General features: G+C 43.0%; 2 protein-coding genes and 1 pseudogene across 3 annotated transcripts; 1 reads left to right on the plus strand and 2 right to left on the minus strand.

Annotated features, from left to right (window-relative positions):
• Positions 1 to 10,366: 10,366 nt before the first annotated feature.
• Positions 10,367 to 47,536, minus strand: LOC147965893 (uncharacterized). Its single transcript, XM_087530649.1, has 2 exons — positions 46,399 to 47,536; positions 10,367 to 10,563 (listed from the first exon to the last, which is right to left on the minus strand). Exons 1-2 carry the CDS (start codon positions 47,534 to 47,536, stop codon positions 10,367 to 10,369), a joined length of 1,335 nt encoding a protein of 444 aa, XP_087386775.1.
• Positions 47,537 to 49,011: 1,475 nt separating this feature from the next.
• On the minus strand, positions 49,012 to 50,971 carry LOC147965894 (uncharacterized; annotated as a pseudogene).
• Positions 50,972 to 66,625: 15,654 nt separating this feature from the next.
• Positions 66,626 to 71,277, plus strand: LOC125514407 (aspartyl protease family protein At5g10770). Of its 2 annotated transcripts, none has more exons than XM_048679722.2 (2): positions 66,626 to 66,865; positions 69,389 to 71,277. In XM_048679722.2, the coding sequence occupies exons 1-2, from the start codon at positions 66,760 to 66,762 to the stop codon at positions 70,699 to 70,701; spliced, it is 1,419 nt and encodes a 472-aa protein (XP_048535679.1). In that variant the 5' UTR covers positions 66,626 to 66,759; the 3' UTR covers positions 70,702 to 71,277. The 2 variants fall into 2 exon arrangements, with proteins under 2 accessions (XP_048535679.1, XP_048535680.1); XM_048679723.2 differs by having other exon boundaries at positions 66,642 to 66,865; positions 69,395 to 71,277.
• Positions 71,278 to 72,089: the final 812 nt, after the last annotated feature.

The raw sequence follows: 72,089 nt of genomic DNA on the forward strand, positions 1-72,089 counted from the left end.
GAGGTTTGTAGGACAGTAGCAAATTTCCCTCAAGTGGATGACCTAAGGTTTATCAATCCGTAGGAGGCGTAGGATGAAGATGGTCTCTCTCAAGCAACCCTGCAACCAAATAACAAAGAGTCTCTTGTGTCCCCAACACACTCAATACAATGGTAAATTGTATAGGTGCACTAATTCGGCGAAGAGATGGTGATACAAGTGGTATATGGATAGTAGATAAAGGTTTTTGTAATCAGAAAATATAAAAACAGCAATGAAACTAATGATAAAAGTGAGCACAAACGGTATTGCAATGCTCGGAAACAAGGCCTAGGATTCATACTTTCACTAGTGCAAGTCCTCTCAACAATAATAACATAATTGGATCACATAACTATCCCTCAACATGCAACAAAGAGTCACTCCAAAGTCACTAATAGCGGAGAATGAACGAAGAGATTATGGTAGGGTAAGAAACCACCTCAAAGTTATACTTTCCAATCAATCCATTGGGCTATTCCTATAGGTGTCACAAATAGCCCTAGAGTTCGTACTAGAATAACACCTTAAGACACAAATCAACCAAAACCCTAATGTCACCTAGATACACCAATGTCACCTCAATTATCTGTGGGTATGATTATACGATATGCATCACACAATCTCAGATTCATCTATTCAACCAACACATAGAACCTCAAAGAGTGCCCCAAAGTTTCTACCGGAGAATCACGACGAAAATGTGTGCCAACCCCTATGCATAGGTTCATGGGCGGAACCCGCAAGTTGATCACCAAAACATACATCAAGTGAATCATGTGATATCCCATTGTCACCATAGATACGCACGGAAATACATACATCAAGTGTTCTCAAATATTTAAAGACTCAATCCGATAAGATAACCTCAAAGGGGAAACTCAATCCATTACAAGAGAGTAGGGGGGAAGAAACATCATAGGATCCAAATATAATAGCAAAGCTCGCGATACATCAAGATCGTATCACCTCAAGAACACGAGAGAGAGAGAGAGAGATCAAACACATAGCTACTGGTACATACCCTCAGCCCCGAGGGAGAACTACTCCTCCTCGTCATGGAGAGCACTGGGATGATGAAGATGGTCACCGGAGAGGGATTCCCCCTCCGGCAGGGTGCCGGAATGGGGTCTAGATTGGCTTTCGGTGGCTACGGAGGCTTCTGGCAGCGGAACTCCCGATCTATTGTGCTCCCGGATGTTTTTAGGGTATATGGAGATATATAGGCGGAAGAAGTACGTCAGGGGGGGCCACGAGGGTGGAGGGCGTGCCCAGAGGGGGTGGGCGTGCCCCCTGCCTCGTGGCCTCCTCGTAGTCGCCTGAAGTGCACTCCAAGTCTTGTGGGCTTCTTCTGATCCAAAAATAAGTTCCATGAAGTTTCAGGTCAATTGGACTCCGTTTGGTTTTCCTTTTCTGCGATATTCTAAAACAAGGTAGAAACAGAAACTGGCACTGGGCTCTAGGTTAATAGTTAGTCCAAAAAAATGATATAAAAGTTTATAATAAAGCCCATAAACATCCAAAACAGTAGATAATGTAGCACGGAGCAATCAAAAAATTTAAATACGTTGGAGACGTATCAAGGGGCGGGTGATGAGCTTATGCTGGGGGCTCTGTCGGGGGCTGCTGTCCGGGCTGCTCAACACCACCAGCGGTGTACCGGAAGTGCCTGCCGGGGGATGCCCGCCCGCCGAAGACCTAGCCCTCTTCACCCTCTGGGCCAGTCTCTCCGCATCCCTGCCAAGATGAAGACAAGTCAAGAAAAGAAGCACGGTCCGAAGGGACAGAGATGACAAAAGTTGAGGCACTTACTCATCCTCCGCTTCTTCTTCCGCTGCCTCCCTCTTCCTCCTCGGGCTAAGGGACCCGAGGTCGAAGAAGACCTTCGTGTCGTCATCTGCGGGATGAGGGGAAGCAGGTGGATTTGGGGAATGCTTGGACGGAGAAGGGGCAGTTGCTTTATTCTTCGCCACCGCGGCCTTCACTGCTTTCCCCACCGCCGCGGCCCTCGTCTGACGCATGGGCACCTCCGGGGTTTGTTGCGGCCGTGCGGCCCTGCCGGACCGGACCGGCTCTCCAGAGATGGCCCGCTGTAGGACACGCCCTTTCCCCATGGCTGGGGGCTCGACAGCTTCAGCCTCCTCCTCGGACGGCTCGTCATCATCATCATCAATGAGAGGGGCTCCGGTGCCGGCGCTGCTGGCCTTCCCAGCGGATTCCGCCCACTGGGCGAGCTCCTTCTCCTTCACGGCCGTCGCGGCCTCGTCCTCCATGCCGCCAGTGCTGCCGACCTCCCTGGCGAGCTCCGCCTCCACCGCCCTGGCGGTGATGTAGTCCAACTCCGTCTGGGTGGTGTCCTGGACGAGCAACGGCTCAGCGCGGACATACCCCTCCACCAAGGTGTCAAAGAACTCCTGCACCTTTTCCTCCTCCGGCTCGGCCCAATTCAGATTGAGGCCGTGCGCGTTGAAGTCTGGCATCATGGCGATGATGTCGGACTGGCGAGAATTGTTGCTCAGCGGGACTACCCCCGCCGACAACCCAAACAAGGGCCCCTTGGCGACCTTGTTGGCCTTCGCGGCCTTGCCGGACGTCTCGGATCTGCCGCCGCGGCTCACGTTGAGCTGAAAAAGCTGCTGGCAGAAGTGAGCATGCGCCAACACCGTAAAGTTGTGGTTCGGACCAGGGCGGAGCCGCATGATGTCGGTCACATTGCTGAAAAGCCAAGCTGGCCTCCCCTTGTTGTGCAGAGGGGCGATGCGGCGGCGGATGAAATCCGCCCCGATCATCTCCAGGGTGAGCCCGACAGCGACAAGGCGGTGGATCCTGGTGGTGGCGACCATGAGCTTCTTATCCTGGGCATCGACGTCACTCCAGCCATCTCTGCAAGCCGGCGGCGCCTGGCGAACCTGGTAGAACTCCTGTGGGTCCTCCTCCTCAATCCAACACAACCGGCTCCGCCACTCCTCCCACCTCTCCTTCTGGGCGCCCTCTGGATACGTCCCCTTCTCTAGGGCCCTTGGGATCCAAGTGACGCAACCAGAGATGGCGCCTCCCCTCTGGATCTGAGGGTAAAAGTAGTGGCGGAAGAGCGCGGTGCTGGGGAGCACTCCGGCAAAGCCCTCACAAAGATGGACGAAAAGAGCCATGCACGCCATGACATTTGGAGTAAAATCCAGAAGGTGAAAGCCATAGGTGTGCATGATGTCGTTGAAGAAATCAGAGAAAGGGGGGCAGAGGCCGCAAGAAAAGTAGTCGATAAAGAATGGGTATCGATTCGGGGCAGCCTTGGCACAATCCGCAGGGATGACACGGGTGGCCGGGTGGCTGATACGTCTCCAACGTATCTATAATTTTTGATTGCTCCATGCTATATTATCTACGGTTTTGGGCAATATCGGGCTTTATTATCCACTTTTATATTATTTTTGGGACTAACCTATTAACCGGAGGCCCAGCCCAGATTTGCTATTTTATGCCTATTTCAGTGTTTCGAAGAAAAGGAATATCAGACGGAGTCTAAACGGAACGAAATCAACTGGAGAAGTTATTTTTGGAAGGAAACACACCTGATGGACTTGGACCCCATGTCAGGGGAGACACGAGGTGCTCATGAGGGTGGGGGGTGCCCCCCCTAGGGCGCGCCCCCTGTCTTGTGGGACCCCCGTGGCTCCTCCGACGTCCTCCCTACACCCATATATACCCACATGACCTAAAACTTCCAGAACAAAAGATAGATCGGGAGTTCCGTCGCCAGAAGCCTCCGTATCCACCAAAAGTCAATCGGGACCCTGTTCCGGCACCCTGCCGGAGGGGGGGAACCCTCACCGGTGGCCATCTTCATCATCCCGGTGCTCTCCATGACGAGGAGGGAGTAGTTCTCCCTCGGGGCTGAGGATATGTACCAGTAGCTATGTATTTGATCTCTCTCTCTCTCGTGTTCTTGATTTGGCACGATCTTGATGTATCGCGAGCTTTGCTATTATAGTTGGATCTTATGTTTCTCCTTCCCCCTCTTCTCTCTTGTAATGAATTGAGTTTCCCCTTTGGAGTTATCTTATCGGATTGAGTCTTTAAAGACTTGAGAACACTTGATGTATGTCTTGTCGTGGATATCTGTGGTGACAATGGGATACCACGTGCCGCTTGATGTATGTTTTGGTGACCAACTTGCGGGTTCATGAACCTATGCACAGGGGTTGGCACACATTTTCGTCGTGATTCTCCGGTAGAACTTTGGGGGCACTCTTTGAGGTCCTTTGTGTTGGTTGAATAGATGAATCTGAGATTGTGTGACGCATATCGTATAATCATACCCACGGATACTTGAGGTGACATTGGAGTATCTAGGTGACATTAGGGTTTTGATTGATTTGTGTCTTAAGGTGTTATTCTAGTACGAACTCTAGGGCTGTTTGTGACACTTATAGGAATAGCCCAACAGATTGATTGGAAAGAATAACTTTGAGGTGGTTTCGTACCCTACCATAATCTCTTCGTTTGTTCTCCGTTATTAGTGACTTTGGAGTGACTCTTTTTTGCATGTTGAGGGATAGTTATGTGATCCAATTATGTTATTATTGTTGAGAGGACTTACACTAGAGAAAGTATGAACTCTAGGCCCTGTTTACCATCTTTGCAATACCGTTTACGCTCACTTTTATCACTTGCTACCTTGCTGTTTTTATTATTTCAGATTACAAAAACTATTATCTACTATCCATATACCACTTGTATCACCATCTCTTCGCCGAACTAGTGCACCTATACAATTTACCATTGTATTGGGTGTGTTGGGGACACAAGAGACTCTTTGTTATTTGGTTGCAGGGTTGCTTGAGAGAGACCATCTTCATCCTACGCCACCTACGGATTGATAAACCTCAGGTCATCCACTTGAGGGAAATTTGCTACTGTCCTACAAACCTCTGCACTTGGAGGCCCAACAACGTCTACAAGAAGAAGGTTGTGTAGTAGACATCAAGCTCTTTTCTGGCGCCGTTGCCGGGGAGGTGAGTGCTTGAAGGTATATCTTTAGATCTTGCAACCGAGTCTTTTAGTTTCTTGTTTTATCACTAGTTTAGTTTATAAAAGAAAACTATAAAAAATGGAATTGAGTTTGTCTCATACGCTTCACCTTTTTAATATCTTTCGTGAGTATGATGGAAAGGATATTTGTGCTCAAGTGCTAGAAGAAGAAATCTATAAAATGTTTGGCACTAAATATTTGAATGATGAGCATGATTGCAATGTTGTTAGTATGAATTCCTTGAATATCCATGATGCTAATGATATGCAAAGCCACAAGCTTGGGGAAGCTATGTTTGATGAAGATGATATTTTTTGTTCCCCAAGTTTTGATGAGCATATTTATTATGATGAAAGCATGCCTGCAATCTATGATGATTATTGTGATGATACATATGCTATAAAAAGTAGTGATTATACTTATAAAACTTACCATGATTATGATTACCCCTTCTCTAAACATTACTCTTTTAATTTGGAAACAATTTATAGTATTCAAGTCTCTTATGATACTCCCACTATTATTCATGAGAAGAATTTTGCTTGTATGGAGAGTAGTAAAATTTATGTGCTTGTAGATCATGAAAAGAATGCTTTAGGTGCTAGTTATATTGTTGCATTCATTCTTTATGCTACTAAAAATTATTATGAGGGAGTAATATATGCTTGTAGGAATTGCAATAATATAAAGTTTCCTCTCTATGTGCTTAAAGTTTTGAAGTTATGCTTGTTTTACCTTCCTATGCAAGTTGATTATTGTTCCCACAAGTTGTTTGCTCACAAAATCCCTATGCATAGGAAGTGGGTTAGACTTAAATGTTCTATTAATATTCTTCATGATGCTCTCTTTATGTTACAATTCTTATCTTTTATGTGAGCATCATTGGAATCATCATGCCTAGCTAGGGGCGTTAAACGATAGCGCTTGTTGGGAGGCAACCCAATTTTATTTTTGTCCCTTGCTTTTTTCTCCTGTTTAGTAATAAATAACTCATCTAGACTATGTTTAGATGTGGTTTTATATGTTTAATTAGTGTTTGTTCCAAGTAGAACCTTTGGGAAGACTTGGGGGAAGTCTTGTTGATCATGCTGTCAAATACAGAAACTTTAGCGCTCACGAGAACTGCTGCCATTTTTATTTGGAGAGTGCTATTTAGTTAATTATTTTTGCATATGATTAATAGATAAATTACTCAGGTCCAGAAATTTATTTGAGAATTTTATGACTTCCATAAGTATACGTTTGATCCAGATTACTACATACTTTTCTGTTGTTGACAGATTCTGTTTTTCATGTGTTGTTTACTTATTTTGATGAACCTATGGCTAGTAAAATAGTTTATATACCATAGAGAAGTTGGAATACAGTAGGTTTAACACAAATATAAATAAATAATGAGTTCATTACAGTACTTTCAAGTGGTGTTTTGTTTTCTTTCGCTAACGGAGCTTACGAGTTTTCTGTTAAGTTTTGTGTTGTGAAGTTTTCAAGTTTTGGGTAAGGATTCGATGGACTATGGAATAAGGAGTGGCAAGAGCCTAAGATTGGGGATGAACAAGGCACCCCAAGGTAATATTCAAGGACAACCAAGAGCCTAAGCTTGGGGATGCCCCGGAAGGCATCCCCTCTTTCGTCTTCGTTCATCGGTAACTTTACTTGGAGCTATATTTTTATTCGCCACATGATATGTGTTTTGCTTGGAGCGTCAATTTATTTTGTTAGGATTTGCTTGCTGTTTGAATAAAATACCAAGATATGAAATTATTAAATGTTAGAGAGTCTTCACATAGTTGCATAATTATTCGACTACTCATTGATCTTCACTTATATCTTTCGGAGTAGTTTGTCATTTGCTCTAGTGCTTCACTTATATCTTTTAGAGCATGGTTGTAGTTTTATTTTGAAGAAATAGATGAACTCCCATGCTTCACTTAGATTATTTTGAGAGTATTAAATAGCATGGTAATTTGCTTAAAATCCTAATATGCTAGGTATTCAAGAATAATAAAATTCTCTTATGAGTGTGTTGAATACTAAGAGAAGTTTGATACTTGATGATTGTTTTGAGATATGAGGATGGTAATATTAGAGTCATGCTAGTTGAGTAGTTGTGAATTTGAGAAATACTTGTGTTGAAGTTTGTGACTCCCGTAGAATGCACGTATGGTGAACCGTTATGTGATGAAGTCGGAGCATGATTTATTTATTGATTGCCTTCCTTATGAGTGGCGGTCGGGGACGAGCAATGGTCTTTTCCTACCAATCTATCCCCCTAGGAGCATGCGCGTAGTACTTTGTTTCGATAACTAATAGATTTTTGCAATAAGTATGTGAGTTCTTTATGACTAATGTTGAGTCCATGGATTATACGCACTCTCACCCTTCCACCTTTGCTAGCCTCTCTAGTACCACGCAACTTTCGCCGGTACCATAAACCCACCATATACCTTCCTCAAAACAGCCACCATACCTACCTATTATAGAATTTCCATAGCCATTCCGAGATATATTGCCATGCAACTTTCCACCGTTCCGTTTATTATGACACGCTTCATCATTGTCATATTGCTTAGCATGATCATGTAGTTGACATCGTATTTGTGGCAAAGCCACCGTTCATAATTCTTTCATACATGTCACTCATGCATCATTGACCATCCGGGTACACCGCCGGAGGCATTCATATAGAGTCATACTTTGTTCTAGTATCGAGTTGTAATCACTGAGTTGTAAATAAATAAAAGTGTGATGATCATCATTTAATAGAGCATTGTCCCAAAAAAAAGAGAAAGGCCAAATAAAAAAAGAAAGGCAAAAAAGGCCAAATAAATAAAAGAGAAAGCCCCCAAAAAATAAAAAAGGGGCAATGCTACTATCCTTTTTCCACACTTGTGCTTCAAAGTAGCAGCATGATATAGCGAGTCTCATATATTGTGTTTAAAGTAGCACCATGTTCTTCATATAGAGAGTGTCATATGTTGTCACTTTCATATACTAGTGGGAATTTTACGTTATAAAACTTGGCTTGTATATTCCAATGATGGGCTTCCTCAAATTGCCCTAGGTCTTCGTGAGCAAGCAAGTTGGATGCACACCCACTAGTTCCTTTTGTTGAGCTTTCATACATTTATAGCTCTAGTGCATCCGTTGCATGGCAATCCCTACTCACTCACATTGATATCTATTGATGGGCATCTCCATAGCCCGTTGATACGCCTAGTCGATGTGAGACTATCTTCTCCCTTTTTGTCTTCTCCACAACCACCATTCTATTCCACCTATAGTGCTATGTCCATGGCTCACGCTCATGTATTGCGTGAAGATTGAAAAAGTTTGAGAACATCAAAAGTATGAAACAATTGCTTGGCTTGTCATCGGGGTTGTGCATGATTTAAATATTTTGTGTGGGGAAGATGGAGCATAGCCAGACTATATGATTTTGTAGGGATAACTTTCCTTGGCCATGTTATTTTGAGAAGACATGATTGCTTTGTTAGTATGCTTGAAGTATTATTATTTTTATGTCAATATTAAACTTTTGTCTTGAATCTTTCGGATCTGAATATTCATATCACAAGTAAGAAGAATTACATTGAAATTATGCCAACTAGCATTCCACATCAAAAATTATTTTTTTATCATTTACCTACTCGAGGACGAGCAGGAATTAAGCTTGGGGATGCTTGATACGTCTCCAACGTATCTATGATTTTTTATTGCTCCATGCTATATTATCTACTGTTTTGGTTAATATTGGGCTTTATTATCCACTTTTATATTATTTTTGGGACTAACATATTAACCGGAGGCCCAGCCCAGATTTGCTGTTTTATGCCTATTTTAGTGTTTCGAAGAAAAGGAATATCAGACGGAGTCGAAACGGAACGAAATCAACTATAGAAGTTATTTTTGGAAGGAACCACACCTGATGGACTTGGACCCCACGTCAGGGGAGACACGAGGTGCTCACGAGGGTGGGGGCGCGCCCCCTGTCTCGTGGGACCCCCGTGGCTCCTCCGACGTCCTCCCTGCACCCATATATACCCACGTGACCTAAAACTTCCAGAACGAAAGATAGATCGGGAGTTCCGCCGCCAGAAGCCTCCGTAGCCACCAAAAGTCAATCGGGACCCTGTTCCGGCACCCTGCCAGAGGGGGGAACCCTCACCGGTGGCCATCTTCATCATCCCGGTGCTCTCCATGACGAGGAGGGAGTAGTTCTCCCTCGGGGCTGAGGGTATGTACCAGTAGCTATGTGTTTGATCTCTCTCTCTCTCGTGTTCTTGATTTGGCACGATCTTGATGTATCGCGAGCTTTGCTATTATAGTTGGATCTTATGTTTCTCCTTCCCCCTCTTCTCTCTTGTAATGAATTGAGTTTCCCCTTTGGAGTTATCTTATCGGATTGAGTCTTTAAAGACTTGAGAACACTTCATGTATGTCTTGCCGTGGATATCTGTGGTGACAATGGGATACCGCGTGCCACTTGATGTATGTTTTGGTGACCAACTTGCGGGTTCATGAACCTATGCATAGGGGTTGGCACACGTTTTCGTCGTGATTCTCCGGTAGAACTTTGGGGCACTCTTTGAGGTCCTTTGTGTTGGTTGAATAGATGAATCTGAGATTGTGTGACGCATATCGTATAATCATACCCACGGATACTTGAGGTGACATTGGAGTATCTAGGTGACATTATGGTTTTGATTGATTTGTGTCTTAAGGTGTTATTCTAGTACGAACTCTAGGGCTGTTTGTGACACTTATAGGAATAGCCCAACGGATTGATTGGAAAGAATAACTTTGAGGTGGTTTCGTACCCTACCATAATCTCTTCGTTTGTTCTCTGCTATTAGTGACTTTGGAGTGACTCTTTCTTGCATGTTGAGGGATAGTTATGTGATCCAATTATGTTAGTATTGTTGAGGGAACTTACACTAGCGAAAGTATGAACCCTAGGCCTTGTTTACCATCATTGCAATACCGTTTACGCTCACTTTTATCACTTGCTACCTTGCTGTTTTTATTATTTCAGATTACAAAAACTATTATCTACTATCCATATACCACTTGTATCACCATCTCTTCGCTGAACTAGTGCACCTGTACAATTTACCATTATATTGGGTGTGTTGGGGACACAAGAGACTCTTTGTTATTTGGTTGCAAGGTTGCTTGAGAGAGACCATCTTCATCGTACGCCTCCTACAGATTGATAAACCTTAGGTCATCCACTTGAGGGAAATTTGCTACTGTCCTACAAACCTCTGCACTTGGAGGCCCAACAACGTCTACAAGAAGATGGTTGTGTAGTAGACATCAGTGCCCCGTCTTCTCTCCCCCCATCTTGACCCCCCACAACGGCTTGAAGTTATCCCAGAGGTGGACCACATCGACCGTCAAGGGAAAGTAGGCGAGCTGCGTTCGCCGTGCCGCCGACTCATTCTCCGGCGGCTCTGTCCCTCCGACGTCCTTGGCCACTCCCTTGCCCTTGCCAGTCTTGGGTGCCATGGCGGCTGCTAAAGGTGGATGGGGAAGGGCAGCGAAAACGCATCAGCGACGATCAAGAGCGGGGGCTTGAGAAGGAAGAAGGGACGGCGGTTCCGAGATTGGAGAAGACACGGGGGGTAAATGAGCAGCGCGCCCGCGGTCGTTCCTTTTTACGGGGAAGGCGCGGGCCGCCTCTTGACCACCATGTGACACATGCGTGCGGAAACCACCCCCACGTCACGCACGACCCTCCATGTTGCACGTTCAACGCGGGTCGTGAGGGGGCGCAGCGAACGAGAAGTTACTACGGTAAAATCCGCCCCACCTGCCCGCGCACCGTTCTGGGCCTAGCCCAACAACACGATGCGCTTACGTGTGGCCCAGGCCTGGGGGCTCCTGTCGGTGTTCAAAAGTAGGGGCTCTCCTTTTGACCCCTTTATTTGTGCACGGGCAGTTAGAGCCGCGCTCGCAGCCACACTTAACAAGGCAGAGGAGGGAAGCCGGAGGGAAACCGAAGCATAAGACAAACAAAGCAACGCCAAGGCCAGAAACACTGAAGAACAAAGGAGCAAGGTGGACTCCCCCGGCAAGACCCTTGCCGGGGCGACCTCCGTGGCCCCAGCAAGAGCCTTGCCGGGGCAACTTGCCCAACACCAGCAGAGCGAGCCACCCTTGAGCCCACGAGTTCCAAGAACCGCCAACGACTATGTTGGAACCAAGGCTCGGGAGGCACCTCCGTGGTGAGATGCAGATCTTTGTCAAGATCATCAACACGCAAGATCGGATGAGGACCAGAAGACGACGACCCCCGACGAGATCCTTCCTGGGGACGACCGCGACGCCACAGCAAGACCCTTGCCGAGGGCCCGACAAGACCCTTGCCAAGCACACCAGCAGGGCCGCAGCCAGGCCCGCGTCTGCCAAAGCTCCATCGCCGTCCCCAAGCAGCTGCTAGCCCAACCAGCTGGGCGGGCACCTGTGTGGCGACGAGCGGCCTCTACACCGACCCAGCAAGCACCTGCGTGGTGGCATGCAAGTCTTCCTGAAGGCTCCACTCCCGCGCCAGCCCAGCAGCCAGCCAACGTGGCGCCATGACACCTCGTCAGCTCAGACGCGTGTCGAAGCCAGGCGTGGCGGCGACAGCTGGGACGTGCTTCCTCGCTGTCCCCGATAGAATGAGAGGGGCACGTCGGCAGCACATTAAATGTGTTTGTCCAACGGTGCCAGAGGATAGACTCATCCACTGTACATCTTTCCACCTCCTGTGTGCCACTGTGGCAACCCCTTTTTTCTTATAAAAGGAGGCCAAAGGCGACCAAGAGGAGGATTCGGATCTTTTGGGCAAAGTTGCACCCCGTAGCTAGCTCAAGAACACAAGAACACTCTCAATACATCCACCAAACCAAGACTAGGGTTTTACGCATCCTCGCGGCCCGAACCTGGGTAAATGATCAGTGTGCTTCCTGTCAGACCCGCTCTTTCCACAATCCCGTGCCCGCCAACCGTAGAAGGGATCCCAGTGATCCCATAGGTGTCGATTTCCCCCGATAGACTCCCGTCCACCTAGAACTTGCAAAAGCCCCAGAACCCTGTTGATAACCCACAAGTATAGGGGATCGCAACAGTTTTTGAGGGTAGAGTATTCAACCCAAATTTATTGATTCGACACAAGGGGAGCCAAAGAATATTCTCAAGTATTAGCAACTGAGTTGTCAATTCAACCACACCTGGAAACTTAATATCTCAGCAAAGTATTTAGTAGCAAAGTAATATGATAGTAGTGGTAACGGTGGCAAAAGTAACGGTAGCAGTTTGGTTTTATAGTGATTGTAACAGTAGCAACGGAAAAGTAAATAAGCGAAGATCAATATGTGAAAAGCTCGTAGGCAATGAATCAGTGATGGATAATTATGTCGGATGCGATTCCTCATGCAACAGTTATAACATAGGGTGACACAGAACTAGCTCCAGTTCATCAATGTAATGTAGGCATGTATTCCGAATATAGTCATACGTGCTTATGGAAAAGAACTTGCATGACATCTTTTGTCCTACCCTCCCATGGCAGCGGGGTCATATTGGAAACTAAGGGATATTAAGGCCTCCTTTTAATAGAGTACTAGACCAAAGCATTAACACTAAGTGAATACATGAACTCCTCAAACTACGGTCATCACCGGTAAGTATCCCGATTATCGTCACTCCGGGGTTAACGGATCATAACACATAATAGGTGACTATAGACTTGCAAGGTAGGATCAAGAACTCACATATATTCATGAAAACATAATAGGTTCAGATCTGAAATCATGGCACTCGGGCCCGAGTGACAAGCATTAAGCATAGCAAACTCATAGCAACATCAATCTCAGAACATAATGGATATTAGGGATCAAACCCTAACAAAACTAACTCGATTACATGATAAATCTCATCCAACCCATCACCGTCCAGCAAGCCTACGATGGAATTACTCACGCACGGTGGTGAGCCTCATGAAATTGGTGATGGAGGAAGGTTGATGATGACGATGGCGATGGATTCCCCTCTCTGGAGCCCCGAACGGACTCCAGATCAGCCCTCCCGAGAGATATTAGGGCTTGGCGGCAGCTCCATATCGTAAAATGCGATGAATCCTTCTCTCTTATTTTTTTTCTCCCCAAACGTGAATATATGGAGTTGGAGTTGAGGTCGGTGGAGCACCAGGGGGCCCACGAGGCAGGGGGCGCGCCCCCCACCCTCGTGGACAGGGTGTGGGCCCCTGGCCTTGATTCTTTCGCCAGTATTTTTTATATATTCCAAAATATTCTCCGTTGATTTTTAGGTCATTCCAAGAAATTTTAATTCTGCACAAAAATAACACCATGGCAATTCTGCTGAAAACAACGTCAGTCCGGGTTAGTTCCATTCAAATCATGCAAGTTAGAGTCCAAAGAAAGGGCAAAAGTGTTTGGAAAAGTAGATACGTTGGAGACATATCAACTCCCCGAAGCTTAAACCTTTGCTTGTCCTCAAGCAATTTAGTTGACAAACTGAAAGTGATAAAGAAAAACTTTTACAAACTCTGTTTGCTCTTGTTGTTGTAAATATGTAAAGCCAGCATTCAAGTTTTCAGCAAAGACTATGAACTAACCATATTCACAATAACATTTAGGTCTCATGTTTACTCATATCAATGGCATAATCAACTAGCGAGCAATAATAGTAAATCTCAGATGACAACACTTTCTCAAAACAATTATAATATGACATAATAAGATGGTATCTCGCTAGCCCTTTTTGAGACCGCAAAACATAAATGCAGAGCACCCCTGAAGATCAACGGTTGACTGGAAATTGTAATTCGTGGTAAAGGAGATCCAGTCAAGTCATACTCAATGTAAACTAACAATAATACATGCAAATGACAACAGTGCTCTCCAACTGGTGCTTGATACGTCCATTTTGCATCATGCTTTTATATCGATATTTATTGCATTATGGGCTGTTATTTCACATTATGTCACAATACTTATGGATATTCTCTCTTATTTTACAAGGTTTACATAAGGAGGGAGAATGCCGGCAGCTAGAATTCTGGGCTGGAAAAGGAGCAAATATTAGAGACCTATTCTGCACAACTCCAAAAGTCATGAAACTCTACGGAATACCTTATAACAAATAATGAAAAATCCTCGCCAAAGATGAAGACCAGGGGGCCCACACCCTGTCCACGAGGATGGGGGCGCGCCCCCTACCTCATGGCCCCCCTGGTGGCTCTCCAATGACCATCTTCTGCTATATGAAGTCTTTCATCGAGAAAAAAATCAGAAGCAACCTTTCGGGACAAAACTCCGCCGCCACGAGGCGGAACCTTGGCGGAACCAATCTAGGGCTCCACAGAGCTGTTCTGCCGGGGAAACTTCCCTCCCGGAGGGGGAAATCATCGCCATCGTCATCACCAACGCTCCTCTCATTGGAAGAGGGCAATCTCCATCAACATCTTCATCAACACCATCTCATCTCAAAACCCTAGTTCATCTCTTGTATCCAATTCTTGTCTCCAAGTCCGGGATTGGTGCTAGTAGTGTTAATTACTCCTTGTAGTTGATGCTAGTTGGTTTAATTGGTGGAAGATCATATGTTCAGATCCTTTATGCATATTATTACCCCTCTAATTATGAACATGAATATGTTTTGTGAGTAGTTACATTTGTTCCTGAGGACAAGGGAGAAGTCTTGCTATTAGTAGTCATGTGAATTTGGTATTCGTTCGATATTTTGATGAGATGTATGTTGTCTAGCCTCTAGTGGTGTTATGTGAACGTCGACTACATAACACTTCACCATTAATTGGGCCTAGAGGAAGGCATTGGGAAGTAATAAGTAGATGATGGGTTGCTAGAGTGACAGAAGCTTAAACCCTAGTTTATGCGTTGCTTCGTAAGGGGCTGATTTGGATCCATATGTTTCATGCTATGGTTAGGTTTACCTTAATACTTTTGTTGTAGTTGCGGATGCTTGCAATAGAGGTTAATCATTAGTGGGATGCTTGTTCAAGTAAGAACAGCACCCAAGCACCGGTCCACCCACATGTCAAATTATCAAAGTACCGAACGCGAATCATATGAACGTGATGAAAACTAGCTTGACGATATTCCCATGTGTCCTCGGGAGAGCTTTTCCTTATATAAGAGTTTGTCCAGGATTGTACTTTGCTACAAAAAGGATTGGGCCACCTTGCCGCACTTTATTTACTTTTGTTACTTGTTGCTCGTTACAAATTATCTCATCACAAAACTATCTGTTACCACTTATTTCAGTACTTGCGGAGAATACCTTGCTGAAAACCGCTTATCATTTCCTTTTGCTCCTCGTTGGGTTCGACACTCTTACTTATCGAAAGGACTACGATAGATCCCCTATACTTGTGGGTCAATAGTGCTTTTTAATAAGAGGATGATAACACAACATAAAAGTAAATAGATAGGCCCTTCGCAGAGGGAAGCACGGATTTCTAGAGGTGTCAGAGCTCGGTTTTGAAATAGAGATGAATAATATTTTGAGAGGTATACTTTCATTATCAACATAACAACCGAGAGATATCAATATCTTCCATGATACACACATTATAGGTGGTTCCCAAGCAGAATGGTAAAGTTTATACCCCCCCCCACCACCACCACCAACAAGCATCAATCCATGGCTCGCCCGAAACAAAGGGTGCCTCCTAAAGGAAATATGCCCTAGAGGCAATAATAAAGTTATTATTTATTTCCTTATTTCATGATAAATGTTTATTATTCATGCTAGAATTGTATTAACCGGAAACATAATACATGTGTGAATACATAGACAAACATAGTGTCACTAGTATGCATCTACTTGACTAGCTCGTTAATCAAAGATGGTTAAGTTTCCTAACCATAGACATGAGTTGTCATTTGATTCACGGGATCACATCATTAGGATAATGATGTGATTGACTTGACCCATTCCGTTAGCTTAGCACTTGATCGTTTAGTATGTTGCTATTGCTTTCTTCATGACTTATACATGTTCCTATGACTATGAGATTATGCAACTCCCGTTTACCGGAGGAACACTTTGTGTGCTACCAAATGTCACAACGTAACTGGGTGATTATAAAGGTGCTCTATAGGTGTCTCCGAAGGTACTTGTTGAGTTGGCGTATTTCGAGATTAGGATTTGTCACTCCGATCGTCAGAGAGGTATCTCTGGGCCCACTCGGTAATACACATCACTATAAACCTTGCAAGCATTGTAACTAATGAGTTAGTTGCAGGATGATGTATTATGGAACGAGTAAAGAGACTTGCCAGTAATGAGATTGAACTAGGTATTGAGATACCGACGATCGAATCTCGGGCAAGTAACATGCCGATGACAAAGGGAACAACGTATGTTGTTATGCGATTTGACCGATAAAGATCTTCGTAGAATATGTGGGAGCCAATATGAGCATCTAGGTTCCGCTATTGGTTATTGACCGGAGACGTGTCTCGGTCATGTCTACATAGTTCTCGAACCCGTAGGGTCCGCACGCTTAACGTTAGGTGACGATCGGTATTATGAGTTTATGTGTTTTGATGTACTGAAGGTAGTTCGGAGTCCTGGATGAGATCGGGGACATGACAAGGAGTCTCGAAATGGTTGAGGCGTAAAGATCGATATATTGGACGACTATATTCGGACATTGGAAAGGTTCCGAGTGATTCGGGTATTTTTTGGAGTACCGGAGACTTACGGGAATTCGCCGGAGGGGTCAATGGGCCTTCATGGGCCTTAGTGGAAAGAGAGGGCAGCAAGGAAGTGTGGGGTGCGCCCCCTAGGCCCAAACTGAATTGGTTTAGGGCTTTGGGGGCCATCCCCCTCTTTCCTTCTCCCCTACTCCTCTTTCCTTCCCCTCCTAGTTGGACTAGGAAAGGGGGAACCTACTCCTAGTAGGAGTAGGATTCCCCCCTTGGGGCGCATCCTATGAGGCCGCCGGCCCCCTCCCCTTGCTCCTTTATATACAGGGGCAGGGGCACCCTAGAACACACAAGTTGATCTATTGATCTATTACAGCCATGCGCGGTGACCCCCTCCACCATAATCCACCTCGATTATATCGTAGCGGTGCTTAGGTGGAGCCCTGCATCGGTAGCATCATCATCACTGTCATCACACTGTCGTGCTGACGAAACTCTCCTGTGAAGCTCCGCTGGATCGGAGTTCATGGGACGTCATCGAGCTAAACGTGTGCTGAACTCGGAGGTGCCGTGCGTTCGGTACTTGGATCGGTCGGATCGTGAAGACGTACGACTACATCAACCGCGTTGTGCTAACGCCTCCGCATTCGGTCTACGAGGGTACGTAGACACACTCTCCCCTCTCGTTGCTATGCATCACCATGATCATGTGTGTGTGCGTAGGATTATTTTTGAAATTTCTACGTTCCCCAACAGTGGCATCCGAGCCAGGTTTTATGTGTAGATGTTATATGCACGAGTAGAACACAAGTGAGTTGTGGACGATATGAGTCATACTGCTTACCAGCATGTCATACTTTGGTTCGGCGGTATTGTTGGATGAAGCAGCCCAGACCGACATTACGCGTACGCTTACGCGAGACTGGTTCTACCGACGTGCTTTGCACATAGGTGGCTGGCGGGTGTCAGTTTCTCAACTTTACTTGAACCGAGTGTGGCTACGCCCGGGCCTTGAGAAGGTTAAAATAGTACTAACTTGACAAACTATCACTATGGTTTTGATGCGTAGGTAAGAACGGTTCTTTCTCAGCCCGTAGCAGCCACGTAAAACTTGCAACAACAAATTAGAGGACGTCTAACTTGTTTTTGCAGGGCATGTTGTGATGTGATATGGTCAAGACATGATGCTATATTTATTGTATGAGATGATCATGTTTTGTAATGGAGTTATCAGCAACTGGTAGGAGCCATATGGTTGTCGCTTTATTGTATGCAATGCAATCGCCCTGTAATTGCTTTACTTTATCACTAAGCGGTAGCGATAGTCGTAGAAGCAATAGTTGGCGAGACGACAATGATGCTACGATGGAGATCAAGGTGTCGCGCCGGTGACGATGGTGATCATGACGGTGCTTCGGAGATAGAGATCACAGGCACAATATGATGATGGACATATCATATCACTTATATTGATTGCATGTGATGTTTATCTTTTATGCATCTTATTTTGCTTTGATTGACAGTAGCATTATAAGATGATCTCGCACTAAATTTCAGGATAAAAGTGTTCTCCCTGAGTATGCACCGTTGCCAAAGTTCGTCGTGCCGAGACACCACGTGATGATCGGGTGTGATAAGCTCTATGTCCATCTACAACGGGTGCAAGCCAGTTTTGCACACGTAGAATACTCGGGTTAAACTTGACGAGCCTAGCATATGCAGATATGGCCTCGGAACACTGAGACCGAAAGGTCGAGCGTGAATCATATAGTAGATATGATCAACATAGTGATGTTCACCATTGAAAACTACTCCATCTCACGTGATGATCGGACATGGTTTACTTGATATGGATCATGTGATCACTTAGATGATTAGAGGGATGTCTATCTAAGTGGGAGTTCTTAAGTAATATGATTAATTGAACTTTAAATTTATCATGAACTTAGTCCTGATAGTATTTGCATATCTATGTTGTAGATCAATTGCTCGCGTATAGCTTCCCCGTTTTATTTTTTATATGTTCCTAGAGAAAAACTAAGTTGAAAGATGTTAGTAGCAATGATGAGGATTGGATCCGTGATCTGAGGATTATCCTCATTGCTGCACAGAAGAATTATGTCCTTGATGCACTGCTAGGTGACAGACCAATTGTAGGAGCAGATGCAGACGTTATGAACGTTTGGCAAGCTCGATATGATGACTACTTGATAGTTTAGTGCACCATGCTTTACGGATTAGAATCGAGGCTTCAAAAACGTTTTGAACGCCACGGAACATATAAGATGTTCTAAGAGTTGAAATTGGTATTTCATACTCATGCCCGTGTCAAGAGGTATGAGACCTCTGGCAAGCACTTTTCCTACAAGATGGAGGAGAATAGCTCAGCTAGTGAGCATGTGCTCAGAATGTCTGAGTACTACAATCACTTGAATCAAGTGGGAGTTAATCTTCCAGATAAGATAGTGATTGACAGAGTTCTCTAGTCACTATCACCAAGTTACTGGAACTTCGTGATGAACTATAATATGCAAGGGATAACGGAAATGATTCCCAAGCTCTTCGACAAGACCACTAGTTTCAAGAAAAGGGCAAAGGGAAGAAGGGGAACTTCAAGAAGAACAGCAAGCAAGTTGCTGCTCAAGTGAAGAAGCCCAAGTCTAGACCTAAGCCTGAGACTAAGTGCTTCTACTGCAAAGGGACTGGTCACTGGAAGCAGAACTACCCCAAGTATTTGGCGGATAAGAAGGATGGCAAAATGAACAAAGGTATATTTGATATACATGTTATTGATGTGTACTTTACTAGTGTTTATAGCAACCCCTCGGTATTTGATATTGATACGTCTCCAACGTATCTATAATTTTTGATTGTTCCATGCTATATTATCTACTGTTTTGGGCAATATTGGGCTTTATTATCCACTTTTATATTATTTTTGGGACTAACTAATTAACCAGAGGCCCAGCCCAGATTTGCTATTTTATGCCTATTTCAGTGTTTCGAAGAAAAGGAATATCAAACGGAGTCGAAACGGAACGAAATCAACTAGAGAAGTTATTTTTGGAATGAAAGCCACCGGATAGACTTGGACTCCACGTCAGGAGATATAGGAGGTGCTCACGAGGGTGGGCCACCCCCCTAGGGCGCTCCCCCTGCCTCGTGGGGCCCCGTGGCTCCTCCGACGTACTTCCTGCACCCATATATATATATATATATCGCCGTACTCTAAAACTTCCAGAATGGACAATAGATCGGGAGTTCCGCCGCCAGAAGCATCCGTAGCCACCAAAAGCCAATCTAGACCCGTTCCGGCACCCTGCCGGAGGGGGCAATCCCTCTCCTGTGGCCATCTTCATCATCCCGGCGCTCTCCATGACGAGGAGGGAGTAGTTCTCCCTCGGGGCTGAGGGTATGTACAAGTAGCTATGTGTTTGATCTCTCTCTCTCTCTCTCTCGTGTTCTTGAGGTGATACGATCTTGATGTATTGCGAGCTTTGCTATTATATTTGGATCCTATGATGTTTCTTCCCCCCTCTACTCTCTTGTAATGAATTGAGTTTCCCCTTTGAAGTTATCTTATCGGATTGACTCTTTAAAGATTTGAGAACACTTGATGTATGTCTTGCCGTGGATATCTGTGGTGACAATGGGATATCACGTGATTCACTTGATGTGTGTTTTGGTGACCAACTTGCGGGTTCCGCCCATGAACCTATGCATAGGGGTTGGCACACATTTTCGTCGTGATTCTCCGGTAGAACTTTGGGGCACTCTTTGAGGTCCTTTGTGTTGGTTGAATAGATGAATCTGAGATTGTGTGACGCATATCGTATAATCATACCCACGGATACTTGAGGTGACATTGGAGTATCTAGGTGACATTAGGGTTTTGGTTGATTTGTGTCTTAAGGTGTTATTCTAGTACGAACTCTAGGGCTGTTTGTGACACTTATAGGAATAGCCCAACGGATTGATTGGAAAGAATAACTTTGAGGTGGTTTCGTACCCTACCATAATCTCTTCGTTTGTTCTCCGCTATTAGTGACTTTGGAGTGACTCTTTGTTGCATGTTGAGGGATAGTTTTGTGATCCAATTATGTTAGTATTGTTGAGAGGACTTACACTAGTGAAAGTATGAACCCTAGGCCTTGTTTCCTAGCATTGCAATACCGTTTACGCTCACTTTTATCATTCGTTACCTTGCTGTTTTTATAATTTCAGATTACAAATACCTTTATCTACCATCCATATACCACTTGTTTCACCATCTCTTCGCCGAACTAGTGCACCTATATAATTTACCATTGTATTGGGTGTGTTGGGGACACAAGAGACTCTTTGTTATTTGGTTGCAGGGTTCTTGAGAGAGACCATCTTCATCCTACGCCTCCTACGGATTGATAAACCTTAGGTCATCCACTTGAGGGAAATTTGGTACTGTCCTACAAACATCTGCACTTGGAGGCCCAACAACGTCTATAAGAAGAAGGTTGTGTAGTAGACATCAAGCTCTTTTCTGGCGCCGTTGCCGGGGAGGTGAGTGCTTGAAGGTATATCTTTAGATCTTGCAATCGAGTCTTTTAGTTTCTTGTTTTATCACTAGTTTAGTTTATAAAAGAAAACTATAAAAAAATGGAATTAAGTTTGTCTCATATGCTTCACCTTTTTAATATTTTTCGTAAGTATGATGGAAAGGAAAATTGTGCTCAAATGCTAGAAGAAGAATTACATAGAATGATTGGCATAAAATATGTGAATGATGAGCATGATTGCAATGTTGTTAGTACGAATTCTTTGAATATCCATGACACTAATGATGATTGCACTAGTTATGATGAAAATGTCTCCTATAAACATGTCAATTTTTGTGGAGTGCATTGGGTTTGTAAGTACACACCGAATAGGGAATATAGATATTGCATGAGGCATAAGTACTTAGAAACTAAATTGTTGCAAGAAAGGCTAGATGATTGTGCTGAAAATTTAAATTTTCTTGGCCGTACTTGTGGACTTTGCAATGAAAGTGGTCATTTAGTTATCCGATGCAAATTGTTTCATGATCTAATCGTGTCCAAAAATTGTGATGACTTGATTTCCCTTGCACACTATAATGAACTTAGTTTGCTTATGGGCTATGAAGAAATGAAACGTATAACCAACTATCTTCCGGAATTTGCCTATTATAAACTTCTTGGTTTTGATCTAGAGGAAATTTATATGTATTGTGCGGTGAATTGTATTGAAAATCCTTATATTGCCAACTACATAAAGAAAAGAAAACAAATAGAAGATGAAGAGAATACTAATGAAAGGGAATAGACTTCCCTATACCCTCCTATTATTTCTTATGATGAATCAGGTAACGAGGAGGAGCCTCCTATCCAACCAATCTCATTAATAAGGAGCCCCAAAAAGAGGATTGAACCCACACATGATGTGGTGAAGAAGAAGAAAAGAAAAAGGAAGAGAGGTAAAAAGATATCTCCCCAAAATAGTGCTGCTCCTATTAATATTGTGACTTATGAAAATATAATTGTTGAAGATAATGATACTTCTTATGATCTTGAAAATCTTTTTGGCACTTATTTGGATGAATATGATAATTGCTATACTATTGTGCTATTCATACAATTAATGATGAGAGTGATTATGCTTACGATATGAAAAGGCCCAAGCTTGGGGATGCTATGTTTGATGAAGAGGATGTTTTTGAGAATATATTTTCTGCAATTAATGTTTGTCCCAAGCTTGGGGATCTATGTTTATTAATGATGATATTTTTAGTCTTCCAAGTTTTGATATGCAAAGTTGTTATGATAAGAACAAAGTTGCTACTTATGATGATTATTGTGATGAAACTTATGCTATAAAGAGTAGTGATGATTATATTTATAAAACTTGTCATGATTATGAGTACCCTTTCTCTGAACATTACTCTTTTAATGTGGAAACAATTTATAGTATTCAAGTCTCTTATGATACTCCCACTATTCCGGCTGAGAAGAAATTTGCTTGTGTGGAGAGTAGTAAATTTTCTATGCTTGTAGATCATGAAAAGAATGCTTTAGGTGCTGGTTATATTGTATAGTTTATTCATGATGCTACTGAAAATTATTATGAGGGAGGAATATATGCTTGTAGGAATTGCAATAATATCAAGTTTCCTCTCTGTGTGCTTAAAGTTTTGAAGTTAGCCTGTTTTACCTTCCTATGCAAGTTGATTCTTGTTCCCACAAGTTGTTTGATCACAAAATCCCTATGCATAGTAAGTATGTTAGACTTAAATGTGCTAGTCATATTCTTCATGATGCTCTCTTTATGTTTCAATTCTTATCCTTTATGTGAGCATCATTCAAATCATCATGCCTAGCTAGGGGCATTAAACGATAGCGCTTGTTGGGAGGCAACCCAATTTTATTTTTGTTTATTGCTCCTGTTTAGTAATAAATAATTCATCTAGCCTCTGTTTATATGTGGTTTTATGCTTTTAATTAGTGTTTGTTCCAAGTAGAACCTTTGGGAAGACTTGGGGGAAGTCTTTGTGATCATGCTGTAAAAAACAGAAACTTTAGCGCTCATGAGAACTGCTGCCATTTTTATTTGGAGAGGGCTATTTAGTTAATTATTTTTGAAGGTGATTAATATATAAATTCCTCAGGTCCTGAAATTTATTTGAGAATTTTATGAGTTACATAAGTATACGTTTGATCCAGATTACTACAGACTGTTCTGTTTTTGACAGATTCTGTTTTTCATGTGTTGTTTACTTATTTTAATGAATCTATGGCTAGTAAAATAGTTTATAAACCATAGATAAGTTGGAATAAAGTAGGTTTAACACCAATATAAATAAAGAATGAGTTCATTACAGTACCTTGAAGTTGTGATTTGTTTTCTTATACTAACGGAGCTTACGAGTTTTCTGTTAAGTTTTGTGTTGTGAAGTTTTCAAGTTTTGGGTAAAGATTCGATGGACTATGGAATAAGGAGTGGCAAGAGACTAATCTTGGGGATTCCCAAGGCACCCCAAGGTAATATTCAAGGACAACCAAGAGCCTAAGCTTGGGGATGCCCCGGAAGGCATCCCCTCCTTCGTCTTCGTTCATCGGTAACTTTACTTGGAGCTATATTTTTATTCACCACATGATATGTGTTTTGCTTGGAGCATCAATTTATTTTGTTAGGATTTGATTTCTGTTATTTAGAAAAATGTTTTGCATCTTTTATTTCAATAAAAGTGGCATTAATAGTCTTTACTATGCCTATGTTACAAGTATACATGTTGCTGTTTGAAAACAGAAAGTTTACCGCTGTTGCAATAATTCCCTAGAAAAGTCAGAATGTGATAAAATGTTGAAACCTTTTGAATATTAATCTCTGATAAATTTACTACAGTGGGAATTTTCTTTCATAATTTTTGGAGCTAGGGAAGTATGGATGTTGCTGTATTCTTTACAGACTATCCTGTTTAGGCAGATTGCTGTTATATTTTAATTGTTTGCATATGTTTGCTTCTTTAATGATTCTATTTGAGGATAGGACTATTAAATATGCAGAGGCATTTAGTATGAAATGTTGAATAATAATTTTAGTGATTTGCTACAGTAGAGTATGATAAGGTTTTGGCAATGGTTTATACTAACTTATCTCACGAGTCCTTGTTGAGTTTTGTGTGGATGAAGCTTTTGAGATTTAGGGAGACCATGATATGAGAGGAATTAAGGAGACACAAAAGCTCAAGCTTGGGGAGGCCCAAGGAATCCCAAGATAATATTTCAAGAAGTCTCAAGCATCTAAGCTTGGGGATGCCCCGATTGGCATCCCACCTTTCTTCTTCAAGAATTATCGGTTAGTATCGGTTGATCCTAAGTTTTTGCTTCTTCACATGATGTTTGCTATTCTTAGGTGTCATTTTATTTTGCTTTTCTTGCTGTTTGAATAGAGTACCAAGATCTGAAATTATTAAATGTTAGAGAGTCTTCACATGGTTGCATAATTATTCAACTACTCATTGATCTTCACTTATATCTTTCAGAGTAGTTTGTCATTTGCTCTAGTGCTTCACTTATATCTTTTAGAGCATGGTAGTAGTTTTATTTTGAAGAAATAGATGAACTCTCATGCTTCACTTAGATTATTTTGAGAGTCTTAAATAGCATGGTAATTTGCTTAAAATCCTAATATACTAGTATACAAGATTAATAATAAAATTCTCTTATGAGTGTGTTGAATACTATGAGAAGTTTGATACTTGATAATTGTTTTGAGATATGGAGATGGTGATATTAGAGTCATGCTAGTTGAGTAGTTGTGAATTTGAGAGATACTTGTGCTGAAGTTTATGATTCCCCTAGCATGCACATATGGTGAACCGTTATGTGATGAAGTCGGAGCATGATTTATTTATTGATTGTCTTCCTTATGAGTGGCGGTCGGGGATGAGTGATGGTCTTTTCCTACCAATCTATCCCCCTAGGAGCATGCGCGTAATACTTTTCTTTGATAACTTCTAGATTTTTGCAATAAGTATGTGAGTTCTTTATGACTAATGTTGAGTCCATGGATTATACGCACTCTCACCCTTCCACCATTGCTAGCCTCTCTAGTACCGCACAACTTTCGCCGGTACCATAAACCCACCATATACCTTCCTCAAAACAGCCACCATACCTACCTATTATGGCATTTCCATAGCCATTCCGAGATATATTGCCATGCAACTTTCCACCATCCAGTTTATCATGACACATTCATCATTGTCATATTGCTTAGCATGATCATGTAGTTGACATAGTATTTGTGGCAAAGCCACTGTTCATAATTCTTTCATACTTGTCACTCTTGATTCATTGCATATCCCGGTACACCGCCGGAGGCATTCATATAGATTTGTATCTTGTTCTAGTATCGAGTTGTAATCATTGAGTTGTAAATAAATAGAAGTGTGATGATCATCATTCAATAGAGCATTGTCCCCCCAAAAAAGAGAAAGGCCATAAAAAAAGAGAAAGGCCAAATAAAAAAGAAAGGACAAATAAAAAAAGAAAGGACAAATAAAAAAAGAAAGGACAAATAAAAAAATAAAAAAGGGACAATGCTACTATCCTTTTACCACACTTGTGCTTCAAAGTAGCACCATGATCTTCATGATAGAGAGTCTCCTATGATGTCACTTTCATATACTAGTGGGAATCTTTCATTATAGAACTTGGCTTGTATATTCCAATGATGGGCTTCCTCAAAATGCCCTAGGTCTTCGTGATCAAGCGAGTTGGATGCACACCCACTAGTTTCTTTTGTTGAGCTTTCATATACTTATAGCTCTAGTGCATCCGTTGCATGGCAATCCCTACTCACTCACATTGATATCTATTGATGGGCATCTCCATAGCCCGTTGATACGCCTAGTCGATGTGAGACTATCTTCTCCCTTTTTCCTCTCCACAACCACCATTCTATTCCACCTATAGTGCTATGTCCATGGCTCACGCTCATGTATTGCGTGAAGATTGAAAAAGTTTGAGAACATTAAAAGTATGAAACAATTGCTTGGCTTGTCATCAGGGTTGTGCATGACTTAAATATTTTGTGTGGTGAAGATGGAGCATAGCCAGACTATATGATTTTGTAGGGATAACTCTCTTTGGCCATGTTATTTTGAGAAGACATAATTGCTTAGCTAGTATGCTTGAAGTATTATTATTTTTATGTCAATATGAACTTTTGTCTTGAATCTTTCGGATCTGAATATTCATATCACAAGTAAGAAGAATTACATTGAAATTATGCCAACTAGCATTCCACATCAAAAATTATCTTTTTATCATTTACCTACTCGAGGACGAGCAGGAATTAAGCATGGGGATGCTTGATACGTCTCCAACGTATCTATAATTTTTGATTGCTCCATGCTATATTATCTACTGTTTTGGGCAATATTGGGCTTTACTATCCACTTTTATATTATTTTTGAGACTAACCTATTAACCGGAGGCCCAGCCCAGATTTGCCGTTTTATGCCTATTTCAGTGTTTCGAAGAAAAGGAATATCAAACGGAGTCGAAACGGAACGAAATCAACTGGAGAAGTTATTTTTGGAACGAAAGCCACCGGATAGACTTGGACTCCACGTCAGGAGATACGGGAGGTGCTCACGAGGGTGGGGGGCCCCCCCCCAGGGCGCGACCCCTGCCTCGTGGGGCCCCCGTGGCTCCTCCGACGTACTTCCTGCACCCATATATATCGTCGTACCATAAAACTTCCAGAACGGACAATAGATCAAGAGTTCCACCGCCAGAAGCCTCCGTAGCCACCAAAAGCCAATCTAGACCCGTTTCGGCACCCTGCCGGAGGGGGCAATCCCTCTCCGGTGGCCATCTTCATCATCCCGGCGCTCTCCATGACGAGGAGGGAGTAGTTCTCCCTCGGGGCTGAGGGTATGTACCAGTAGCTATGTGTTTGATCTCTCTCTCTCGTGTTCTTGAGGTGATACGATCTTGATGTATCGCGAGCTTTGCTATTATATTTGGATCCTATGATGTTTCTTCCCCCCTCTACTCTCTTGTAATGAATTGAGTTTCCCCTTTGAAGTTATCTTATCGGATTGAGTCTTTAAAGATTTGAGAACACTTGATGTATGTCTTGCCGTGGATATCTGTGGTGACAATGGGATATCACGTGATTCACTTGATGTATGTTTTGGTGACCAACTTGCGGGTTTTGCCCATGAACCTATGCATAGGGGTTGGCACACGTTTTCGTCGTGATTCTCCGGTAGAACTTTGGGGCACTCTTTGAGGTCCTTTGTGTTGGTTGAATAGATGAATCTGAGATTGTGTGACGCATATCGTATAATCATACCCACAGATACTTGAGGTGACATTGGAGTATCTAGGTGACATTAGGGTTTTGGTTGATTTGTGTCTTAAGGTGTTATTCTAGTACGAACTCTAGGGCTGTTTGTGACACTTATAGGAATAGCCCAACGGATTGATTGGAAAGAATAATTTTGAGGTGGTTTCATACCCTACCATAATCTCTTCGTTCGTTCTCCGCTATTAGTGACTTTGGAGTGACTCTTTGTTGCATGTTGAGGGATAGTTTTATGATCCAATTATGTTAGTATTGTTGAGAGGACTTACACTAGTGAAAGTATGAACCCTAGGCCTTGTTTCCTAGCATTGCAATACTATTTACGCTCTTTATCATTCGTTACCTTGCTGTTTTTATAATTTCAGATTACAAATACCTTTATCTACCATCCATATACCACTTGTTTCACCATCTCTTCGCCGAACTAGTGCACCTATATAATTTGCCATTGTATTGGGTGTGTTGGGGACACAAGAGACTCTTTGTTATTTGGTTGCAGGGTTGCTTGAGAGAGACCATCTTCATCCTACGCCTCCTACGGATTGATAAACCTTAGGTCATCCACTTGAGGGAAATTTGCTACTGTCCTACAAACCTCTGCACTTGGAGGCCCAACAACGTCTACAAGAAGAAGGTTGTGTAGTAGACATCAGATACTAGTTCAGTTGCTAAAGATTAGTAACTCGAAACAGGAATTGCAGAATGAACAGAGACTAGTTAAGGGTGAAATGACGATACGTGTTGGAAATGGTTCCAAGAATGATATGATCATCATCGCACACTCCCTATACTTTCGGGATTAGTGTTGAACCTAAATAAATGTTATTTGGTGTTTGCATTAAGCATGAATATGATTTGATCATGTTTATTGCAATACTATTATTCATTTAAAGTCAGAGAATAATTGTTGTTCTGTTTACATGAATAAAACCTTCAATGGTCATACACCCAAGGTGAATAGTTCATTGAATCTCGATCGTAGTGATACACATATGCATAATATTGAAGCCAAAAGATGCAAAGTTAATAATGATAGTGCAACTTATTTGTGGCACTACCATTTAGGTCATATTGGTGTAAAGCGCATGAAGAAAATCCATGCTGATGGGCTTTTGGAATCATTTGATTATGAATCACTTGGTACTTGCGAACCATGCCTTATGGGCAAGATGACTAAAACGTCGTTCTCCGGAACTATGGAGCGAGCAACAGATTTGTTGGAAATCATACATACTGATGTATGAGGTCCAATGAATATTGAGGCTCGCGGCGGGTATCATTATTTTCTCACCTTCATAGATGATTTGAGCAGATATGGGTATATCTACTTAATGAAACATAAGTCTGAAACATTTGAAAAGTTCAAAGAATTTCAGAGTGAAGTGGAAAATCACCGTAACAAGAAAATAAAGTTTCTACGATCTGATCGTGGAGGAGAATATTTGAGTTACGAGCTTGGTCTACATTGAAAACAATGCGGGATAGTTTCGCAACTCACGCCACCCGGAACACCACAACGTAATGGTGTCTCCGAACGTCGTAATCGTACTTTACTAGATATGGTGCAATCTGTGATGTCCCTTACTGATTTACCACTATCGTTTGGGGGTTATGCTTTAGAGACGGCTGCATTCACGTTAAATAAGGCACCATCAAAATCCGTTGAGACAACGCCTTATGAACTATGGTTTGGCAAGAAACCAAAGTTGTCATTTCTTAAAGTTTGGGGCTGCGATGCTTATGTGAAAAAGCTTCAACCTGATAAGCTCGAACCAAATCAGAGAAATGTGTCTTCATAGGATACCCAAAGGAAATTGTTGGGTAAACCTTCTATCACAGATCCGAAGGCAAGACATTCGTTGCTAAGAATGGATCCTTTCTAGAGAAGGAGTTTCTCTCGAAAGAAGTGAGTGGGAGGAAAGTAGAACTTGATGAGGTAACTGTACCTGCTCCCTTATTGGAAAGTAGTTCATCACAGAAATCTGTTTCTGTGAATCCTACACCAATTAGTGAGGAAGCTAATGATGATGATCATGTAACTTCAGATCAAGTTACTACCAAACCTCGTAGGTTAACTAGAGTGAGATCCGCACCAGAGTGGTACGGTAATCCTGTTCTAGAGGTCATGTTAATTGACGATGACGAACCTACAAACTATGAGGAAGTGATGATGAGCCCAGATTCCGTGAAATGGCTTGAGGCCATGAAATCTGAGATGTGATCCATGTATGAGAACAAAGTGTGGACTTTGGTTGACTTGCCCGATGATCGGCAAGCCATAGAAAATAAATGGATCTTCAAGAGGAAGATGGACGCTGATAGTAGTGTTACTATCTACAAAGCTAGACTTGTCGAAAAAGGTTTTGACAAAGTTCAAGGTGTTGACTACGATGAGATTTTCTCACTCGTAGCGATGCTTAAGTCTGTCCGAATCATGTTAGCAAATTGCCACATTTTATGAAATCTTTCAAATGGATGTCAAAACTACATTCCTTAATGGATTTCTTAAAGAAGAGTTGTATATGATGCAACCAGAAGGTTTTGTCGATCCTAAAGGTTCTAACAAAATGTGCAAGCTCCACCAATCCATCTATGGACTGGTGCAAGCATCTCAGAGTTGGAATATACGCTTTGATGAGTTGATCAAAGCATATAGTTTTATACATACTTGTGGTGAAGCCTGTATTTACAAGAAAGTGAGTGGGAGCACTACAACATTTCTGATAAATATATGTGAATGACATATTATTGATCGGAAATAATGTAGAATTTTCTGGAAAGCATAAAGGAGTTTTTGAAAGAAGTTTTTCAAATAAAGACCTCTGTGAAGCTACTTACTTATTGAGCATCAAGATCTATAGATATAGATCAAGACGCTTGATAAGTTTTTTCAATGAGTACATACCTTGACAAGATTTTGAAGTAGTTCAAAATGGAACAGTCAAAGAAAGAGTTCTTACTTGTGTTACAAGGTGTGAAATTGAGTAAGACTCAAAGCCCGACCACGGCAGAAGATAGAAAGAGAATGAAAGTCATTCCCTATGCCTCAGCCATAGTTTCTATAAAGTATGTCATGCTGTGTACCAGATCTATTGTATACCCTACACCGAGTTTAGCAAGGGAGTACAATAGTGATCTAGGAGTAGATCACTGGACAGCGGTCAAAATTATCCTTAGTGGAACAAGGATATGTTTCTCGATTATGGAGGTGACAAAAGGTTCGTCATAAAGGGTTACGTTGATGCAAATTTTGACACTGATCCAGATGACTCTAAGTCTCAATCTAGATACACTTTGAAAGTGGGAGAAATTAGCTAGAGTAGCTCCGTGCATAGCACTGTTGACATAGAAATTTGCAAAATACATACGGATCTAAATGTGGCAGACCCGTAGACTAAACTTCTCTCACAAGCAAAACATGATCACACCTTAGTACTCTTTGGGTGTTAATCACATATCGATGTGAACTAGATTATTGACTCTAGTAAACCCTTTGGGTGTTGGTCACATGCCGATGTGAACTATGGGTGTTAATCACATGGTGATGTGAACTATTGGTGTTAAATCACATGGCGATGTGAACTAGATTATTGACTCTAGTGCAAGTGGGAGACTGAAGGAAATATGCCCTAGAGGCAATAATAAAGTTATTATTTATTTCCTTATTTCATGATAAATTTTTATTATTCATGCTAGAATTGTATTAATCGGAAACATAATACATGTGTGAATACATAGACAAACATAGTGTCACTAGTATGCCTCTACTTGACTAGCTCGTTAATCAAAGATAGTTAAGTTTCCTAACCATAGACATGAGTTGTCATTTGATTAATGGGATCACATCATTAGGAGAATGATGTGATTGACTTGACCCATTCCGTTAGCTTAGAACTTGATCGTTTAGTATGTTGCTATTGCTTTCTTCATGACTTATACATGTTCCTATGACTATGAGATTATGCAACTCCCGTTTACCGGAGGAACACTTTGTGTGCTACCAAACGTCACAACATAACTGGGTGATTATAAAGGTGCTCTACAGGTGTCTCCGAAGGTACACATCACTATAAGCCTTGCAAGTATTGTAACTAATGAGTTAGTTGCGGGATGATGTATTACGGAACGAGTAAAGAGACTTGTCGGTAACGAGATTGAATTAGGTATTGAGATACCGACGATCGAATCTCGGGCAAGTAACATACCGATGACAAAGGGAACAACGTATGTTGTTATGCGATTTGACCGATAAAGATCTTCGTAGAATATGTGGGAGCCAATATGAGCATCTAGGTTCCACTATTTGTTATTGACCGGAGACGTGTCTCGGTCATGACTTGGGCTTCTTATTTTCTTCACTTTGCTTATCCTTAGAGCTTCGGCTCGATGAGCCCCTCAAAAATCTCTTCATCTTTTTCTGAAAATTTCTGAAATTTTTAGTGGCTTAAAATAAAAGTGAACCAAACTCAACAAAATTGATAGCAACTAATCCTACAAGTGCCTAGAGGCTATATCATGCATTAAAACTACTTTTGACCACATAAATTTGACATGCAAGCTCAAGAACAGGGTCACCTAAGCAGCAAAAATTTGCAATAAATAAAGCACTAGAATAAAAACTAATTGGACCAATGGAGGAGTCACATACCTAAGAACAATCCCCCAAAGCAGTTTTGTGAATGGAGCTTTGATCAAGGAGATCGAAAATGGCAGCAACATGAGGTAGAACTCGGGTTTGAGCTGGTGGATGATTTTTTCTGGACGAAGAGAAGTGTGTGGGTGCAAGAATAAGTGGAGGGGACCCACGTGGGGTCCACGAGGCAGGGGGCGCGCCCTCCACTCTCGTGGGCACATGGTGGGTCCCCCTGGTGTGTTCTCAGTGCCAATAATTCTTAAATATTCTAGAAAAACATATTTCATTTGCGGGACATTTGGAGAACTTTTATTTTCGGGGTATTTTTTTATTGCAAGGATAATTCAGAAAAACAGACAGAAAATATTATTGTTTCTTTATTTAAACTAAATAACAGAAAGTAAAAAAAGGTACAGAAAGTTGTGCTTTCTAACTTCATCCATCTCATGCTCATCAAAAGGAATCCACTAACAAGGTTGATCAAGTCTTGTTAATAAACTCCTTTCGAATAACATGAAACTGAAGAATTTTCGAATAACACTAGCTTACCTCAACGGGGATATGCACATCCCCAACAATAAGAATATCATATTTCTTCTTGGCGGTAGGAAGAGGAAATTCAAAGCCTCCAATAGTGATTGTTGGAATTTTTCCAATAGAATTGATACTGTGGACTTGAGGTTGTTTCCTCGGAAAGTGTACCATATGCTCATTACCATTAACATGAATAGTGACATTGCCCTTGTTGCAATCAATAACAGCCCTTGTAGTATTCAAAAAGGGTCTACCAAGGATAATCGACATACTATCGTCCTCGAGAATATCAAGAATAACAAAGTCCATTAAAATAGTAACGTTTGCAACCACAACAGGCACATCCTCACAAATACCAACAGGTATAGCAATTGATTTATCAGCCATTTGCAAAGATATTTCAGTAGGTGTCAAATTATTCAAATCAAGTCTATGATATAAAGAGAGAGGCATAACACTAACATCGGCTCCAAGATCACATAAAGCAATTTTAACATAGTTTCTTTTAATGGATTATGGTATAGTTGGTATTCCTGGATCTCCAAGTTTCTTTGGTATTCCACCCTTAAAAGTGTAATTAGCAAGCATGGTGGAAATTTCAGCTTTCGGTATCTTTCTTTTATTAGTAACAATATCCTTCATGTACTTAGCATAAGGATTCATTTTAAGCATATCATTCAAACACATACGCAAAAAGATAGGTCTAATCATTTCAGCAAAGATCTCAAAATCCTCATCATCCTTTTTCTTGGATGGTTTAGGAGGAAAAGGCATGGGTTTCTGAACCCATGGTTCTCTTTCTTTGCCGTGCTTCCTAGCAACAAAGTCTCTCTTATCATAACGTTGATTCTTTGATTGTGGGTTATCAAGATCAATAGTAGGTTCAATCTCTACATCATTATCATTTCTAGGTTGAGCATCAACATGAACATCATCATTAACATTATCACTAGGTTCATATTCATTACCACATTGTGTTTCAGCATCAGAAATAGAAATATCATTGGGATTCTCAGGTCTGTCAACAACAGGTTCACTAGAAGCATGCAAAGTCCTACCGTTTTTATTTTTCTTCTTCTTAGAAGAACTAGGTGCATCAATATTAGTTTTCTGAGAATCTTGCTCAATTCTCTTAGGATGGCCCTCAGGATACAAAGTTTCCTGAGTCATTTTACCCCCTCTAGTCATAACTCTAACAACATTATCATTTTTCTTATTATTTAATTCATTGAGCAAATCATTTTGAGCCTTAAGTACTTGTTCTACTTGAGTGGTAGCCATCGAAGCATGTTTACTAATAAGTTTAAGTTCACCTTTAACTCTAGACATATAATCACTCAAGTGTTCAAGCATATCAGCATTGCGTTTCAATTGTCTACCAACATAAGCATTGAAGTCTTCTTGTTTAACCATAAAGTCATCAAACTCATCCAAGCATTGGCTAGCAAACTTAGAAGATGGGATTTCACATTTATCAAATCTATAGAGAAAATTTACCTTTACTACCTGTGTTGGGTTATCAAGACCATGTATCTCTTCAATAGGTGGTAAATTCTTAACATCTTCAGCTTTAATACCCTTTTCTTTCATAGATTTCTTTGCCTCTTGCATATCTTCAGGACTGAGAAATAGAATACCCCTTTTCTTCGGAGTTGGCTTAGGAGTTGGTTCAGGAAGTGTCCAATCATTTTCATTACTCAACATATTATTCAATAGCAATTCAGCTTGATCAACTGTTCTTTCCCTGAAAACACAACCAGCACAACTATCCAAGTGGTCTCTGGAAGCATCAGTTAGTCCATTATAAAAGATATCAAGTATTTCATTTTTCTTGAGAGGATGATCAGGCAAAGCATTAAGTAATTGGATAAGCCTCCCCCAAGCTTGTGGGAGACTCTCTTCTTCACTTTGCACAAAATTATATATTTCCCTTAAGGCAGCTTGTTTCTTATGAGCGGGAAAATATTTAGCAGAGAAGTAATAAATCATATCCTGGGGGCTACGCGCACAACCAGGATCAAGAGAATTAAACCATGTTTTAGCATCACCCTTTAATGAGAACGGAAATAACTTAAGGATAAAGTAATAGCGAGTTTTCTCATCATGAGTAAACAGGGTGGCTATATCATTTAATTTAGTAAGATGTGCCACAACAGTTTCAGATTCATAGCCATAAAAAGGATCAGATTCAACCAAAGTAATTAACTCAGGATCGACAGAGAAATCATAATCCTTATCGGAAATAAAGATAGGTGAAGTAGCAAAAGCAGGGTCGTATTTCATTCTAGCATTCAAAGACTTTTCTTTAAGCTTAGCTAATAATTTCTTAAGATCAGATCTATCATTGCAAGCTAAGAAGTCTCTAGCAGTTTCTTCATCCATAACATAACCCTCAGGCACAACATGCAATTCATATCTAGGGGGAGAATCTTCATCATCACTTTCATCAATATTATCAGTTTCAATAATTTCATTCTCTCTAACCCTAGCAAGTTGTTCATCAAGAAATTCACCTAATGGCACAGTATTATCAAGCATAGAAGTAGTTTCATCATAAGCATCATGCAAAGCAGAAGTGGCATCATCAATAACATGCGACATATCAGAATGAATAGCAGGTGTAGGTGTCGCAAGTTTACTCAAAACAGAAGGTGAATCAAGTGCAAAGTGATAACCCACAAGTATAGGGGATCACAACAATTTTCGAGGGTAGAGTATTCAACCCAAATTTATTGATTCAACACAAGGGGAGCCAAAGAATATTCTCAAGTATTAGCAGCTGAGTTGTTAATTCAACCACACCTGGAAACTTAATATCTGCAACAAGGTATTTAGTAGCAAAGTAATATGATAGTAGTGGTAACGATAGCAAAAGTAATAGTAGCAAAAGTAATGTTTTTGGTATTTTGTAGTGATGATAACAATAGCAACGGAAAAGTAAATAAGCGAAGAACAATATATGGAAAGCTCGTAGGCAATGGATCGGTGATAGAGAATTATGCCGGATGCGGTTCATCATGTAACAGTCATAACCTAGGGTGACACAGAACTAGCTCCAATTCATCAATGTAATGTAGGCATGTATTTCGAATATAGTCATACGTGCTTATGGAAAAGAACTTGCATGACATCTTTTGTCCAAACCTCCCGTGGCAGCGGGGTCCTAGCGGAAACTAAGGGATATTAAGGCCTCCTTTTAATAGAGTACCGGACCAAAGCATTAACACATAGTGAATACATGAACTCCTCAAACTACGGTCATCACCGGAAGTGGTCCCGATTATTGTCACTTCAGGGTTGCCAGATCATAACACATAGTAGGTGACTATAGACTTGTAAGATAGGATCAAGAACTCACATATATTCATGAAAACATAATAGGTTCAGATCTGAAATCATGGCACTCGGGCCCTAGTGACAAGCATTAAGCATAACAAAGTCATAGCAACATCAATCTCAGAACATAGTGGATACTGGGGATCAAACCCTAACAAAACTAACTCGATTACATGATAAATCTCATCCAACCCATCACCGTCCAGCAAGCCTACGATGGAATTACTCACGCACGGCGGTGAGCATCATGAAATTGGTGATGGAGGATGGTTAATGATGACGATGGCGACGGATTCCCCTCTCCTGAGCCCCGAACGGACTCCAGATCAGCCCTCCTGAGAGATTTTAGGGCTTGGCGGCGGCTCTGTATCGTAAAACGCGATGAATCTTTCTCTCTAATTTTTTTCTCTCCGAACACGAATATATAGAGTTGGAGTTGAGGTCGGAGGAGCTCCAAGGGGCCCACGAGGTAGGGGGGCGCGCCCCCACCCTCATGGCTAGGGTGTGGGCCCCCTGGTCTTGATCTTTTGCCAATATTTTTTTATTATTTCCAAAAATAATCTCTATGAAGTTTCAGGTCATTCTGAGAACTTTTGTTTCTGCACATAAATAACACCATGGCAATTCTGCTGAAAACAGCGTCAGTCCGGGTTAGTTCCATTCAAATCATGCAAGTTAGAGTCCAAAACAAGGGCAAAAGTGTTTGGAAAAGTAGATACGACGGAGACGTATCACAGAGCTAGATGGCAGTTCCTTACCTCCCCTCGTAGTTGAGGGGAAAATCTTGGTTGTTTTATCTTTCGAGTTCTTCATAGTGATCAGCAGATATAAATCCAAAGTGACTCAAAGAATAGAGCTATACTCCCCGGCAACGGCGCCAGAAAATAGTCTTGATAACCCACAAGTATAGGGGATCGTAACAGTTTTTGAGGGTAGAGTATTCAACCCAAATTTATTGATTCGACACAAGGGGAGCCAAAGAATATTCTCAAGTATTAGCAGTTGAGTTGTCAATTCAACCACACCTAGAAACTTAATATCTGCAGCAAAGTATTTAGTAGCAAAGTAATATGATAGAAGTGGTAACGGTGGCAAAAGTAACGGTAGCAGTTTGGTTTTATAGTGATTGTAACAGTAGCAACAGAAAAATAAATAAGCGAAGATCAATATGTGAAAAGCTCGTAGGCAATGGATCAGTGATGGATAATTATGTCGGATGCGATTCCTCATGCAATAATTATAACATAGGGTGACACAGAACTAGCTCCAGTTCATCAATGTAATGTAGGCATGTATTCCGAATATAGTCATACGTGCTTATGGAAAAGAACTTGCATGACAGATACGTCTCCAATGTATCTATAATTTTTGATTGCTCCATGCTATTATATTATATATTTTGGATGTTAATGGGCTTTATTTCACACTTTTATATCATTTTGGGACTAACCTACTAACCGGAGGCCCAGCCCAAATTGCTGTTTTTTTTGCCTATTTTAGGGTTTCGACGAAAAGGAATATCAAACGGAGTCCAAACGGAATGAAACCTTCGGGAACGTGATTTTCTCAACAAACGTGATCCAGGAGACTTGGAGTGTGCGTCAAGAAACAGTCGAGGAGGGCACGAGGCAGGGGGCGCCCACCCTCTTGGGCCCCTCGTTGCTCCACCGACGTACTTCTTCCTCCTATATATATCCACATACCCCCCAAACATCCAGGAGCGCCACAAAAACCTAATTCCACCGCCGCAACCTTCTGTACCCGAGAGATCCCATCTTGGGGCCTTTTCCGGAGATCCACCAGAGGGGGCATTGATCACGGAGGGCCTTTACATCAACTCCATGGCCTCTCCGGTGATGTGTGAGTAGTTTACTTCAGACCTTTGGGTCCATAGTTATTAGCTAGATGGCTTCTTCTCTCTCTTTGGATCTCAATACAAAGTTCTCCTCGGTCTTCTTGGAGATCTATTTGATGTAATCTTCTTTTGCGGTGTCTTTGTCGAGATCCGATGAATTGTGGGTTTATGATCCAGATTATCTATGAGCAATATTTGATTCTCCTCTGAATTCTTTTATGTATGATTGGTTTATCTTTGTAAGTCTCTTCGAATTATCAGTTTGGTTTGGCCTACTAGATTGATCTTTCTTGCAATGGGAGAAGTGCTTAGCTTTGGGTTCAATCTTGCGGTGCTCGATCCCAGTGACAGAAAGGGAACCGACACGTATTTTATTGTTGCCATCGAGGATAAAAAGATGGGGTTTATATCATATTGCATGAGTTTATTCCTCTACATCATGTCATCTTACTTAAAACATTACTCTGTTCTTATGAACTTATATTCTAGATGCATGCTGGATAGCGGTCGATGTGTGGAGTAATAGTAGTAGATGCAGAATTGTTTAGGTCTACTTGTCACGGACGTGATGCCTATATACATGATCATACCTAGATATTCTCATAACTATGCTCAATTCTATCAATTGCTCGACAATAATTCGTTTACCCACCGTAATACTTATGCTCTTGAGAGAAGCCACTAGTGAAACCTATGGCCCCCGGGCCTATCTTCCATCATATTAATCTTCCAATACTTAGTTATTTCTATTGCCGCTTATTTTACTTTGCATCTTTATTTCTCTTTATCATAAAAATACCAAAAATATTATCTTATCATATCTATCAGATCTCACTCTCGTAAGTGACCGTGAAGGGATTGACAACCCCTTTATCTTGTTGGTTGCGAGGTTCTTATTTGTTTGTGTAGGTGCGTGGGACTTGAGCGTGATCTCCTACTGGATTGATACCTTGGTTCTCAAAAACTGAGGGAAATACTTACGCTACTTTACTACATCACCCTTTCCTCTTCAAGGGAAAACCAACGCAGTGCTCAAGAGGTAGCAAGAAGGATTTCTGGCACCGTTGCCGGGGAGATTCGCGACAAGTCAAGACATACCAAGTACCCATCACAAACTCTTATCCCTCGCATTACATTATTTGCTATTTGCCTCTCGTTTCCCTCTCCCCTACTTCACCCTTGCCGTTTTATTCGCCCTCTCTTCTCAGTTCCCCTTCTCTTTTTGTTGGGAGGAATTACTATTAAGAAACCTATGGGAAGAATTAATGATGTTCTTATTGTTGAAAATAGGAACTATGTGCCCATAGATTTCATTGTTCTTGACATAGATTGCAATCCTTCATGTCCTATTATTCTTGGTAGACCTTTCCTTAGAACGATTGGTGCAATTATTGATATGAAGGAAGGGAATATTAAATTCCAATTTCAATTAAGGAAAGGCATGTAACACTTCACTAGAAATTAAATTAAATTACCATATGAATCTATTATGAGAGCTACTTATGGATTGCCTCCCAAAGATGGCAATACCTAGATCTGTCCTTGCTTTTTTGCCTAGCTAGGGGCGTTAAACGATAGCGCTTGTTGGGAGGCAACCCAATTTTATTTTTATTTATTGCTTTTTCTCCTGTTTAGTAATAAATAATTTATCTAGACTCTGTTTTGGTTGTGTTTTTTTGTTTAATTAGTGTTTGTGCCAAGTAGAACCGTTGGGAAGACTTGGGGAAAGTCTTTTTGATCTTGCTGTAAAAAACAGAAACTTTAGCGCTCACGAGAATTGCTGCCATTTTTATTTGGAAAGTGATATTTAGTTAATTATTTTTTAATATGATTAATAGATAAATTCCTCACGTCCAGCAATTTATTTTAGAATTTTTGGGGTTCCAGAAGTCTGCGTTAGCTACAGATTACTACAGATTGTTCTGTTTTTGACAGATTCTGTTTTCCGTGTGTTGTTTGCTTATTTTGATGAATCTATGGCTAGTAAAAGAGTTTATAAACCATAGAGAAATTGGAATACAGTAGGTTTAACATAAATATAAATCAAGAATGAGTTCATTACAGTACCTTGAAGTGGTGTTTTGTTTTCTTTCGCTAACGGAGCTCACGAGATTTACTACTTTGAGTTTTGTGTTGTGAAGTTTTCAAGTTTTGGGTAAAGATTTGATGGATTATGGAACAAGGAGTGGCAAGAGCCTAAGCTTGGGGATTCCCATGGCACCCCAAGGTAAAATTCAAGGACACTAAAAAGACTAAGCTTGGGGATGCCCCGGAAGGCATCCCCTCGTTCGTCTTCGTCCATCAGTAACTTTACTTGGAGCTATATTTTTATTCACCCCATGATATGTGTTTTGCTTGGAGCGTCTTGTATGAGTTGAGTATTTGCTTTTTAGTCTACCACAATCATCCTTGCTGTACACACCTTTTGAGAGAGACTCACATGATTTTAAATTTATTAGAATACTCTATGTGCTTCACTTATATCTTTTGAGCTATATAGTTTTTGCTCTAGTGCTTCACTTATATCTTTTAGAGCACGGCAGTGGTTTTATTTTATAGAAATAATTGATCTCTCATGCTTCACTTATATTATTTTGAGAGTCCTTTAGAGCAACATGGTAATAATAAAAACTTTCATACAAGTGCATTGAATACTATGAGAAGTTTGATACTTGATAATTGTTTTGAGATATGGAGATGGTGATATTAGAGTCATGCTAGTTGAGTAGTTGTGAATTTGAGAAATACTTGTGTTGAAGTTTGTGATTCCCGTAGCATGCACGTATGGTGAACCGTTATGTGATGAAGTCGGAGCATGATTTATTTATTGATTGTCTTCCTTACGAGTGGCGGTCGGGGACGAGCGATGGTCTTTTCGTACCAATCTATCCCCCTAGGAGCATGCGCGTAATACTTTGCTTTGATAACTTGTAGATTTTTGCAATAAGTATGTGATTTCTTTATGACTAATGTTGAGTCCATGGATTATACGCACTCTCACCCTTCCACCATTGCTAGCCTCTCTAGTATCGCGCAACTTTCACCGGTATCATACACCCACCATATACCTTCCTCAAAATAGCCACCATACCTACCTATTATGGCATTTGCATAGCCATTCCAAGATATATTGCCATGCAACGTTCCATCGTTTCGTTATTATGACACGCTTCATCATTGTCATATTGCTTGAATGATCATGTAGTTGACATCGTATTTGTGGCAAAGCCACCGTTCATAATTCTTTCATACATGTCACTCATGCATCATTGCACATCCCGGTACACCGCCAGAGGCATTCACATAGAGTCATATCTTGTTCTAAGTATCGAGTTGTAATTCTAGAGTTGTCAGTAAATAAAGTGTGATGATCATCATTATTAGAACATTGTCCCAAGTGAGGAAAGGATGATGGAGACTATGATTCCCCCACAAGTCGGGATGAGACTCCGGACGAAAAAAAGAAAGAGAAAAGAGGCCAAAAAAAGAAGGCCCAAAGAAAAAAAGAGGAAAATGAGAGAAAAAGAGAGAAGGGACAATGCTACTATCTTTTTTCCACACTTGTGCTTCAAAGTAGCACCATGATCTTCATGATAGAGAGTCTCCTATGATATCACTTTCATATACTAGTGGGAAGTTTTCATTATAGAACTTGGCTTGTATATTCCAATGATGGGCTTCCTCAAATTGCCCTAGGTCTTCATGAGCAAGCAAGTTGGATGCACACCCACTTAGTTTCTTTTGTTGAGCTTTCATACACTTATAGCTCTAGTGCATCCGTTGCATGGCAATCCCTACTCACTCACATTGATATCTATTAATGGGCATCTCCATAGCCCGTTGATACGCCTAGTTGATGTGAGACTATCTTCTCCTTTTTGTCTTCTCCACAACCACCATTCTATTCCACCATATAGTGCTATATCCATGGCTCACGCTCATATATTGCGTGAAGATTGAAAAAGTTTGAGAACATCAAAAGTATGAAACAATTGCTTGGCTTGTCATCAGGGTTGTGCATGATTTAAATATTTTGTGTGGTGAAGATAGAGCATAGCTAGACTATATGATTTTGTAGGGATAACTTTCTTTGGCCATGTTATTTTGAGAAGACACAATTGCTTAGTTAGTATGCTTGAAGTATTGTTATTTTTATGTCAATATTAAACTTTTGTCTTGAATCTTATGCATGTGAACATTCATGCCACAATAAAGAAAAATTACATTGAGAAATATGTTAGAAAGCATTCCACATCAAAAATTCTTCTTTTATCATTTACCTACTCGAGGACGAGCAGGAATTAAGCTTGGGGATGCTTGATACGTCTCCAACGTATCTATAATTTTTGATTGCTCCATGCTATTATATTATCTATTTTGGATGTTAATGGGCTTTATTTTACACTTTTATATCATTTTTGGGACTAACCTACTAACCGGAGGCCCAGCCCAAATTGCTGTTTTTTGCCTATTTTAGGGTTTCGACGAAAAGGAATATCAAACGGAGTCCAAACGGAATGAAACCTTTGGGAACGTGCTTTTCTCAACAAACATGATCCAGGAGACTTGGAGTGTGCGTCAAGAAACGATCGAGGAGGGCACGAGGGAGGGGGGCGCGCCCTCCACCCTCGTGGGCCCCTCGTTTCTCCACCGACGTACTTCTTCCTCCTATATATATATATATATCCACATACCCCCAAACATCCAGGAGCGCCACGAAAACCTAATTCCACCGCCGCAACCTTCTGTACCCGAGAGATCCCATCTTGGGGCCTTTTCCAGAGCTCCACCGGAGGGGGCATTGATCACGGAGGGCCTCTACATCAACTCCATGGCCTCTCCGGTGATGTGTGAGTAGTTTAGTTCAGACCTTCGGGTCCATAGTTATTAGCTAGATGGATTCTTCTCTCTCTTTGGATCTCAATACAAAGTTCTCCTCGATCTTCTTGGAGATCTATTCGATGTAATCTTATTTTGCGATGTGTTTGTCGAGATCCGATGAATTGTGGGTTTATGATCCAGATTATCTATGAACAATATTTGATTCTCCTCTAAATTCTTTTATGTATGATTGGTTTATCTTTGCAAGTCTCTTCGAATTATCAGTTTGGTTTGGCCTACTAGATTGATCTTTCTTGCAATGGGAGAAGTGCTTAGCTTTGGGTTCAATCTTGCGGTGCTCGATCCCAGTGACAGAAAGGGAACCGACACGTATTGTATTGTCGCCATCGAGGATAAAAAGATGGGGTTTATATCATATTGCATGAGTTTATCCCTCTACATCATGTCATCTTACTTAAAGCATTACTCTGTTCTTATGAACTTAATACTCTAGATGCATGCTGGATAGCGGTCGATGTGTGGAGTAGTAGTAGTAGTAGTAGTAGATGCAGAATCATTTCGGTCTACTTGTCACGGACGTGATGCCTATATACATGATCATACCTAGATATTCTCATAACTATGCTCAATTCTATCAATTGCTCGACAGTAATTCGCTTACCCACCGTAATACTTATGCTCTTGAGAGAAGCCACTAGTGAAACCTATGGCCCCGGGTCTATCTTCCATCATATTAATCTTCCAATACTTAGTTATTTCTATTGTTGTTTATTTTACTTTGCATCTTTATTTCTCTTTATCATAAAAATACCAAAAATATTATCTTATCATATCTATCAGATCTCACTCTCGTAAGTGACTGTGAAGGGATTGACAAGCCCTTTATCGCGTTGGTTGCGAGGTTCTTATTTGTTTGTGTAGGTGCATGGGACTTGAGCATGATCTCCTACTGGATTGATACCTTGGTTCTCAAAAATTGAGGGAAATACTTACGCTACTTTACTGCATCACCCTTTCCTCTTCAAGGGAAAACCAACGCAGTGCTCAAGAGGTAGCAATGACATCTTTTGTCCTACCCTCCCGTGGTAGCGGGGTCCTATTGGAAACTAAGGGATATTAAGGCCTCCTTTTAATAGAGTACCGGACCAAAGCATAAACACTTAGTGAATACATGAACTCCTCAAACTACGGTCATCACCGGTAAGTATCCCGATTATTGTCACTTCGGGGTTAACGAATCATAACACATAATAGGTGACTATAGACTTGCAAGATAGGATCAAGAACTCACATATATTCACGAAAACATAATAGGTTCAGATCTGAAATCATGGCACTCAGGCCCTAGTGACAAGCATTAAGCATAGCAAACTCATAGCAACATCAATCTCAGAATCAAATGTTTATGGAGATTTTTCTATATGCCTCCTGGAGTTTGTGGAAAGAACGTAATAACAAGCACTTTAGGAGAATTGACCCCACGATTGGCTTTTGGGCAAGGAGATTCAAAGAAGACCTCTCTCTACTCATACATAGAGCTAAAGAGAAACACAAGCAGTTCCTCTCAACTTCTATCCAGACCTTTGTCGTCCCATAGTCTACTACTTAATTAGGCTACCTACATATACCCTTATTTTTATCATGGCTATGGATGTAAGGTTATGACCTTGTACAAAACTTTTTGATACTTTAATTCAATATATACAGTAGGAGCCTCTCCTACTGTTTCATGTGTCAAAAAAAACATCAATCTCAGAACATAATGGATACTAGGGATCAAACCCTAACAAAACTAACTCGATTACATGATAAATCTCATCCAACCCATCACCGTCCAGCAAGCCTATGATGGAATTACTCACGCACGGCGGTGAGCCTCATGAAATTGGTGATGGAGGAAGGTTGATGATGACGATGGCGATGGATTCCCTTCTCCGGAGCCCCGAACGGACTCCAGATCAGCCCTCCCGAGAGAGATTAGGGCTTGGCGGCGGCTCCGTATCGTAAAACGCAATGAATCCTTCTCTCTTATTTTTTTCTCCCCGAACGTGAATATATGGAGTTGGAGTTGAGGTTGATGGAGCACCAGGGGGCCCATGAGGCAGGGGGCGCGCCCCCACCCTCGTGGACAAGGTGTGGGCCCCCTGGCCTTGATTCTTTCGCCAGTATTTTATATATATTCCAAAAATATTCTCCGTTGGTTTTTAGGTCATTCCAAGAACTTTTATTTCTCCACAAAAATAATACCATGGCAATTCTGCTAAAAATAACGTTAGTCCGGGTTAGTTCCATTCAAATCATGCAAGTTAGAGTCCAAAACAAGGGCAAAAGTGTTTGGAAAAGTAGATACGTTGGAGACGTATCACCTGCCTCCACCTGTCCGATCCCTTGCCAGTGCTCCATCCCATAAGAGCCAGTTTCCCCACTCACATTTGTTAATATCATGAATGCCATCGCCACATTCCTCAATAACATGACCCATCCAACCGCAAACAAAGCAAAACTCCGGTAGTTTTCACATTGGACCGGATATCTCTTCCTTTCCCTCAAAGTGATAGACACAAATCTCACCAGAGGTTTTGATATAGGGTGGAACCCTAAGTGGAGATCTTTCACGAATTGGAGGGGGAATACCCAAGAACAAGATGAACACAAGAGGGAAAAACAAGAGGAACACTCAAGAACAAGTCCAATCACACATCCACTAGACAATCAAACACACAAGATCCACAAGGTACATGAACAATCAAAGGGAAATAAGATACATGGTAGAGTTCATCCCAAATCCTATGAAGGATATGAGGGCTTGATGATCTAGGTAGATCCTTCCCTCAAGGGGGTCTTGAATCCACTAGGGATCTTCTCCAATGGAGGCCTTGGACCCCAATGGAGTGTCTCTCTCTCAAGAGAAATCCCACAAGGGGAGGTACATGAGCTAAGCTCTAATATCTAGATCTATTCTTAGCTTAGTCAAGAAGGAGGAGATGAAGGAGTATATATAGATCCAAGGGATGAAGGGGTAAGCAGGGGCGAAATGGGGATTACATGGGCAAAGCCCGCAGCAACACACAGGGGGGCCCGTGCGCACGGGGTAAGTGGAGCCCATGCGCACGGGGTATCCAGAGACCTGACGCAAGGGCCCGTGGACACGGGGGTCCCGTGGGCACGGTACACGCCTGTGCGCACGGGGGCTTTAGGACCGCCAGCCTGGGAGGCCCGTGGGCACGGGGTCGGAGGGGCCCGTGCGCACGGGGTTGCCTGGGAGCCGCTGCCTTCTTCTTGGCGCTTCCTTCTCCGCTTCCAGGCTTCCCTCTTGGATGGTGTAGATGTTCTCTTCTTCTTGGACTCCTCCTCGATGAATGTGTAGCTCCGCTCACACCTATGTATGCATACGAGAGAGGGGTCAAGTTGTATACCATCCTCGAGAGGTACAAGTGTACACGTGTAAAGGAGATGATTCACCTTTGTATGTATGAAGTAGATGTGGCACGTGTCACTTGCCAAATGGACTCTTGACATGGTGATATCCATAGGATGCTCTGCATCATCCCCTCCCCTTGGGAAAGATCCGACCTCGGATCGAAATCCAAATCACCATGGGAAAGAGATGATGTTGCCGTGTAGTAGTGGATGATCACCAAGCATTCATCATCTTGTAGTTCCAAATGGGCACTCTCCGATGCCGTACCATCTTGTAATTCCTTCAAAAGGAGCAAAGATAACAAGCACTTGGAAAAACAAATGTGGTTGGCGTAAGAGCAAAACCAAGCATTCAAGAGGTGATTCACCCAACAAGTGTTGTCATCAAGCATAGCATATGGTTTGACAAAGAAGTGTGGCATGGCATTTAAGCATATAAGGTGAGAACAATCAAGGAAATCATGGAAACAAGTATGCAAATGGGAGGTAAAGATGCTAATATGTGTGACAAGTGAACAAGCATCAACCTCAAGATCATAGCAAGAATGCGCAATGTGCTCAACAAAAGGTCTATGGTAGGCATAGGAATCATTCACAACACCAAGTAGAATGAGGTGTCTAAACACATGGGTCAAGTGCAAGACAATCCAAGCATAATGTGCATGGGGTGTAGTGAATATAGTGTGGCACTCAACACAAAAGAAAAAGCAAGTGTTCATCATGTGTGAGGCAATCAAGGCAAGCATGTAGCAATCAATGGGACATGGCATATGTGAAGTGATGACATTGTTGCAACCAAACATGTGATAGGAGCAAGTAATCCAAGAATTGGATGCAACACACAAGGCATATATATCATGATGCATGGAATTGTGAAAATGATAAGAGGAAGCAAGATCTCTAACATGTGCGCAAGCAAGGGGTCCAAGATGACAAATAAGTCGCATGGTGCAAGCAACACAAGTAGTATGATCCACAATGTGCATGCTCATGGTTTGGGGGTTCTCAAAAGAGAAGTATATCACCTTGAAAGCATGTTCTTGTGCGTCCTCCACAATGCCTAAGTACAAGCAAGTGCGATGTAGAATCATCGTGGTAGAAGGTGGTTCGCTTTCAAGAGCTCGGATTGTCAACTCACGTGACATGGAAGTTGACATGAAGTCCAAGTATCCTACACATGCACACAACAAAAGAAAGAACGTATGTGCATGGTAGATAAACACATCATCCATCATGATGGTTCTATTCTCTCGCACATAACCATTAGAAGCACAAGTGCGTGAAGAATATGATGCAACAATGGCAATATTCATGGCACTAGGTATATGGTGCAAAGAGGTAAGACAAGCATGCTTCATAAGGAATATGTCAAAATCTCCAAATATATGTGAGAATGCTATGGGGGCAAACTCATTATCAAGACTAAAGGCATAATTGCACTCAATACATGGCAAATCATCTAGCATGAGAGAGGCAACATATGGAGAGATATGACAAGAAGCAATAACAATCATGTGATAAGCATGTAGATGGTTGTCATCAACCGCATGAAGTGAGCAAGTATGAATCGTTGGTGATGCAACAAATCAAGAAATCATAGGAATCAAGTCATGCAAGCTAGTAGTGCGAAGATGCAACATACTAGAGGAAATCATAGCAATCATGTCATGTGAGCAAATAAGAGGCATAGACAATTCATATGACATGTCGCAAGCACGAACACATAGCAAGATCGTAGTATCATCATAGGTATGGGTCACAAATGGAACATGGAAATAACAAGCAATGTCTCCACCAAGCTTGAAAATACACATATAAGTAGTAGAAACAATCATCATGTGTAATGCAAAGCATGGGTCACAAATGCATGGCAAAGGTATAGGAATAAGCATATCATGCAAAGTGAACATGGCAAGATGGGCATAGAGTATGTAATGGACAATAACCCATAACCATGTGAGGGCCGTGTAGAAGAGATGCACGAAGGCTTTGCGTGAAGAGAGCGGTGGTAAAGGAAATCCATGGGAGCCCAAGTCATCATTGCTCTCTAGAGCTCGTTTTGTCAACTCATGGGATTGTGAGGTTGACAAGTATTCATGGGTACCTACACAAAAGAGACACAAACGAAAGAACGTGTGTGCGTGGTAAATGTACACATCATCCATCATGATGTGTATGTGCATGTGTGAGTTAGCACAAGATATGCAATGCTCGAAGAAATTGGAAGCATGGTATATGAACATGTCATCCATCATGAAAGAATAGTTATTGTGTATAACACGATGGGGATGCAAATTGAGCATACAAGTATAAGGATCATGCAATGGATGGGATGAATCAAAATCTCCTAAAATGTATGAGGAAACTATGGGGGTCTCCTCATGAGCAATGTTGGAAACGTCATATGGAGAAAATGGAAAACATCCAAAACAATGCATATCCGTAGCTAGATGGTTATGGCATGGCATATGAGATAAATGATGCAAAGGGAGCATATCAATATCATCACAAGAAAAACAAATGCCAATAACCATGGGCTTGTCATCTATGCCATAAGTGCAAATTGTGTTAATCTTAATGGCATATGCATAGTCACTATGAAGAGATTGCAAATATGACATGTGGTCGATCTCATGCATAGCATATGACAAGTCAAGCGGATTGGCAAACATGATGTGACCGAGAGAATTAGCACAAGAAATCCTATGTAACATGGCATCACAACTAATAGACTCCACATGGCAATCATCATACTCATCATAAATGGGTAAATCATCGCATGGGGAAGTCACACTAGCATGAAGCATGGAAATAGGTTGATCAACATCATGCAAGCAATCAACGTCAAGAATGTCCACTAGTGGGACTAGAGCATCACCTTCACCTATGTTACCTTTGTCATTCCACTCATGTGGTGTAGGTGAGGTGGGAAAGACCAAATGGTGGTCATCTTCATCTTGATGGAACCATGTGGGGGGTGCATCACATTCCACCATGGCCATCGTCTTGTCCAAAGGTAGGACGAAGTCGTCGAGAATCGGCGCGTCATCATATAAGGGACCTAGCACCAAATGAGAAGACACAATAGATGTAGAGGTCAAGTCGTTAGAAATCATAGTGGCCTCACATGCCCTATCAACTACCTCACTCTCTCTATGTGGTGGTTCACTCACTCCCTCAAAATAGGTGCACTCAAACTCACATATGGTGGAGTCACTCATCTCACTCAAGAGGTGGGGGTTGTGGCTCTCCTCACATGGGAATAGTGGAAACACATCATATATGGGGCTAGTGGTGAAATCACTCTCACTCTCAATATGGTGGCTAAAGTCACTCAAGTCAGCATTTGTCTCCATGGTCGAAGGGAAAATCCCATGCTCAACTGTCTCGTAGTCGCCGTCGTGGATGAAGGCCGAAGATGGCACAACATCACTCTCGCCGTGGATGAAGGCCGAAGATGGCACATCATCACTCTCGCCTCCTAAGATGGAAGCATCATCCTTTCTCGCCACTGTGTCGCTCGCCTCCAAAGCTTGGTCATTGAAGGTCTCCGTAGTTGAACTCATTGCCGCACCGTCTTGAAAAAGAGTCATAGGAGACTCGGCATCATCAATGCCACAAAGAGGGATGGCGGTGAAGTCGAACTTGGGAGGGTCGTCTTGGAGCTCATCGGGCTTGGATATCTTGGTGCTACTATCCTCATGCTCGTGGTCATAGAGCTTGGTCTCCACGAAGTGTGCTTGGGGTGGAGAAGCCTTGGCCTTCATGAGTTCTTGTTCCGCCTTGAGAGCACCAATGTAGTTGTCATCGAGGGACTTGTAGTTCTCGAGGAAGGTAGTCTTGGAGATGTCGTTGTTCAATCCCATCATGAAGTAGAACTTCATCCAAATGGGGTCGTCCACGCCGGCATGTCGCAAGGCTTCCTTCATGCTCTTGAAGTACTCGTCGAGGGACTTGGATCCTTGTATGGTATTCTCCAATTGGCGTTGAAGATGTTTCGTGTAGGTGGAAGGCACAAATTATCGCCGCATCACTTTCTTCGTCTTGGACCAAATCATGTCGGAGCTCCTTGAAGGTGAGTGAAGCCACCATGTGGACGCGTAGTCGTGGAAGTTTCTTGAGGCGCACTTCACTTGATCTTCGAGAGGGACTTGATGTAGCTTGAGGTAGTCGTCCATCAAACGCTCCCACTCGAGATACTCCTTGGGTTCTAGAGTCCCATAGAAAGGAATCTCGTGGTTGGTTTCGATGTCGTAGTAGCTCGAGGGAGTAGTGGACTTGAGCTCTTGGAGTAGGCGAAGATGCCGTACGTCCGAAGGCGAAGATACCATGAAGTCACTTGGTGAAGATGCCAAAGGTGTTGAAGAAGCCATAGCCTTGTAGTCGATGTTGCTGTACTGTATGGCCCGTGCGCACGGGGGTGCTGGAGGCCGTGTGCACGGGGTCCTGTGTGGACGGGGGTCGAGGGCCCGTGTGCACGGGGATGGCAGAGAAGCCAACTCTCGTCTAGTAGGTCGCTCTTCATGGTCTTGTCGATGTCGATGCTTGTGTGTACTTGCCGTAGATGGTATCTCGGGAGTCTTTGCACTTGAGCGTCTTCTCGAAGATGAGGAAGACCGCTTGAGGTTCTTGATGAGGGCCTTGAGCTCCTCCATTTGCTTGTCCATCTTGGCGTCGATGACTTTATTCATAGCATCGAACTCGCTGTCGTGGTTGTAGACCGGAGATGATGTGCTTTGCCTATCCATCACAAGACTCAAGCAAAGGTGAGTAGGAAATGAGATAAACAATACCAAGCTACCTTTTCCCAAAGTTGAGGATGTATCTCGTATCACTCAATGTGAGATGAAAGAATAGTGGAATTGGTACCGGACTTGTTCACTCACACCTACAAGTAAAAGCTTATCGAGTGGCTTGGTTAGGACAAGTGGCACAAATTTCATGCAAATTGAAGTCCAAGATATTGTAAATGTTGAAATAAATCCAAATGACTCAAAATGCAAAGCAAGTGATCACCAATATAGAGGAGGGCAATAAAGAAACACACGCGGTAGGATAATGGGGCTTGTGCAACTATAGGGATGAGCAATACAAGATTGCCTAACGAAGACTAAGCTCGTGTTGCACAAACACTAGGAGAGCACTAGCTTGATTGCACACTTGGGCACGATTCACCACTTGGCACCAACCTATATGCATGCAAGCTAATGTTTCCTATTCCATGTATCCTCATGCACAAGTATCTCTTTTCATGCTCAACTCCTTGCTTATAAGCTTATTATCATTCTCTTTCTTGCTTAAAAGCTTTTTTGACCTTTTTTTTTGCTCTTCTCTTCCTTTCCACTTATCTTATTGAGCCTCAACCACACATATGAGATAGGTATCACAAGGTATGCATGGGACAAAGAAATTGCACTATATGATATGTCCAATGATGCAATAATATGATATCGTATCACTATGGTGCACAAGTTTTCGTGAAGCCCGGCAATACTCGGATAGCTAGTCTCAATAGGTATGAAGGTATTCGCAAAGATGGTGGGGCTATCAAGATGTAATGGCAAGGAAGGAAAAGTTTATGACGGAATGGATACCTTCATCACACTTAACCTTTTACGAAGTCGGTGGGTAACCGGCCTTGCTTCCGGTTGAAGATGGTCTGAAAGGATGGATGGTCGTCGTCGACGTGGAAGCTCGTGGTGGATGTAGTCGATGGACCGATACAAGTCACCGGTGATGGATGAATATGTAACCGTCCCTAAGTAGCCGAAACACCTTAGGATACTCAAATCACAACTCAACCGACCACAAATACCAAAGGAACCAAAATGGGTTAGTTGCGGAAGTTTTATGTGGTGGTGCGGAAGTTATGGCGGAGGGACTAAGCAAAAGGTGCAAAAATGAAGGAAATTTAATGGAGTCAAATGGTGGTAAAACCAAGATGAGCAGCTCAGGCACGTCGCTAGCTTTTCAACGAGCCAAAGAACACCCAAATCGAAGTTCGAGAGTGGAAGTTATGGGCAAAAACGTGAAATGCTCGCGGGTGCTGTAGGGGGGCCGTGCGCACGGGGTCCAGGGCCCGTGGACACGGGGTCCCGTGCGCATGGTACATGTACCGAGGACACGGGGTCACCAGAGACTTCGCGGGGGCCCGTGGGCACGGGGTGGGGAGCCCGTGGGCACGGGGTAGGCTGAAAATTCGCGATTTTCTTGTCAAATTCGATGGGGGAAAGAAAAATTGGGGTATGGGGACGCAATAGGAGTTAGATCTACTTGCTAGACACCAGATCCATGGATCAAGATCAACAAAAACTCACAAGAAACTTCAAATCACAAAAAAAATGTTATGTCTCTTTTTGTGGGGAATTTTTGAAATTGGGCAAGAACAAGCAAGATTAGGCTAGAAAAACAAAGAGGGGGCTCCAATTTCGTGATCAACCTTGGCTCATGATACCAAATGATATAGGGTGGAACCCTAAGTGGAGATCTTTCACTAATTGGAGGGGGAATCCCCAAGAACAAGATGAACACAAGAGGGAAAAACAAGAGGAACACTCAAGAACAAGTCCAATCACACATCCACTAGACAATCAAACACACAAGATCCACAAGGTACATGAACAATCAAAGGGAAATAAGATAGAAGTGATTTCGAGGGTATGGTCATCTTGCCTGAAATCCCGCAAGGAAAAAGAACGAGTCCAGGAAGAAGACAAACGGACGTAGTCGAACGGTTCCTCACAAACGCGACGTTATCGGAACCAACCCGAAGAAGCAACACCGGAAATAAGCAAACAACATAGTAAACAACCACCACATAATCATGGCATGATGCACAATCAAGTATGATGCATGTCCGGTTTAAAGAGGCATAGCATGGCAAAATGCACAAGCAACCCTACAAATTAAGTGGAGCTCAATATGCAACGAGTTGCATATTGACGAAACACCACAACAAGTTATTTAGTTCGATCTCGTTTATGTACCCAACAATATTAAATGTTGTTAAACATGGCAAGAGGGTGACGCAAAATAAAACTACCTATCTAGTCAAGTTTAAATGAGGCCGGAACAACAAGCAACAAGTCCAGAAAAATCCCCATATGCATATTTTAAGGTTTGGTACTGTTCTGCTCTAAACCATATTTTATAGTTGTTAAACATGCAAAGTGATGCCACCATGATAAACTAGGCAAAATTCTACCCCATTTACATATAAAGTTTATTAAAATCCGAGCTACGGTTATTAAGCTATGAATTAAAGCATTTTACATGGCAATATGGGAAAATATATGCAAACATCATTTTAAACATTTTAAACATAGATGAAAATTGCATATTATTAAACTAGATGAAAAACTAAGCAAGTTTCATATATAATGCTTTTACAAAAGATGCCCGGTTGGTGAGTTATGATATGCATGGAGCTTAGGGGTTTTACCGCAAATCTGTAAACTCTGGAAAAAAATAACTAAATGCAGATCCTAAAAAAACCTACACGGGCCGGATCTGGAACAGGGCCCAACAGAGAAGAAGAAAAAGAAAAAAAAGGTGGGGTGCTGGGGTGGCTCACATTGGGCTGAGGCCCAGTTGGGAAGAGGCTGCAGCAGGCCGGATCTGGGGAAGGAGGGTGGATCTTGGCAGTGGCCCAACGAGGCGATGGGAGAGCGCATGGTCAACGCGAGTGGGCGAGGTGCTGCACTCGGCTCGTTCTAAAGAAGAACGGCAGCGACAGGCTGAAGGCGAGGTAGAAGACGCGACGCACGAGGTTCAGCGACGAGATCGGCGGGAACCGGCCGGAACTTGGTGCTGTCATACTCATCCTCCGCGCTTGCACACAAACGCAGGGGAAGCAGCAAAGGACTTGGCGGCATGGAGGGAGGTTCAGACGAAGCAAGGCAGCAGCGGTGACGGGCAGGGCTGCAGATCATGGCGATGCAGGGGAGTGGCGGCGGCAAACTTGGCGCGGGAAGGCCGGATCCGAGGCGGGGGAGGCAAATGAGATCGGGGCCGGACGCGAGCTTGACGGCGGCTGGGTAAAACGGCGACGAGGTGTGCACTGGTGCGGTCGACAGGGCGCAGAGGAGGTTGCTGGCGACGGGGCTCCTCCTGTTGACAAACCAAGACAGAGGGAGTAATGTGAGGGAGAGGGAGATGAATGAAAGGAGGGAGAAGAGAAGAGATGGGCGGGATGCTCATCTGGTGGTCAACGACGATGGCGTAGGACAGCGTCGGGCACAGGGTTGGGATCCGGTAGTGGCGTAGGTCCAAGGCGCGGGTGGTTCATGGAGGAGCTCCTCTCCGGATCGAACTGGAAGGATAAGGCAGCAGGGCGCTGGTCTCTGACGAGGCTGGTTGAAAATGGCGGCCTCAGGCAGGTGAGCTCGGGCTCCTAGATCGAGAGGGGCACGGGAAATCGGGCGTCATCGTGCTCTGCTCCCCGGCGAGCTCAGGCAAGGCCAAGGGGATCCACAGGCGCGTGGGGCTGCTGATGCGGTGTGAGGAGAAGCAGAGGCCTCGGCGCTCGTGGGCGTGGGAGAAGGAGCTCGGGTCCCTGGTTGGTGGGTGGAGGAAAACGAGGAGCGGGGGATCCCGAGGGGATTTGGTGGAACGGCGGCGGCGGAGTGATTGGATGGATGGAGGGGACAGGATCCCTAGTTTCTAGGGTTGTCCACTATTTATATTGCAATGAGATTAGGATAGGGGCTATCACGTCCCTACGATCGTAATCGGGCGGCTGAGAAAATATAGGTTAGGAAGTCCAATTAACAAAACGGAGACGTTTTGTAGATGTTTGTGGATGATCCGGAACCAACGGAGACGACTGCCCGGGTCGGGTCCGAGACAATTTTCGGACGCGCGCGAGAGGAGGTCCGCGGGCTGACGAGAGAGGTTAGGTAGGGCTTGGCGGATTGTGAAGAGCGGGTTGGTCTGAGAGAAGAGGGGAGAGATGCAGCCCGGCACGGTTTCCGGAGACCGAAAACGTCCGACGTTAGACCGGCTATAATGTCGCTATAGTTTAACGGTTGGGCTATCAAACGAACTCTGAATGCGATGAAACTTGACAGGCGGTCTATCTACACTAAAATAAGACCACACGCCAACTTTCAACCCAGTCCGAGAACATTTTTCGGCCACTTATAAAATACTATTTCGGACATGCCGCGGGCGCGTGCAAGTGTGTCTGGGCTCAGAACGGACAACGGACGGAACGAGGAGACCGGGACGGATGCAAGTTTTTTAAAACATGATGATGCAATGCACATGATGACATGATAAGATGCAACACGTAAGCAAATGACATGACAACGACATCGAATAACTGGAAGACACCTGGCGCATCGGTCTCGGCGCGTCACAACAACTGAGTGGCTTGTTGAAAGAGCATCTTTATAGACAGAGCTCCACCTCCCATTCACGGCGAGGTTGTACTCCCTCGGTTCCAAAATAGATGACCCAAGTTTGTACTAACTTTGTATAAAGTTGGGTCATCTATTTTGAAACCGAGGGAGGACTAAATAAGCTTCTAGTGTGTAGTTTGCTCTCGTGTGACTACACATATGGCACGGCACAAGCTGATGGGCTTTTGGCTTTAGAAGCCCAACAGGCCAACATGTTGCATCATTGTTATACTTGGGCTGTTACTAGTTTTCCATCTCTAATTTTTTTTATGGGTTGACCTCTCTACTTCTCCAACGATAAAGAAAGGGTATCATTGGCAGCATTTTTGTGAATATTGTTAGTCTGCATCTTCACAAAAATGTATTATTTATCTGCATATTCACAAAAAAGACCACATGTCATGTAAAATTAAATGCATATTTTTATTACTATTAATCGGGTAACCCATCGGGCGACCCATGGGCATGACCTTATGTCCATACCCTACCCACGACTAATCGGGTTACCCATCAAACTTACCCATGGCGACCCATACCCTACCCATTCGGGTCGGGTGCCCATGGGCATGGCTGCCCATGGGTCGAATTGCCAGGTTGACCCATGGCATGTAGGGTGAGGCGAGCGGTGGGTTTTTCAGTTTTGTCACCTCTCTCCTCTTTTCACTCTTTTCTCAGATTGATCTCCTTCGTGTAATCTCGTCAATTTGATCTTCTTCCTCGTTTCCCATACTTCCAATCTTCCATGTCCAGCACCCAGTGGCTAGCAGTAGTGGCAGTGCTGCGGATATGTCATCCGATGTGAGCGGAGCAGCGTACCAGTGTGGAGGAGACGGCTCATGGTGCTCAACTAGTGGTTGGGGCCCGCCATTGCGGGCCGCTTGAGAGAAAGCTATGCACATCTCATCATCATGTCAAAAAATTTAAAAAATATCCTCACATCATATGGACATCACAGCCATCTTAAAAGAAAAATAAGCGTAGAAAAACTTTTCTCGAAAAAAAGTCTCCCGACCATTTAAAAAATCTAAAAAAACTTTCTCACCGTGACCAACCGGCATGCGCCACATGGCGTAGCTGGTTGGCCACCATTCTAGCGCCTCTTAATGGGTTTAATTGGTGCAGGGGCGGAGCGGTGTTTTGACATTGCGGCGACGGCATGGCGCCCGATGTGGAAAAGAATGGCACGACGTCCTGACACACGGGGGCGACGACTATGGAGAAGACAAGAAGTCGGTGTGAGAAGGGCGCCGGCGGTCCTAGCGCTTAATCTGGGTAGAGATGGATCTACATGGCATCAGAGAAGTTGATGTGGCTCTACATTGGACAGGTGAGCGCTCATGGACCCTGACTCCCTAAGGGTTGTTGTCGGAGTCAACTCCACAAACAGGTCGAGCTGCTCTATATATTTCTTGCTTCAGCTGGTTCAAATGTCACGAATCTAGAACCAATGTTCATGTATTATGATGGTGTAGACGGTGAGCTTGATATGGCGTGGGTTGGGATTGCATGCCACAACTTGGCCATGCTACATTGTGGAGGCTATCCTAGCATGCTTTTGTGCTTCGTGTTTTAGGAACACGCTTGGACTTGGGATCCGGATCATATGTGTTGGCATAGATAATCAAAGCGTACTATGTACCTCCTGGGTTACTGATGTATTTTTTTAAGGGAAAACCATCATAGCTAATTTTATTAAAACTCAAATAAGGTTTACATCGTCTACGAGTTTACTAACAATAAAGTCAAGGAGTTCATGTTGAGTTTTACGGTAGAGTGCGTCGATTGTAAATTAAAATTTTCCTATGCATAGAATAACCAAAAACATGCTACAGGAGATGGATCACACATCGTTACCACTATACGTGCAGTGTCGTGTAGCGGAAGAAGAGTTGGGGCAATGTGTCCGCGTGGATCGTCTCTTCCTCGTCCGATCTCCCTCGAACAGCCGGTCATGGGATCCCACGTATAGGTCGCCGGAGCGGCTCAAGTGCACCGCCTTTAATAGTATACGCGCATTGCTTCCGGTCGACGTGAAGATACCCCGAACAAACCCTTCCAAGAATTGTTTTTCATAGAAACAAATAACAGTAAATGTCAACACTCAGTATAAATGTTTTCTTATCAAATTCCACTTACCAAAAATGCTTCACTCCTCGGCAACGACGCCAGAAAAGAGTCTTGATGACCAACAAGTATAGGGGATCAATTGTAATTCTTTCGATAAGTAAGAGCGTCGAACCCAACGAGAAGCAAAAGGAAATGACAAGCAATTTTCAGCAAGGTGTTTTCTGCAAGCACTGAAATTATCGGTAACAGATAGTTTGATAATAAGATAATTTGTGACAAGCAACAAGTAGAAATAGTAACAAAGGTGCAGCAAGGTGGACCAATTCTTTTTTATATATAGCAAAGGATGAGCAGGAACGTTCTCTTATAATAAGAAAAATGTTCTTGAGGACACATGGGAATTCATGTAGTTACTTTCATCATGTTTATTTGATTCACATTCGCTACTTTGATAATTTGATATGTGGGTGGACCGGTGCTTGGGTGTTGTTCTTACTTGAACAAGCCTCTCACTTATGATTACCCCTTTTGCAGGCATCCACAACTACGGAAAAAGAATTAAGATAAATCTAACCATAACATGAAACATATTGATCCAAATCAGCCCCTTATGAAATAACGCATAAACTAGGGTTTAAACTTCTGTCACTCTATAAACCCATCATATAATTACTACTCCACAATGCCTCCCCTTAGCCCCAAATATGGTGAAGTGTCATGTAGTAGACGTTCACATGACACCACTAAAGGAAGCAACAGAATACATATCATCAAAATATCAAACAAATATCAAATTCATATGATTACTTATAATAAGACTTCTCTTATGTCCTCAAGAACAAAAGTAACTACTCATAAATCATATTCATGTTCAAGATCAGAGGGGTATTGAATACTCCCTCCGTTCGATGAAGAGTGTACATCTAAATTTTTTAGGACAAATTATGAAGTTAAGTAAAAAATGCATTGAAAAGGTGCAAGCCATCATCTCTCTCCTCTTTAATTACCCAACCCCCAATGAGTTAATTGCATGTACAAATTAAGAAAGCCATGTGTAGATTGCTATTGGTCTTGATTACCGTGTGATGAGAGAGAAGTATTTTTTTCTACTTTAGAATATATTGGGAAGATAGAAGTGCACTCTTTTGTGGACAAATTTTGAAGCTACATGTACACTCTTCACCGGACAGAGGGAGTATCATCAAGGATCTGAACATATAATCTTCCACCAAGTAAACCAACTAGCAGCGACTATGAGATGTAATCAACACTACTAGCAACCCAGAGGTGTCAATCTGAGGTTTTGAGACAAATATTGAATACAAGAGATGAACTAGGGTTTAAGATGCGATGGTGCTGGTGAAGATGTTGATGAAGATTGGTCCTCCCAGGATGATAGAATCGTTGGTGATGTCGATGGATTCGATTTTCCCCTTTCAGAGGAAAGTATCCCCGGCAGAATTGCTCCGCCGAAGAGCAAAAGTGCTCCTGCCTAGATTCCGCCTCGAGATGGAGGCGCTTCGTCCCGAAAGTCCTTTCCTGATTTTTTTTCTACGTCAAAACCCTTCATATAGCAGAAGATGGGCACCAGAGGCTAGCTGTGGGACCTACAAGGCATCAAGGCAAGCCTAGGGGTGGCCGTGCCCTGTTGCCTTGAGAGCAGCTAGTGGCCCCTCTGGTATTTCTTTACTCCAGTATTTTTTATATATTCTATAAAAATTCTCCGTGAAATTTCAAGTCATTTGGAGCTCTGTAGAATAGGTATATCCATGGTAGCTTTTTCAGGTTGAAAATTCCACTTGTCGGCAATCTCCCTCTTCATGCAAATCTTACAAATTAAGAGAAAAAATGCATTAGAATTGCATCATAAAGTGTTATAATGACAAAAACATTATAAATATATGAAAACATGATGCAAAATGGATGTATCAACTTCCGATAGGCATAACCTGCGGCGATAATCTTCGCTGCCATGCATGAGGTTATCTTCAAAATTTGTACCAAACTCCACATGACTAGGGACTTGTTCCTCTGTGTGCACTAGCAAACACATTAGTCCCTTACTGTTTATGACAACAATCTTCAAAACATAAGAAGTCAAATTATTACACCAACAGAATCTACCAAAAAAACATAAACTAACACAATGAAGCCTCCCATATGTGGGAAAAAATTCCACTCAACTCCCACGTTGTGACAACTGCCGCACATGCGGTGCGCCACTCGTAAATATCACAGGATGTGGGAGTCGTCTTTCCAAGAGTACCCCTTAATTAATGATTTTTGTTCTGGGAAGGCTCTCGAAGCTTCTCACCCACTTTTGAAAGCTTCCGATCTTTTTTCTTCCTCTATGATTTTCTTTGCTAGGTTTTCTATTTGTCTTTTGACTTTCATTCATTTATTTGTTCCTTTTTCCTTTTTCATTCTTTTTTTCTTTTTTCTTTTATAACGTCCTTTCTATTTTTAATTCAAGTTTTCCTTAAAAAAATTAATTCATGAATATTTCACAAATTTGGGGACAATTTTTTTTGAATTCATGAATATATTTTTTGTCCACAAACATATTTCAAATCCATCATTTTTTGAATACTCAAACATTTTTATATCTATTTTTCTAATCAATGATCATTTATTCAAATATGTAAAAAATATCAAATTCGTGAACGTTTATAATTTGTGAACATTTTTTGGGATTCGCCAACATTTTTCATATTCATGATTTTTTTTCAAATTATGAACTTTTTTTTCTCATGAACCTTTTAAAAATTCATGAGCGTTTTTTCAAAAAAAAATAAACATAGTTTAAATTCACAAATATTTTTTAATTTTTAAATAAAACCATCTAAAATAGAAAAAATAAAGTAAATAGTGGAAAGAAAGATCATGCACCCTATGAGCAGGGCCAGCCCGCCAAGGGGATCGACGTGCACGATGCGGTTTGTATAGCTCACTATGAGAATACATCCCACTTTCCTTAAAAAGAAAGGAGAATACATCTCACCCGCTCGGGCTACTTGCCCGTACCCAGAGAATCATCTCGCAGATGGCGCGAGGCTAGCAAGCCGGCCCCAATAAGGTACCTCCCGGAACGGTTTTGGAACCGGTTCAGTTCGGTTTTAGATGCTTCAGTTCTTTTTTTCCTAAGTGTTTTTCATTATGGTTTCCATTGGTTTTATTTGGTTTCTTTTTCATTTTTATTTCTTCAATACATGATTGGTTTTTACAATACACATTGTATACTTTTCGCATACACATGGAGCAGTTTTTAACACATGTTGATCATTTTTCGAACACAAGTTTTGAACATTTGTTTCAAGTACATGTAAAACATATACGCATAAACATTTTTTTGAATTGTACGAAATGTTTTTAAAAAATAGGCAAACTTATTTTTACATTGTTTAATATATTTTTCAAATACATGTTTGAACTTTTTTTGAATACATTTAATACCATTTTTCAAATATGCATTGAGCATTTTATTGGATGATATGAACAACTTTTTACAACTAAGCAGATATTTTTACATTGTTTAAACATTTTAAAAATGTCTGAAACATATTTTTGCAAGACATCAACATTTTACGAAAATGTCACAAAACACTCATTAAATGGTAAGAAGCATTATTTGAAGTTATATGAAAAATCATGACCATTTTTTTGAGAAAACAGGAACATTTTTAAAATTGTGACGAACATTTTCTGGATGCTCTCAACATTTTTAAAAGTTGGTCAAACTCTTTCTTACACTACATGAACATTTTCTAAATGTATAATGTACATTTTGAAAAGTTTATGCAAATTATTTTTTGTCATATGCAAAATATGGGATAAAATAAATAAAAATCTAAAAAGAACAAAACTAGAAGTGTTCGAGCGTGCATCTCATGGCTTGAAGCACGCGGGTCTCGCGCTGTTGAGTAGAGCCCAATACCTGGTGCTAGAAGTGAGACATATCCTCTCCCACCATCACCGCCTAGCCCATTCGAATTGGGACTCGTTGCATGTCCCCCGAAACGAAGAACCCTGTCTTACCCGCAAAAAAGAAGAACCGCATTTCGATAACTTGCATCTGTACAATGTTAAAAAAAGAGCCGACAAAACGCACGAGAGCGTATGTTCTGGGCTGGCACATTTTTCTATTCTTTCAAACGATTTTCTTTTCGTTATTGGTCCGGTCACTTTCGAGACATATATGACGCTTGATGCATCATATAGGAGCGGAAACGGCCAACATCGCCTTTCAGTGGGTGGCACACGCGAGCCATCAACACCCCACTTTCATTTTACTATTCATCATTCAGGGTGCAGAATAAGTTATTCTTCACTCAACATAATCTTACGATCATTTCATAATTAAATTACGTTTAGAATTCAAATAGTTACATTCCTATAGATTCACTACGTAAAATTTAACATAAGAAAATAAAAATATAGATCATAAGACAAGAAAATTTATAGTTTATGTGTATTTTAGACTATGTTTTTACGTTTGTAATTTTGCATTACATAAAATATTTTTTACGGCGATTATATATTTTCTTACGGTCTCTTTTTACATCGGAAATAAGACAAAACTTATAGAACGTAAAATTACGGTGCATTGATGGTAAAATAGAGGGAGTGAAGAATAACTATTCCTCACCCAGGGTGACGAATAGCGCGACCCTATATATATTATATATATAATGATGTTCACAATCCTAAAAATGTTTATCTTGTTTTGAAAAAAGGCACGTTGTGTATTCGAAACATGTTCCACGTGTATTCAATTAAATGGTCACCGTGTGTTTGAAAATTTCCTAAGGGCGTCATATAGAATTTGCCATTTGTTTATGTTTTGTTTTGTTTTTTAGTCTGTTCAATGATCTATCCCACTTTCTTCGGTTTTTATTTATTCTTCTTCAATTTTATTTTTATTTTATTTTTTTCTTATATTATATATTCAGTTTTTCCTTTTAGGTTTTATTGCAGTTTTAAGCTTTTTTTATTTCTTTTCTATATTCTTCTGGCTTTTATTTGGTTTTTTAACCGGTTTTCCATTGCTCTTTTTATTATAGTTTTTGTTATGAAATAATTTTAAAAAATACATGATGAATACTTTTTGAATACACGTTGAATATTTTCTTCATAGTAGCTTACATGTTTTTATCATCCAGTGAATGTTTCTAAAATGCCCAATGAACATTTTTTAATACACAGTGAACATTGTACAGATACAGTTTGGATATTATTTATTTATTTATTCGTAATAGTTTTTCAATATTTATAGTTGATACTCCCTCCATTCCCTTATACAAGGTCACTATCAAAAATACATTTTGCATCAATACAAGGCCACCAACAGTAATCGAGGCAAAAATTAATGATGTTTTCTCGTACTAGCAACTTTTAAATACTTACATGCATGTAGTCATAATGACAATCAGCCACTTCCTTCTCATTCATTCCTTGCATGCTTATGGTGTATTAATGATCCCGATTAATGAAAAGAAAAGTTAACTTGTAAAGGAGTCATTAAATTTATCTTGGTATCTATAATATGAGTTTGTGGCCTTGTATAAGAATATTGAGGGAGTACATTATTTAATTCTACGTTTTATTGCAGTTTAAGTTGTTTTACCTTTTTTGTCTTACTCTAGGTTTTTGGTATTCCAACTGGTTTTCTCTATTTTTTATTCTCCTTTTATTTTCTTATATTTTTTTTAGTAAATGAACATTTTTCTAAATATATGATAAATAGTTTTTATTTACACGTAGAATATATTTTTAGTAATAGCTTAGGATTTTTTTTCATTAGACGGTGAATTTTTTGAAAATACCCAAGAACATTTTTTAAAACATGGTAAACATTTTATAGACATAATGTGCACATTTTTTGAATATATAGTGAGCATTGTTCCTATTTTTGTAATATATTTTCAGTATGTGTAGTTATTTTAACATTACTTTCTCTTATTAAGCATCTCCCCATCCTTTTTATTGATTCCTAGAAAATAAGTAAAAGACATAAATGACTCGATCCACTTTCAGCCCATATAGGCTGGCGTGAGCGTTTCCCCCGGAAACTTTTAAGTCCCTAGAAATTATTATTTTTTATATAATACACACGAAGACGCTCATACATACGCATATACACTTACCCTTATGCACACATGCATGCACGCACGCACGCTCAACCTAACCTTATGGCTTGTGGGCACCTTCGAGAGACTGAGATAGCACATCATCTTGGAACTTAAGGAGTTAAACCCCATCTAACCCTTCTCTGAAATATTTTAAATACCCGGGTTACTCAAAAGAATCCCTTCCTCCTCGCATTTGAGGAGCGCCTAGTTTAACTCCTCAAATTCCAGTCCTCCGAGACGTCTCGTCCCCGCCCCCACCCATCCCGACCCCGACTCCGCTGTCGCATAGTCAGGGGCGGAGCTAGGCCGGCATCGTGCCCCGGGCCGCCTTCAAGCATTGCTCCAGGATTTGGGCCTTACGTATTAGGTAACAGTATACACTCACCAAAGGAGTTGGACCTCACGCCCCGGGCCCAGGCCCTCGGGGCCTGGGTCCTGTCTCCGCCCCTGCGCATAGTGACGCTACAACCGCCATTGGAGAAGTCGAGCAACAACACGATGATCAAGTTGTTGGTTACGGTGGCCAATATGGTGTCGAGGTCGACGAGGATGGGGGCATGGGCGCCCTTGTCCGCCTCGAGGCTGTGCGTCAGGACCCTGGGAGCACAACCTAGTGTGCCCGCTGGTGACGATTGCGGTGATATGTCTGACGTTGCCAACCACGACCTCCTCGGCGGTGGCGCGCGAGCCATAGCCATCCGGGTCCGCTGCTAGGCATGTACCTTAGAAGGTTCGGCGCGACACTAGGACGCTCATGGGGGAGAAGAGAGAAATAGATAGATGGTGGAAACCCCACGTGTCATGGGGTGTAGAAAGATATAGGGAGCAAAATTATATGAGAAGGGTTAGATGTGCAACATTTCAACTCCTCAAAATTTAAGAGGTTAAGCTTTAAAGGATTATTCGCGGAATTAAATTATGTGGAAAGGATAATTCAAAGGCTAGAGATGTTCTTTTAACTCGCTGTTCAATAAAAGACGGAGACGTACGTTACGTACAAGCGGTTACTTCGGAGACACGAGTATCTATGCTTCTTGGGGACCATGCCAAAGTCTTTGGCGCTCCACGCTTGCCATGAAACTTTGGGCGAGTTGCTCCCACAACCTCCCCCTCACTCCTCAGCGCCTTCGCCGATCAACCCAAGACCAAGAAGACGACGTGCTATTTATACACGCTCCTAATTAGCCGCGCCATTGTAATCACACTACATCGCCGCTCCGTCGCCAGCTACAACGTACATGCCGTACACAGTACGCACTACGTACCCTCGCCCGTCGTCGTCGTCTTCTCCGTCGACCGTCGCGTCGAGACGAAGGAAAAGAAAAACCGCCCGCCTTGATGGGCATGACTTCCGGGCGCCGCGCGCGCGATTTAGTGAGGGCCGGCCGGCCGGCCGGAACAGCTCACGTGGTCGGTAAGACGGTCGTTTTCTTGCTGGTGGCCGTGTCGTCGGTTGGATCGGACTCTCCGGCCGTTTGGTGCCTCCGCTCATGCATGCATGCAGATGCAGCTAGCTCGCTTAGCCATAGGCGCCGCGGCCTGACAGGCTCTCGCTCCATTATTCCCGCCCCCGTCCCGTCTCCTTTATCCATCCATCGGGCAGCGGTTGCGCTGCCCCCATCCAAGGCTTCAACCCGAAGCTTCTCTAAAGATTCATCGGCTAATCACGCACGAGCAGCAGTGCAAGATTCCGTCTCCCCACCACCACCAGTAGCAACCACCGATTTCGCACCGAGGAGAAAGACGACGATGGTATGATACGATCGTCGGTCAGAAAGCCGCGATCGATCCCCGTCGATTAGCACGGAATGGATGCCACTTTCTTGCTCTTAGGAAGTGAGTGAGGTGAGGCTTTGCCCTTTGCATGGTGGCTGCTAGCTCAGCCTAAAGAGGCCTGAACTTGGATAATCTATACCAGCTTTGGAAACCAGTCAAAAGTACCCATAAAAAAAGAGCAAATTAAGTAGAATTCGTGCCGTACAATAGATTCCGTTTCTCCGGTAATATAACGAATTTGCTCCAATGGGAACATGATAATAATATGATCATGACATGGGTCTAATATCGGTTAGCTAGCAGGTCACTCTCTCCCCTTTTCCATGATTATCAAGCAAGACTACACCGCACTGTACCACCACTGATTGCCAGCCACCATAGAGTTCAGAGTCGTGTGAAGGTCCAGTTGCACGGTGGCCAGAGCCCGCCCGGACTGAAGTTGCCATGCATCAGACGCCAAGTGCCATGGCCCATGACAGTACGACACATAATTGTTCTGATGGTGGCTCGAGCTCGCTAACCACTGCGATGGGCGCGCGCGTTACCCGTAAGATCGGCTTCAATTTGGCGATGGTTGCGCTTAACTGCCAACCTGATTCAGTCGATCGACTTCATGAATGTGCGCACCGAACCGGAGTTTGCTGGGCTACACACCAAAGCAGCTTTCGCCCAGTACGTACCATATGCCTTGCCTTCGACCCGTCACAATACAGATACTAATTTCGAAGGCGGCAATACACGCATGGCTTGTGTAGCTGAAGAAAGCATATAGCTCAAAAAACAAGACGCCGGCAGTCGGTGCAGAATATATTCAGATGCCTTGGCTGAACGCACGGCAGAGTCTGAACAGGCAGGGCTGGAAGTAGCAGCAGCAGCACCCAAACGTGCGGCGTCGGTCACATATCATTGTGGTAACCCGGTGGTTGGAGTTGCCACGGATGAAAGATGGTTCAAAGCCGCTGAAAGCTACCCGTGCGTGCGTGGGACTCCCGGGCGCGGAGGGCGCGCGCCCATGCGGCGGGGAAACTCTATAAAAGCCCACACGGGTGCTGAGCTTGGTGCTATCTATCCACCCACCCATAGCCTGCACTGAGCCAGCCACCGCAAGGAGGAAGAAGAAGAGGGGGAGAGAGGGGGTGAGAAGAAGGTTTCAGTTCAGGCGAGATGGCGCCGGCGCCGCTGCCCCTGCTCGTCGCCGCCTTCTCCCTGCTCTTCGCGGCGGCGACTCCGATCAGGGACGTCGCCGACGCCTGCTCCTCGCAAGTGCAGGGTATATATAATTCCCTCCTTCCTTCCTTCCTCCTAGACTGGCTAGATTTCTTGGATACTGTTCTTGTGTGTGTGTGTGTGTGTGTGTGTGTGTGTGTGTGTGTGTGTGTGTGTGTGTGTGTAATTGCTTTGCCGTTGGTTATGTCTTGCTTATGCAACTGGATCAAAGACAACTGATCTGTTGACTTGCTAAAAACAGGGGTACATGATGACTTGACATATTACGTATTAGATTAGATGGTTCAGTAGGAATAGAAAAGGCTATTGACTTATATAGCGCCTAAGTGCAGAATTCGAAAATTTACAAGGCGTAGAACAGTCCTTAGGATGGATTAATCTGAAGATGTTCCCTTGCTGAAGTGGCCAGCCGGAAGGTAGAAGCACTGCTGTCCTGACTCCTGAAACTGAACCGAAGTAGTAACACCGTGACACACATGTAGGCCGAGACAGGTCAGATTCACCGTATGCATCACGCTGTAAAAACATTTTCCAACCTGCAGCGCGTAAAGCGCCTGTAACTGTCAAAGATAGTAACCGTGTGAGAGTCGACAGCCATGGCCGGAGCCAAAACTTCAAAAGGGCAATCCAGGCAGAATCTCCTCCCAGTAGCCCCTCCCTTTTGCCAATTCTTTTCTCCACCAGGAGGCAAAACAATGCTAGTATAACCACCACCATGTCGTTAGGTGCATAATGACCGGTAGATTACGCATGCTTTCCGCTGGAATTCCATGGCACCGCCAGGACGGAAAGCGTCTCCCTCGGTTAGGCGCACGTATTCGTCCACGGCCAATCGGCGCCTCATCACAGCAGCGTCGCTTTAGGCCAATCATGCCCCGCTAATCGCCGCTTATTAATCAACGCCGCTCCTTTCCGGCCCACGAATCGATCATATCACATTCACATGGCCCCGATCGACACCGATATAGATAGAATTGATGGCCGGTGAGTTAGTGGCCGATCGATCGATGTACTTCGGCCGCCCGTGCCGTGACGTGCATCGATCGGTCCATCAATGGCCCCGTACGCGCCCCACCGCCAACCACCGCCGTATCTAGCGCGACACGGCGGGATGGCCGCCGAAATGCGTGGGCGGGCAGCGGGCGCGTGCGTGTCGCCGGCCAGGATGTATACCCACACACGCGCACGGAGGTGTCTGGTGTATGGACGGCGTCAGTTCTGCTTCAGCTTTTGTGGCTCGGCACGTACCCACGCCGGAAATGTTGGAGCGTGGAATGATTTCGCGGTACTACGTGTAGCCATATCTGGCTGGGGCTGTAGGTCCGTCCTGAACACTGGCTTAGCTTAGATTAGCTTGTCTGATTATCAGAGGGGTTGTTGCCCGTCCCCAATCATCCAATTAATGCAGTGGTGGTGCTCCGGGTGTACAGTCTTGGCGCTAGTTCTCCCTGAGAAAAATATCTCATCTTTGTAGGGTGTTCCTAATGGTCACCTTTCACCTTTTTTGCCTGAATAATAAGAATATATGGTACTTATCCTGTACTGGCATGGCATGTTATGGTAGTAGTGTGTGCTTAAGGCACTAAAAGTCATGGAAGCCGTGTTGAACTGACTGGTGGCCCTTAATCATGGCATTGGCAACCACCCCAATCATCGATTGTATCATGGTGAGCACTGCTGTTAACTGTACCTAGCTAGCTAGCTGCCAACCAAAAGCGTACGTCTCACTTGCTTGCCGACGTGTGTTCATTCCTGTTGGACTTTTCAACGTGGCAAAAAACTCACATTTCATTTCAGTGTCTGCGAACAAGGATTCCAAAATACTGTAATAATTACAAAAATCTCACAAGTCACATGTTGCACTAGCCTCTCTGCTGCCTACTACCACTAACGCCATATCAGGCGCGATTTAATACGGTTATGGCCAGTTGATGCGCCCCGGAAGGCGATCATGAGAGCTGCCATTCTCGTGCGCGAAAACTTTACCTTCTCATCGACGCGATCGCCACTTGCATGCATACAATTACAACCAGCCTGCATGTGCTGGTTTGGTTTGGGCCATACATATGTCAAGTGTGAACGATCCAAACTCGGAGGCCCGTCGGGAAGGGAAATGATGGACAGGAATAATCTGGTGTCAGGTTTCTTTACTCTGAAACCCGGACAGACACCTCCAAATCTGATGACATATGAGACATGCATGTGCCTTCACTGCAGTCACTGCCGCAGTGCCACTGGTGGGAGTACGTGGCACCTGCTCGGTCGGTTGCCATGTCGGGCGAGGCATCGATACGTTATCGCAGGACATCGATCACGCTCAGTCTCAGATCACAAGACTGCTAACGATACGATACGTACGACCTGCTGGTCGAGCTGCCTGCCCGGTGGTGCGGTAGGTCCAGTGGTTGCCGACGATGCACACTGGACGTACGAACGGTCTTGCGCTCTTGCTTGTCAGCAGGCAGCAGCAAACTAATCCGTATACTGTAACAACGGTGAATTCTGTCAGGGTTAATAAGTTGCGGTTACTTTGAATTTGAAGCGCTGACTGTGTGTTGCTGGACAGCTGCAGATTTCGAGCACCTGAACAGCTCCGCCATGCACCTCCCGCTGCACCACTCGCGGGGCCCCTGCTCGCCGGTGTCGGCCCCGTCGGACCTCCCGTTCACGGCGGTGCTGACCCACGACGACGCCCGCATCGCGTCCCTCGCCGCGCGCCTCGCCAAGGCGCCGTCGTCGTCGTCCTCGGCGCGCCCCACGGTCACGGTGGCCTCGCTCTACCGGGCGAATGACGAGGTCGACGGCGTCGCGGCCTCCCTGGCGTCCGTGCCGCTCACGCCGGGCACGTCGTACGGCGTGGGCAACTACGTGACCCGCATGGGCCTGGGCACCCCGGCCAAGCCGTACATCATGGTGGTGGACACGGGGTCCTCCCTCACCTGGCTCCAGTGCTCCCCCTGCCGGGTGTCGTGCCACCGCCAGTCCGGCCCGGTGTTCGACCCCAAGACGTCCAGCTCCTACGCCGCCGTCTCCTGCTCCACGCCGCAGTGCAACGACCTCTCCACCGCCACGCTCAACCCGGCGGCCTGCTCCTCCTCCGACGTCTGCATCTACCAGGCCAGCTACGGCGACAGCTCCTTCTCCGTGGGCTACCTCAGCAAGGACACCGTCTCCTTCGGCTCCAACAGCGTGCCCAACTTCTACTACGGGTGCGGGCAGGACAACGAGGGCCTCTTCGGCCGCTCCGCCGGCCTCATGGGCCTGGCCCGCAACAAGCTCTCGCTGCTCTACCAGCTCGCGCCCACCCTCGGCTACTCCTTCTCCTACTGCCTCCCCTCCTCCTCCTCCTCCGGCTACCTCTCCATCGGCTCCTACAACCCGGGCCAGTACTCCTACACGCCCATGGTCTCCAGCACGCTCGACGACTCGCTCTACTTCATCAAGCTCTCCGGGATGACCGTCGCCGGCAAGCCGCTGGCCATCTCCTCCTCCGAGTACTCCAGCCTGCCCACCATCATCGACTCCGGCACGGTCATCACGCGCCTGCCCACCACCGTCTACGACGCCCTCAGCAAGGCGGTGGCGGGGGCCATGAAGGGGACCAAGCGCGCCGACGCCTACTCCATCCTCGACACGTGCTTCGTGGGCCAGGCCTCGAGCCTGCGCGTCCCGGCGGTCAGCATGGCCTTCTCCGGCGGCGCGGCGCTCAAGCTGTCGGCGCAGAACCTGCTCGTCGACGTGGACAGCTCCACGACGTGCCTCGCCTTCGCGCCCGCCAGGAGCGCCGCCATCATCGGCAACACCCAGCAGCAGACGTTCAGCGTCGTCTACGACGTCAAGAGCAACAGGATCGGCTTCGCCGCCGGCGGCTGCAGATAATTCCTTTGGAAGAAGGTGCACGCAAGCAGCGCATGCATGCGCGGAATGGTTTAATTTAATTTAATTTGCTGCATGCACGTTCACTTTCTCAACTCGTCAGTTCGACCGATGTTGACGACTACACACCACAAGGTAGATAAAAAGGAGGTACGTACTAGTAGTTGATTAAGTGGTGTACATGCATGCATGTTTAGTTATCACAGCTTCGTTGTGTTACATAAAAGGAGACACCGAGCACAAAAACATATTACTGCTATTTATAGGATTGAAGCTATTTATATTGTTCAGACCAGATATTGAAAGTGGAAAAAGAAATGCATAACTTGAATGCACGTAGCCAGAATATGTGAAATACTTGTCTCATGTAAATTCTTTGGCAATTACTGGTCAAAATAATGTACCACTTCGTATAGCTAAGTTAAAGGGTGTGCCTTTGTTTCGAATATGGCCCTTAGAACTTCAAAAATTGCTCCTGTTTGAGAACATGTGATTTGTAAAATTGGAAACTGTACATTTTATTGATGTGATCTTTGCAGAATCAGAATTGATTTTATAACATTTCTGACATGATTTCAAGCTGTGCTGTTTGTGGTATGGAGTATTGGGTGTTTGTCATGTATGAGAAATATGTGGCATGAACATTCATGCCTATGATGCCGCTCCGATCACATTTTGTTGCACCACGCTTGAGATCATGATGAGATCATGGTGACAAAGATCGTTACATGTGTCACACACGCTAGTCCACTCCTTTAAGACCAGTCATTAGTCAATGGATCCCTATTTTGTACGGCTGCAATTTGTAATTCCATATTTCACAAGTGGATGTTGCAAGGAAAATAATACTACGTAATTGGCTATCATAACTAAATGAAGTTAGTTATTTAACTAAAGTAAAGAACCATCGGTGACTGCTACAAGACGAAAGAACATTAGTGCTTGGATCGTTGCAGTATGTTCAATCATTGCAACAAAGAAAGTACAAGTAGTCAGGTAGCAGTACATCCTTTTTTCATGCATTGCGAACCAAAAAATAATGAATCGGCTAAAATTTCCTAGATACGTTCAAATCATTCTTCTAACCAAAGCATTATATTTATTGACGGGTAATTTTATTTTTCAAATTAACTTTTTTATGGGTACTTCAAATTAACATTGTGGCGCGTGTTCCACCAATTAAACATTGACTTCACGGAGTGGTTTTCATTTATTGGGGACATGCCGCCTCCCTTGGACTAGACTTCAATGTTGCACTATTCCCTCGCTATTGTTGCAGTCAAGGACAAAGACAATCCTAAAGTAAAGATGGTTGTTTCCCCGGGTCTATGAGTAACAATCAGTGTAATCTCCATTTAGAAATACATAAATCCATAAAGGTAAACTCTACT

Source organism: Triticum urartu, chromosome 6A, assembly GCF_056163025.1.
Source record: "Triticum urartu cultivar PI428250 chromosome 6A, HENAU_Tu73, whole genome shotgun sequence".
NCBI lineage: Eukaryota > Viridiplantae > Streptophyta > Magnoliopsida > Poales > Poaceae > Triticum > Triticum urartu.

What these genes read in the sequence shown, in the direction of transcription:
- LOC125514407 (XM_048679722.2), top strand. Translation starts at nt 66,760, where the DNA reads ATGGCGCCGGCGCCGCTGCCCCTGCTCGTCGCCGCCTTCTCCCTGCTC. An exon ending in CTGCTCCTCGCAAGTGCAGG is followed by an intron (nt 66,866 to 69,388) that starts GTATATATAATT and finishes GTTGCTGGACAG; the next exon opens with CTGCAGATTTCGAGCACCTG.
- LOC147965893 (XM_087530649.1), bottom strand. Translation starts at nt 47,536, where the DNA reads ATGAATATTGCCATTGTTGCATCATATTCTTCACGCACTTGTGCTTCT. An exon ending in AACATCATCTCTTTCCCATG is followed by an intron (nt 10,564 to 46,398) that starts GTGATTTGGATT and finishes CACCTTTAGCAG; the next exon opens with CCGCCATGGCACCCAAGACT.